Below are 72089 nucleotides of genomic sequence, written 5' to 3' on the forward strand. Positions count from 1 at the left end.
GCTTTAGTAATATCTACTTTAATACTTTCCCCTTCCCATTCTACAGATGAGGGACTTGAGCCCCAAATGAAAAAAAAGATGGCCACACTCTTAGCTCCTGGTAGATATGGACTTAAGACCTGGCCAGCTTTATAGTCCCATATTCAAATTTCTTTACCTCCATGTGGCCTCTGTCCCCAAGCTGTCCCTGAAGGCAGGAGAGCACTGCTAAAGGAGTCCATGGATGCCTGGCCTGCTTGGCAGAGGTTCAGCTGACAGGAAGTATTAAAGATAGTAGAAGCCAGAAGGGCAGGGACAGGGTTCAAGGCAAGGGTAATAGAGCAAAGTGCCTGGTCTTTGATCCAATGAGTCATCCATTTCAGAGACAGGTGGTACAAAATTCTTCATTGTTTCTTAAGAAAACAATAGGTCTGGAAGTCATACAAGATGGTGCAGAGTATGATGCTTCTTCACTGAGAACCCACAGTAGTCCTGGCACTGTACAGGGAGCATTCTCTGTGTCATCTCATTTAATCCCAGAACAATGCTAAGATGCAAATTTTATTAATCTCCTTTCACAGATGAGTAAACTAAGGCTCAGAGTGGTCACACAGCCAAAAATATCATAGATCCATAGAGTTTGTTTGACTCTAAGGTTAAAGGCTTTCCACTAAGTCACAAAGCCTCTCTAAAATGAGCCTGGGAGCTCTCATCTCAGAATCTTGAACTTTTTCAGTGGACTTGTCCTTTCAAAGGGAATTTTAAAATTGTTGTGAATTTTAAAATTTTTAAAATTGTTATAGTATCCATTTTTGCTAGACTCACTCCCAGTAAGACCAGTGGGAAACCTCAATGGGAGGGAGAGCATGGCTCTTTCTCCAAACTCATTTAAGACATCCTGGGGCAACATGTATGTCCCTAGGCCATTCAGGAGACCATGTGGAGGAGAAGATGAAAAAATTATTCTCTTCCCCTTCACTAGGTGAGTCATCCAAAAGAGGAAGCCTGGTAGAGTGGCCAAGAACAGGAACTCTGACATCACACTGCCTGAGATCAATACGTGCTCTCATTTATTGGCTGTGGAGTTTTGGACAAGACGCTTAGCCTTTCTATGCCTTATTTTACCTCATCTGTGAGGTGGGATAGTAATATCATCTGCCTCATACGATTGTTGAGAGAACTAAACTAGTTAATATATATAAAGGACATAGAGGATTACTTGGCACACTAGCATATGTGAGTGTTAGCCGTTAATGTGCTTTAGAGAGCCATTTCCTCTTTCTTGGGTAGGCCTGAATAAGAACCCGAATCCTAGAACCAGCTACCATTTTTGTTGAGCGCCTAATCGCTACTAGGTGTACCGTATACATACTCTTTCTAAACCTTACAGAAACTTTGTTAAACATGATTATCTTCATTTTACAAAGGAGGAAACTTAGGCTCCAGAAGGTCAAGCGAACTGCACCAGGTCACAAAACCAGAAGTGGCCAAAGTGATGTCTGAATCTATGTCAGCCATGCTACAAGATCTCTCCTCTGGCTCGGCTGCTTCCCTGACACTGGGTTGATGGTTTCAAGCAAAAGCCATCTTTAAATATAATGTCTTCTATTACTTTTCATTTTACTCTTTAGTGGCAGTGGGGGAGGGGTGGAATTGGTAGTGAAAAGTAAACAGTGTGACTATGATAAAATGTTGCCTAACAAGCCCCTTGGAAAACAAAATTAAGGAAGAAAAACATTGTCATTTACCAGAGCTGCTGAGGCCAGAGTGACCATGCTGGGCTGCATACCCACTTCTGGTAAGTTTATCCATGACTGACCTAACCTCAGCCCACGTCTACGGTAACTAAGTGGACTGAGGTTCATGATCAAGTAAATACATTTTCATGAATTCAGGACCCACCCTCTCAGAAAAAGAGGCTCAAAATGATCTTTATCCAAACCTCTTTGTTCTACAATGTTCTGGTATGAAGAACTGGTGGTGATGACCATTTATAAGAGCTTACGAAGTGCCAGACATTGTGCTAAGTGCTTTCAATATATCATCTCATTTAATCCTCACAACTGTCTTTTATAGCCCACATTTTATAGTTGAGGAAGTTAGATTGCGAAAAGCAGAGTCTGTAGTTCAAGGTCACATAGTAAGACATAGAGCCAGGATTCAAATTCCTGTTTGACTCCTATCCTAAATGCCTAACAATAGGTCACATGCCTCTGTACAATTTTCGAAGGGTCTGAGCGCTACAGAGGCTAGAGGTGAGAGGTGTCTCTCACTTAAGTCAAAAGGGACAAGCCAGACTCTAGTTTTTCCAAAAGAAGATAGAGCTGTCCATCCGTTATCTCCAGATGCCACTCAAATGCTACCCCGAATTCTTGAACTCTGGTGCAGAGGACAGGTTCTACCTGAATTTCCCAAACTCTTTTGAGTGTGGAAGAATTAAGACTTCAATTACTGACAACTGTTACATTTGGACTGGAATGCTCTTAAATGATAAGCAGGCTTACCGAAATAACTCTCCTTTATCTTAATATATCCTGAGTAAAGTGTTAAGCATTCTAATTTGTTCTTTTGTTCTGACTTAGCTTAAAATATTGTGACCAGAATTAGAAACAAGAATGAATTAATATGTGAAAACACTTTTAACTCCCCAAACTCCAGAGTACTGTTAAAATAAGACAGTAAATTTATCCATCCCTATACCCATTCAACCATATGACAAACCTTTATGGAACATGTAGTATTTCCCCAGTACTGTGCCAGGAGGTGCTGGGAAGGAAAAAAGAAAAATAAGTGACACTCTCCTATCCTCAAGTTGTTTGCAAATTTGTATGTACTGGCTGTAGTTCAGATTCTGCCAAATCCAAGGAAAAGACTCTTTGACTGGGTTCAGATTGTAAGGTCAGGAGAGACTCGATGACATGATTCTATTATTTGTATAGCTTTCTGGGTATTAAAGACAAGTATAGTAATTAGCATAACTTTAGGATTCTTTTAAGGCAGGAACCATAAACAGATCAGTAGGTATGGTGAAGGGCTTGTCAGTTTAGCAGTTATCTTTATATACAGAGACAACTGGCTGGTCAGAAGGAAATACCAATTCTAGCTCCCACCCCAACCTCTCTGAGCATAGAGGAGAAGTTTTCAGAGTTCTGTTTGTTTTTATTTTCTTGTTTGTTTAATTATAGTTGACATAAAACATTATATGAGTTTCGGGTGTTTAACACAGTTGTTCAACATTTTTATACCTTTTGAAGTGATCACTACAATAAATCTAGTAACCATCTATCACCATACAAAGTTATTACGATACTATCGACTATATTCCCTACGCAGTACATTACATACCAATGACTTACGTATTTTAGGACTGGAAGTTTGTACCTCTTATTCCCCTTCATCTTCTTTGCCCATTCTCCTACTCCCTCCCCTCTGGCAACCATCGGTTTGTTCTCTATGAATCTGCTTCTGTTTTGTTTGTTCACTTTTGTTTTTTAGTTTTCACATGTAAGTGAAATCATACAGTATTTGTCCTTCTCTGTATGACTTATTTCCCTTAGCATAATACCCACTAGGACCATCTATATTGTTGCAAATGGCAAGATTTCAATCTTTTTATGGCTGAGTAATATTCCATTGTATATTATTTACCGCATCTTCTTTATCCATTCATCTATTAATAGACACCAAGATTGCTTCCATATCTTGGCTATTATGCAAAATGCTACATTGATCATAAGGATGCATATATTTTTTTGAATTCCTATTTCCATTTTCTTTGGATAGATGCCCAAAGTAGAATTGCTAGATCATATGTTGGTTCTATTTTTAGTTTTTTGAGGCATCTCCATACTGCACCACTTTGGAAAATAGTTGCAGTTCCAACGACAGTGCACAGTTTCCTTTTCTCCACATCCTCACCAACTTGTTACTTGATAACAGCCAATGTGAGAGGTATGAGGTGATATCTCACTGTGGTTTTGATTTGCGTTTTCCTGATGATTAATGATGCTGAGCATCTTTTCATGTGTCTGTTGGCCATCTGTATTTCTTCTTTAGAAAAATATCTATTCAGGTCCTCCGCCCATTTTCTAATTGGATTGTACTTTTTTTTAATGTTGAATTGTGTGAATCTTTATATACTTTTTGATATTAATGACTTTCTTACACTATATACAAAAATAAAGTCAAAATGGATTAAAGACTTCAGTTTAAGACTAGAAACCATAAAACACCTAGAAGAAAACAGGCAATAAGCTCTTTGATATCGGCCTGAGAAATATTTTTTTTGGATATGTTTCCCCAGGCAAGGACAATAAAGGCGAAAATAAACAAATGGGATTGCACCAAACTTAAAAGCTTTTGCACAGTGAAGGAAACCATCAACAAAACGAAAAGGTCGACCTACTGAATGGGAGAAGATACTCACAAATAACATATCTCTGCTTTGTTTTATTCTCTGCCCAGCTGACTGACCCATGCAGGGAGAATGAAGCCTGCCATTTTGCATGGTTTTGCCTTTCCTGCTGTTTATTTTGTTAAGACTCTTAAACCTGTCAGCGAAGCAGTTTTGAGCCCAGTTTGCATGGTAATAATCTCCCTTTCTAAGAGATAAGCAGTCTGAGTAAGTTTGGAAGACAAACTAATACACGAAAGTTGCTGAGTACACATGATTATTTGAAGATGCCTCACAGCACAGACTTTATTAACTTCAGAAAAAAAGAAAAAAGGAAAGAATTCTGTCTTGGAGGTTTCAGGAACTCACTTAGAAATTACTAGAAACTCTTTGGTGAAAAATGCCAATGCATGTGCTTGAGCCAAACATAACTTTTTGCAGCAGAGAGGCAGATAGAAAAAAGTGAGCAGGGAGGACCTGTTGGAGACTTCCACAGGAAATGGAGTTCACTAAATGTCAAGTTCTAAGAGGTAAACTAAACTTCTACCATTAGGAGAGGGAAGCATGCATTTTACTACCAGAAAATGGAACAAAACACTCAGATGAGAAATGTTACTTTTTTATTTTCTAAAATCAAATGAACTCCTTTTCTCCAAGGGCATTTATTCTTGGCCATTAGAAAGGAATCTCTTACCAAAGATAACACATGATCCCTTTGCCAGGGATCTTGTCTACTTTCCACAGCCTGTTCAGTAGCTTCTCCACTCTTCTTCTGTGCTGATAGAACACTAATTTTATTCAAGTGTGAGACAGCAGTATACACGGGAAGGTGGACCCTTCCCCAAGCCCAGGCAAATGATACATGATTAGTCTATTTCAGCAAACCTACCCTTCTGTCCCATCTATATTATGATATGGGCCGGTGATGTTGGATTCCACAATCTTTGAGGGAACAGTCTCCACCAATTGAAACTAAAGGCATGGACATGTTCAATTGAAACAAAAGGCATGCCTTTGAACATGTCCATGTAAAACACGATGCTTGGATCTTGCTATCTTGCTCTCATGACGGGATCCCCTGACGTGACTGTGTTGTTGAGGTCACCTACCCGGAAATCTCTCAACATGTGTGATAACATTTGGGTACTACCACTCACTAGCTGAATTTATCCTACATTATACAGTCCCTGAAGTCCAGAACGTTGGGGAGAACCCTCTAGTCTTCCATCCATGCTGGTCACCACTGATATTGTCTGCACCTCCATGGTCCCCTGTACCAGGATAGGTTCACTTTTTAGCACCAAATGTAAACAACAAGATGGGGAGTGTGGGGGAACACTGCTGAAGATTGCTTCCCCAAAGCCTAATGTTCAATGTCCCTGGGGTACCACACAGTCACAGCCCTGTCACTGTTCGGGGCTGCCTCTAGAAGCTATAGGAACTCCCGAGTAGCAATAATGCTGCAATGACCTCGTTTCCAATAGTCTTAAGGTTTTTAGGAATAGGCAGCACTGACTCGCAACTAGATTCTGTTCCGAATTCATTCACTCAGAGATGAGAAAGTAGACAGGACAGGTTTTACAATGACATCTGGAAATTTGAAGTAATGTTTTGATTGAATGACTACCTGCAAGACTCAGTTCACTCTGTACAGTTCCTGTACCAACCTACCTTGTTCAGAATCTGCCCCACCACAAATTTGTTATACTGATGCATTTTCAGTGTTCCCTCATCCTAGCATAAGACATCTTCCCCCAAGGAGTCTTCCAGTGACCAAAGACTTTTTAAAATTTGAATCGACATGCATATTTACCTTAAAAAACTAGCCAGAAACTAAACTGAAGGGAGGTCAAAAGACTTGGAAAGATGGATCACAGGGTGAAGATTCATTTTTTCAATACAGCTTTGTTGTCCATGTCCTAATGTTAGGTAGCTAGTCAGACATGAGGAACAAGGGACAAAAGAATGGAGGTCCAGCCCAGAGACTGCCCAAAGAACACCCCATTGGTAGTAGAATTCTGGGTAAGCACATGCACACTACGCAGAGGGTTATAGAGCAGCCAAGTGTCAATCAGAATGACCTCACATGCCAATCACCTAGGAATGCCTTTGTAACCACCCATCATGGCCCCAATATAATATAGACCTCCCACCTCTGGGGGATTACAGCCTTCTCTTTCCCTGCTGTAACCTGCTCGCCATGGGGTGCATATCCTCTTTTTCACATGGTTAGCCAGTTTAAGTGTGATCATTTTCTACCTCAAACTGTGCCTTCAATAAATCTTTTTCTAAATCTCACTGACCTGTAATTCTTTGCTGTGTCAGTGGGGAAGAACTGAGGAAAAATGCTAACTGCACTTCTGCATGGTTAACCCTCCCATGATCCTAGGGCAACAATGGAGTTCAAATTGCCCCCCAAATGGTAACACCAACAAGGGCATTTCTAGTTCTTCAATGTGGTGTTTTTAGAAGCAGTCTTGTCACATACAAAGAGCATAACATTAACCTGAAGAGTTTTTTTCCTGGTGTATTTTTTGTTTTGTCTTGTTTGATTTTTAGTTCATTTCTAGAGCCCAATTTCTTGCAATTCTAATTTCTCAGGCCTGGGGTAGGGCCAGGAAACTTCCTTTGTGCTAAGTTGAAGAGATCCTGACATGGGGAGTTCATGGGGTCCGCTCCAAGATGAACTGCCCTGGAGTTGGACCCAGGCGTTTCATCTCATCAGAAGTAGCCTTCACTTTCTTATTATAAGTAGCCTTAAAAAAAAAAAAAATAAAAGACTAAAAATAGCCCAGTTAGGATTTTTGCCAAAGCATTCAGCGAAAATGTCTGAATTTACAGTTTGTTGATTTCAGAATCTAAAAACGTTAGAGGAAGGTTCTAAAAGGAACCCAATGTTACTTTTGAGAGGAGATGTTCTTTAGCTACTGCACATTGTGTAGGAACTAAACGGGGCTTGTGTTCTCCAGAATACACTTTTTGGCAGCTTCATTTACTCTGTCTTATGTTTCACTGCTTCTCCCAGCACCCAGGGAGTGATCTGGGAGAGGACCTTTTTGCAAATGGATATGTTGCCTTATCTAGTCCTTAGAAGTTCCTCTTTCCAGTGAAAACCACTCTGAAGATGGTTGCAGACCAGGATCTGGATTAGAGGCCCCAGCTGGGCAAGTACCTCTAAGTAAACAAAAGGGGTCACACGATTTATTGGGTGATGAGTGTTTTCTGGAAGGCATGTGGTGCAAGGTTACTGTCCAGTCAGAGGGAGAGAAGAGGATAAAAAAAAACTACTGGAAAACTCCTACTTGCTTTTGTTTTTAAGAGAAACTCCCCTCTTGTGTATATACTCCCCAGGAGGCTCTTTCTGAACCAGCTTCCAAGCAAAGGCGGAGAGATGCTTTCGTTTACTGTGACCGAGCTGAGCAGGACGAGGGCTCTGGGAACACGCTGTTCAGCTGGTCATGGAGGAGAGTAGGCAACCCTCTCCTGGATGAGGCTTCTTTCCAAAGGTTTCCTGAGTCTGCTCAGATATTCTTGTTTAACAGGTCTCCTTGATCAGGTTCATTTTTCAAATGGGGATCTCAAAAACATTTGCTTGCTGCTTGAGGGCAAATCCAGACAGAAGAACCCACTTGCTCCAGGCTTTTTTTTTTTTTTTTTTTTTGGAGGGTAGGGTGGGAGGTCCAAGTTTGCAAGTTCAACAAAAGAGAAGGAGGCTATGGGCTACTCAGGCCCTGCTCCAGGGTTGAAGCTGATTGGGCTGTTTACAACTGTTACTGAGCTGCTTTATTCCTTGCTGGTTTTCTAGGGTTCCAAATGCTGAATATTCATTCTCAGGGGTCAATCACACTTGGTTGCAGCATAGTGCTCAGGTATTTTCTACTATGGACTGAAATCTCTCTATCACTTCTACAAATCAAGGAGAAAAACACCAACAGCTTAATCTAAAAATGGGCAAAAGATATGAACGTACAGTTCAGAGAAAAAGAAATGTAAATGGCTCTGAAACACATGAAACTATGCTTAACTTCTGTTAAGCCAATTTAAAATTATTTCAGAAGAAAAAGACATGATTTTTAAAAGATGGATGCTTTCACTTATAATAAGTTAAAAGCGAAAACTATAAGAACTGGAAGAAAGTATAAAGAGGGTTTCTGGCTTTAGGTGCTATGCAGTTTCTTGAACTTGTGTTCATTATACAATGTGTTTAATTTATGAAGATTTATTAACCTGTATACTAATGATAAATGCACTTTTATCAATATATTTTAATTAAAAATTTAAAAAATTATAGTAGGATTTAATTTTTTTACCTAATAGAATAGCAAAGGTAAAATGTATGATAATATACTGTGTTGACAAGAAGTGAGAAACAGACATTCTCATATATTGTCAACAGGAATATAAAATGGAACAGTTTCTATGGAGGTCAAATAGATAGCATCTATCAAATATACAAATGTACATACCCTTTGACACTTCTACAATTTATCCTACTCACACCTGCACATAATGACATAAATGCAACGTCATCCACTGCAGTAGTGTTTATAATAGTGAAAGATTAGAAACAACCTAGATTTTAATTTTAGGAAAAAGATTAAATAAGTCATTGTACCCCTATACAATGGGATATTACCAGACTATAAAAGAAGGATTAGAAATTCTCGATGTACCACAATAGAATCATCTCTAAAATACATTGTTGCAAAGAAAGAAAAGCAAGATGTAAAAAAGTATGTACAGTATTCTGTCATTTGAATAAGTAAGGGATAATTACATACATCCTTGCTAACATATAAAAAACTATCTCTGCAAGAAGATACAAGGACATGGTAACACAGCTTCCAGGTGGGAGAACTGGGCAGTTGGGGTACAGAATATAGAGGGAGACTTTAGCTATATTCTTTTTGTACTTTTTGAGTTTTTAATTCTATGAAGGTATAATCTAGAAATAAATAAACAAAATGACATTTAAATTTTAAGCCTGGATTTTCTGCTACATATAATATATTTACTTTTAAATTATTACTTAGAGTTCACGTTTATACCTTCTCTCTCTAATACCCTGTAAGCTATCTCATCAAATCAATAATGTCTCCTTGGGATCAGAGAAAATTCTACTACATTAGTTCTACACATCAATTATTATAAGACACAACCTGACTTCAGAAATTCAAATGGGAAAACTGCATGTCATCTAGAATGGAGAAAATCAGTTAATCTTTGCTGACTACTCACTTATGCCCAGACCATGAACTGCCATCAGATGGAAATCCCTGGCATTCTTTTCACATTAAGAAAGTATCACCATTTTCAAAAACATCAGGAAATACCATATATGGCTTGTGAGTTCTCAGGAAAGGAGGTACACCTACAGAAATGCTAAACAAACAAGGGAGGGTGAGAGAGGGGGCTACCAGAAAGATAGATGCAGAGGGGACCCCACGTGTCCCAGTTTGGCTAACGGCCAGCTGTAAGAGAGCCACTTCCAAAAATAGTACTGAAGGAACCATTTTAGGGCCATGAGGGTTTTGAGGAATTCTTTTTCTCTCAGTTTAGACTTAACCCTGCAGAGGCATTTAAAAAAACGACACCCACCAACCCAACTCCACCCTTGGCTGTACCTTTTCTTCTAATTGGTGGCTGATGGAGGCTCATGCCTGGAACTTTGTTCATGTTGAAACAGGGATTTCTTCTCCTGCTGCTTTTTAAAAAAGTAATGGTTGCAGAATAGGATACCTAGAAGCCGCTCCTGTCCAGTATACAGAATAGAGCGTACAGCATCTTCCAGGAGAGGAAAAGGGAATCTTACCTGGGAGAAATTCAAACCTCTGGTGTTTGGGGTCACTACTGGTGCTGGCTGCACTACAGGTCAGCTGAAGTGCCTCCTCCACCGGCTGGCCTCCTGGCACTTAGGCTCAGCCATGAGGCAGGATCTCCACAGACTCTGTCCTACCCTAAACATCGTTCTTATGAATAAGACGTGCCCTTGCCTTACGAAGTAAATACACGGCACTGCTGAAACATAGAGCCTTGTTTTTGCTGGATTCTTCTGTACTGCGAAAAATTTTGATCTAAAATGGAAATAGAGGATGTGAAATGGAGAATCTCAGACACACGCTCTCAGAACAGAACTTAAAACTGAGACTGGTTTCCTATAAATGCCTGATTTATGGAAGACGGAGACGTCCCTCCTGACTAATGAACATCCACCAAAATCTCTCCCCAACTGCAAGCCAATGAACTTACTGTGGGACTCTGGCTGGCCTTCCCCTCTTTGCGCTCCTTGCCCATAAATACAGCCTGCCCCTAAATCCTTAGTGGATTTGCCTGTTGCTTGCTCATTATGCATTTCTTAAATTGCAGTTCTGCTGTTCCCGAATAAACTCAATTTCTGGCACGGTCATGTACTGCAAAACGACATTTCAGTCAGTGAGGGACCACATATGCAATGGTGGTCTCGTAGGATTATAATGGGGCTGAAAAATTCCTATCATTTAGTGACATGAGAGCTGTCAGTCATGACGTCGTAAGGCAATGCATTACTCACATGTATGTGGTGATGCTGATGTAAAAAAACCTACTTCTCTGCCAGTCGTTTAAAGTATAGCACATACAATTATGTACAGTATATAATTTTTTACAATAAATGACTGTTATATTGTTTACATATATACTATACTTTTTATCATTATTTTAGAATGAATGCTTTCTACTTATATTAGAAAATTATTGTAAAACAGTATGCTGTGTTATGGCGGCCGCAGCCTCATACATCTTGTGTTTACCATGCCTCTTGATTGTATTCTTTTCTCTTGCACTTAACTTACTCCCTTGTTGTATTGTACAATAGGCTATATCATATGTCCTAGTGTATAGTAGGCTATACCATCTAGGTTCGTGTAAGTGTACTCTGAGATGTTTGCACAGCAACGAAATTGCCTAATGGCACATTTCGCAGAATATATTCCAATTGTTAAGCAGCAAATGACTGTTATTTGAGCTTGCCTCAGTTTATCTCTCTATTTAGGTTGACAGTACCATCTCTCTTTTGTTTCAGGGACAACAAATCAACAGTTTTGGATTTGAATTTTGTTTCTTTCTTATTAGGGGCTGGTCATTGGGGAAATGTCCTTTAATAGAGGACAATAAAATATTTCTATATTGTTTAATCACTAGAAGAAACCTCAAACATGTTTCCTGTCTATGTCTTAACCCTCAGAAAGATCAGCTCTATCTGAACTTTAAAGACCTCCAAGGATGCAGTTTCTAAAATTTCATAAATTCCTCTGTAAGTTTCTTCAAGTAAATAATTATTTATCCTTATGTTAATCATGGACTAGAACTTTCTGGATTGTGAAGATGGAGAGTCATTGAACAATATTTTCCTAGAACTACCTCAATTCTAGAGCTGGCTAAGAGACTACCAGTCATCTTAATCCGTACCATTCATTTAATGGGCAAGCAAAGTGAGGTCAGAACAGAAGACCAGAGCAGACCCAAGTCCAGACGTGGGCTTTCTGGTTTCCACTCAGTCCAGCACACTCTTATAACTGTACTAGAGTGTTTCTTACCCATCAAAAGTTGTTAAATCTCCCCGCCACTTCTCAAGGCTAGAAATCTTTATCCCTAAACCAGTGGTCCCCAAACCTTTTGGCACCAGAGACCGGTGCTCCTATGAGAATCTAATGTCTGATGATCTCAGGTGAGCTGAAGCAGTGATGCTAGCTCTGGGGAGCGGCTGCAAATACAGATGAAGCTTTGTTTGCTTGCCCGCTGCTCACCTCCTGTTATGTGGCTTGGTTCCTGACAGGCCACGGACCGGTACCAGTTCACGGGCCGGGGGTTGGGAACCCCTACCCTAAACTACCCCTGCCTTTTTTCTTCCTCAGTATCACTTACGGTACCACATAGCTATGCTACTAGCTTTTGGTCTGCTATGACTACCATATTATTTTCTGCTATTCCCACTTGCTTCCTGAATAGGCTTTTATTTCCTTATTTGGGGAACTCTGTTTATTCTCCCCTCCATTGTACTATCTCCTGTATCTCATTAATAAGCTTTATCCTGTTTTTGACAGACCGTTCTCTGTTTTGACAAGGTAAAATCGATCAGTGAATTAAACACAGGTAAAACATCTCAATACAAATTCACTGAAAGAAAGATTTGAATATTCTCCGTTTCCTTTCAGATAATAACTTGGAAGAAAATTTTAATAGCCAGATGAATTCTAAATGGAGTGCTCTGTTTAAACTTTGTGTTCCATAAATAGAAACAAAGTGCAGACATCCTGCCTCTTGACTTGATTTCTTTTGTCATTTGAAGCTTTCAGAATAGGTATTATTCATTTTCTTGATTTCTCTCTTCTTTTGCAATGAGCCCACATCATGGATTTGATAACTTAACTCCAAAGCAAGACACTGCATTTGACCAAATGGACATTCCCTATGAACCAGTGTAAAAGGTTAGATCATTCAAGAATCCAAAATTGCATTTTTAAGTTTGTCTCACAGACTCATAGACTTTCAGAAGTAGATAGATTTTAGATGTTATTTAGACTTAGGGTTGATAACCTGGAATCTGTAGAAACCTCCAGTGTCCAAGGATGAACTCAGGGTTTGTTTCAGTCAGGATGGGATAAATTATTCTGTGGTAGCAACAAACTGCAAAACTCTCAAAAGTTGAAAGCAACAAAGCCTTATTTCTCCCTCATGCCACAGGATAATCTAAGGTTGGCTGGGGACTTTACTCCTGCACTATTGTTGTCCTCATTCCTGGGCCTGATGGAGAAGCTACCATCAGGAACTCTGCTGGCCTCAGTACAGAAGGGAAAGAAAGCACTGCCTTTAATTCTTTAACCCAGAATTGTCACCCAGAACTTCTGCTCACATTCCATTGGCAGATGCCCGAGTACAACCAAGTGAAGAAGCGTAATACTCCTGTGAGGAGGAAAACTACACTGGAGAACTGTTTACTGCAGGATCCATGAACTCTTGAAAGTTTGCAAAATTATATGTGAAAAAGCACAGGTGCTTGTTTCTGGAGAGTAGTACTGTAGCTTTCAGCCTATTCTGAAAAGGATCTTTGACCACCAGCCCTCACACCCCACCACTGCCACCAAAGTTCAGAACCAATGATTCTAGTCCAAACTCTTTGTTTTACAGATGGAAGAACTTGAAAGCCAGATATTTAAACAACTTGCCAAAAACCAAAACAACTTCCTCAAACTTGCCAAAACAACAGTTAATTGGGAGCAGAATCAACCTCTTAGACTGCATCGGGGAGAGGCCACACTTCCAGGCACAGCAAAAGGCTCCGGCCTCTGCTTAACCAGCTCTCAGCATCCAAATTTAATTTAGAGAGGAAGAAAGAGGTCATGGGAAGGGGCTTTGTTTCCTGTAGGTTTCAAATCCCAACTGGAGGCTGGAAACTGGTAAAGGATCCTCCTTGGAAACTTTTGAAAAATAACTCATTTGAAAATAATTCAATGCCAAGAAAAACGTGACCCCTTGTCCTTCTCCCCCACTGTTCTCTTTCCCTTGAGTCCTCTTTCCTCTTGTCAGGTAACCGGGGCATCTATCGTATCCTTCTAGCTTCCTCATGTCTCAGCTGAGCTTCCTGTTGGGGCCCAACAAAAGGCATTATCCTGGAAGAACTGGTTTTTCCATCTCTTTTCATAACTCCATTTCCTTTTCGGAAGACCATGTGTTTTCCTTAATTCATATCAACTGCCCACCCTGCCACCTCCCTTTACTATAGCCCACGCTCATCTCAAGCTGGAATATCGCTTAGCTTCTCAACCAGCATGGTTATATTTTATTTCAGCCATTAAAAGCAAATAAAAGTTTAGGAATCTCCTCCTTGTATCCTTCAGGCATAAGGACCAAGACTAGGATATGTGAGAAAACTTGTCAATTTATCTACATTCTCAATTCTCTTTACTTTTTCTCTTTACTCAGCTCACTATATTTGCATTTTTCCCATTTCCTATTCCTCTTACTGTTGTGTCAGGCTATGATGGGAGACCAGGAAAACCAGGCATTGTGTGAAATTTAGAAATTACTGAATATCAGGATAGAAGGAAAATAAGAAATGAGAATGAGAGTTATGTGAGAGTTAATTGCAAGAGGCCTAGAATCCAGGGACACCTGCCACCAGGTATTGTGAAGCTTGAAAAATGAGAGGGCTCTCAATAAGAAAAATATTTTAATTTGCGATTATATAGTTAGGTGTCAAAGTAAGTTATAACTTAGATGTGAATCCAACTCTAAGTGAATATTCATTTAGAATTCCCCATGCTCACCCCCACATCTATCCCCTACAGGAGGACAATTATAAGGGAGGGGTTTTTAGAGTGGAAACAGATAGCCATATCAGCCAATTTAAATAGAAATATCTTACATCTGCAAATTTTGCAAAGACACACAAACACGTCAGTGCATTACTAGGGCCCCTCCCAAGGCCTTGGAAGGGGCTCCAGCCACTGAGGGGCCACAAAGCATAAGTTTTATTACCTCTGAGGATCAGGCTGCATTAGAGATTAATGTAGGCAAAATATCTGAAAGGCGAGTCAAGTCAAGGAACCAGCAAGCAGTATCCACAGTTCAAAGCAAGGACTAAAACGTATAAACTCTAAGAAAGTCCTCATTAGTTTTTTTCTACTTCCTCTTCCTCAAAAAGAAGTTTACTGCTTATGTTGTCATGCCCTGGACTTCGACGAATTTGTGTATCGATGAGAGGTAACCGAATTGAAAGGAATCTTCCCCAAAGAATTGACTTTACATATTACCAGTACTGACAGGGGGACAGATTTTGGAGGCTGTGACAGAGAGTCTTTTCCAGAGTCCCCCAGGTCGCACTGTGCTGCACTGGAGGTAGGAAGAGGAGGGTGAATGAGATTCTCAGAGCCTTGGACAGCCATCAGGTGAATTAAAAGCATGCAGACCTTTCTTGGGAGCAGAAGGAAAAAAGAAGGGCAAATTCCCTTATTTGGCTAAAGAATTCAATTCCTGTTGGATAAGGACTGGCCTGGAAAACATCTTACTGATGCTTCCTCCCCACCACATATTCTAATTTGTTCTACTCTGAATCATTGCATGGATCTTCCCATTTGTAAGATTAGACAAAGGGATACCCTCTTCCTTCCACATAGGAATTGTTGAGAGTGGGAAGAATCCTGAAGGTATTGTTTAGTGAAAATGGTATAAAGAAGGAAATAAATTAGCTTCTCAAAGCCAACAGTAGAAGATATGAGAATAGTATGTTTGGGTTAGATATCCATTAGAACCTGTGATTCCTTTTAATTCATGAATTTTTTTCTAAAGCTGATATCAGATTTTGATTGTTATTTAAAATAAATAACAATCCTTTGACACTTGCTCTTTAGAACTGTTTATTAACACTCTTCCTGAGTAAAATGGACGTGTGTTCTTATTAGAACACAACAGGGTGCTTGCTCCCACATACATGCACCCAAGCCTTTTCTTATGCCCTACCTCTACAGCCTGGCCCAATACATATGGAGAATATATAAGCAGTGATACACCTGTGATCTGACTCTCAAAGTCATGGTCGCTCCACCAGTAAGCAACTTCCACACTTCGTAAGCTTTACTATGTAATTCTTCATAGCAACAAGACATCAACTACATTTGGAATTCCCCTGTAAGAATTTCATTAACTTACTTAAAAACAGTAGCCTTTTCCTAGACAATGGAAAGAAATTTTTTCCTCCAGTCTAAATATAGATACAAATGAGACCTGTAACTAGGGACTGATAACAATACTGTAGTCGATTCTTTTAAAGACACTATCAGCAGAGAGAACCCCTGGGAGTGTCCAGTGGGGGTAGGAGTGAGGTGGAGGGAGAGTGTCAGAGAATCAAGGAAATAGCCAGGTCCCAAAGCCAGAAGCCTTACTTGACGTTAATACTGTCTGGAGACGATGGTTGACTTCTAATTAAAGTCTGTTTTTATTTTGGAAGAAAATCACTCTTTGGTAATTTTCCTTTGTAATAATCTTTTTGTAAAGTAGTTAACGCAAACAATCCGTCTGAATCATCCTAAAATTTGAGGTATTTGGTGGCTTTTGAGAACACACAGGTGGAGAGTGTATTCAATCAAAAGAAATAGAAGATCTAAATCCTGGACTTAAGGTCACTCAGGACTTGACCAGTGGGTAAGGGAGGGTGTCTCCTTTCCTTTTCATGATACTGACTTGTCCCATTTGTTAGCTTGAGCCAGCCTTATGTGTATGGCCAAGTCTTATTAATCACAAAGACTGCAAGATGAGCGGCCTTTCTAGCATCCTGGGACTGGGAACAAAATCATGGAAAAGGGAATAAAAATATTTCCTCTATTAAGAACAGAGTCTAGGACTATGAACCAGACCCGTTTCCCACCATGCGTCTTGGATGATTCTGAGTAAATTGGCTGGTGGTTTCTGCTGTCCAATATGGTGTGACCAAGACCTGAGACAACCAGATGATAATTTGTGGTTGTGACTCAGAGGTTATCAGGGACTGGTTGACCCTACAGAGTAGAGGCCCACACAGGGCCCTTGGGCAAGTATCAAGGAATGGGAGTTTAGATATAAATTCTGCTACTCACTAGCGGTGACACCTGAGCCAACCACTGCATTGTTCTAGACTTTAGTTTCCTCACTTTCAGACTAGTACTGATGGACTAGATGATTTTGGAAAGACCTTTCCAGCTCTAAAGATTTGACTCTAATCAGAGAGCTCCACGAATGGAAGGACATTTAATGTTAGAGGTGTTTGTTTGGACTATAAAACCACTAGGCTAAGAAGTTGTAAATAAGAATTAAATAGTAGAGTAATAATTGGGAGCTACTGCTATTGTGATTACAGACACCCTAAATCCTTTCTGAATCCCCAATAAGTGTAAATACATAATAAGGATGATTATTATCAATAGAGTTCCAATAAGTATTAGGGACATTAAATTGAATGGATGGACCAGGCCACCTCTGAGGCTTTTTTTTTTTTTAAATTAAGTTTATCAGGGTAACATTGGTTAATACAATTATATAATGTTCAGGTGTACATTATTATTTGACATCTGTATATTCTATTGTGTGTTTACCATCCAAAGTCCAGTTTCCTTCAGCTACCATATATTTGATCCCCTTTAATCACTTCACCTTCCCCCTAAATCCTATATTTTACCCCCTTAACCCCATCTACCTCTCCCTTTCTCCCCATTCCCACTAGTAACCACTAGTCTATAGTCCTCTGGTAAGCACTAGCCTATAGTCCATGTCCATGAGTCTCTGTTTGTTTGTCCTGCTCATTTGTTGCTTTTAGGTTTATATCCCACATATAAGTGATATCATGTGATTTTCAACTTTTTCTGTTTGGCTTATTTCGCTTAGTATGATTATCTTGAGGTCCATCCATGTTGTTGCAAATGGCAGTATTTCATCTCTTTGTATGGCTGAGTAATATTCCATTGTATATATGTACCACAGCCTCTTTAGCCAATCATCTATTATAGGACATTTCGGTTGTTTCCATGTCCTGGCCACTGTGAATAATGCTGCTATGAACACTGGTGTGTAAATATCTTTTTGGATATGGGTTTTCAAGTCTTTGGGGTAAATACCCAGGAGTGGGATTGCTGGATCATATCGTAGATCAATTCTTAGTTTTTTGAGGAACCTCCATTCTGTTTTCCATAGCGGCTGTACCAATTTGCAGTCCCACCAGCAGTGTATGAAGGTTCCTTTTTCTCCACATCCTCTCCAGAATTTGTTATTACTTGTCCTGTTGATTATATAGCCATTCTAACAGGTGTGAGATGGTATCTCATTGTGGTTTTGATTTGCATTTCTCTAATAGCTAGTGATGTTGAGCATCTTTTCACTTATTTGTTGGCCATTTGTATGTTCTGAGGCTCTTTTTAAGCAAAAATCTCTCATGGTTCCTGGATACTCTTTAAGAAACTTTAAACAAGGTAAGGTCTAAAGTCTTTAGGAAAGAGATACTTGTCTTTACTTCTGTTTCTTTTTCTCCCATTTAAAAAAATTAGATTGTCTTGGGGATTTGTATTCTCTTGGGGATCAGAGTCCTATTAGATCAGGGCCCTACCCTTATGACTTCATTTAACCTAATCACATCTTTAAAGGCCCTATCTCCAAATACAGCCACATTGGAGGTTACGGCTTTAACATATGAATTGTGGGGGTGGGGGTGGGGGACATAAGACATCCTCACTTCCAGTCTAAGGTTCCCTCTGTAAGAATATGCTTTATGCCAACAGCAAGGTCAGTGCAGGAGTGCGTATATAGAGAAGGAAATTAATTTCATTATTAAATTGTAAAAAATAGAGCATCGATGTTTTTGGAAAGACTTCAAATAATTATGACAATCTTTGGTATTCAGAAGCATTTAATAAAACGGTAATCAATGAAAAGATAAAATGTCCTCCCTTACTCCGATTTTAAGCCTGTTTCAAGGATGCCTTGAGAGCCCACCTTTTGACAGCTCACGGGATTAACAGACTTCAATATTTAGCTGTTGAACTTTAGCCTGGAAGAGAAGAGACTGATAAAGGATAATGCCTGTATCATTAGATATTTGAAAGACTATTAATGAGAAAGCAGTATTGGATCACAAATTACAAATATCTAGTATATGTGACATCATTTCTCCTTCTTCTATCCTTTACAGACATTATTTATCAAGACACTCACAAAACAAAGCCTTAGAATACACTCAGTACAGTGCTCCAAACAGCACTATTTTCTGGGAAAAAAAATGATATATAAGATGAAAGAATAAAATTAACATTGTCAATAGCTAACATTCATTTAATGCCTAACAAGTACCAGACATTGCTCTAAATTCCTTTATAAACCTGTTTTGTTTTGTTTTGTTTCTTCTCATAACCACCCTATAAGGCAGGCATTAATAGAATTTACATTTTCCAGATGAGGACACTGAGGCACAGGTACTCAGTGAAGATGGGAAGGAACTTGGATTTAAACCCAAGGCCATTTGGATCCAGAGCCATGATTATCATTACTCTGCTATACTGTTCACCCTCCTTGGGTTGGATTTATTGCACATCAATTCCAGAGGCAGAACTAGAGCCAATGGCGGGGGTTAGGGAAGTGTTTCAGAATCAGATTGGGTTAGTATAAAAAAAATAACTTTAAAAAACAATTAATTTTTTCTAATAATGGCATAATGGCCACTTCCAGTATTGAGCACCTTATCGCTGGAGACATCCAAGCAGAGTTGTAGAACTGCCTGTTAGAGTTGTTATACAATGGATTTCTGAATTGGATAAAAGAAGAGGTGGGATGGATTATATCATCTCAACTTCCCATCTGGCTCTAAAATGCAAAGATTCCTTCACTTAAGCAGTTCCAGCAAAATGAGAGGGAACTGACAGCGACATTCTTCTGGAACCTTTCATTCTTGCCATCTCCCTTAACCTCTAGCATTGTCAAAAAGAAAGAATATCCAAGATTTGAATAAATTATAATGCATTTTAAAAATAGACACTCAATAGATGGCGTATAAAACCCATACAGATCTAAAATATAAACAATAGTCTTGAAAAGACTGAATTCTATAAACCCACTGTTCTTTGTTGTCTGAGTGGGCTTATTCCACTGCTTATCATCACTTTCTGGGAAAGGGAACAAAGTTATAGTAACAGTAAAAGATAGGTAAGCTTGTTAGTTGTTTATGAAATTGACAATGTCTTCAAACATTAACTCTCTCTTTATCTCTCCCGAAGAATGGTATGCTTTGCAAAGCAAGCGTCCTTTTCTGGAATGTGACCTTAGCTGTTCCTAGCAGCAGCAGAGAAAAATGCCAACCCTCTGAGGTTACCATTTACTGATGGGGAAGAGATCTAATGACGGGTGCCGTATCATTGGAGAAGAAAATTCACATATGTCAAATACTAAGGAATCTTCTAATACTTCACATGTCATTCCTTCCAAAATTTTTATCTGAAAGACTCTTCTATGTTTCTCAGGGTCCATGGCATTACACTCTAAGCCAAGTGTGAATGGCCTATGTCATTTTTGCACAGCTCCTGAGACCTCCTATTTTAAGATAAAGCCTGACCCTTTCATTAGCCTCGCTTCATTTCAGACTACAGATTTACTTTCTGAAACTTAGAGAAAACTCACAGAGAAATCTCTTCTTAGTGACTAACCAGTGTACTTCAGAGGACTAGCCACTAGAATCAGCTTTAGTCCAAACTTCACTACTGAAACAAAATGTATGACCTAAGGAAAATCACTTACGACCTCAACCTCTCTGTCTCTTAGTTTTTGATCTATAAATTAAGTGCAGTTCCAGTCAAAATCTCAGCAAATTATTTTGTGAATATCGACAAACTCATTCAAGAATTTATATGAAGAAGCAAAAGGCCAACACAATACTGAAAAAGAACAAACGTGGAATATTGGCACTACTTCCTTCGAGACTTACTATAAAGCTATAGTAATCAAGACAGCATGGTACTGGCAAGAGACTAGACAAATAGATCAATGGAGAGAATAGAGAGCCCAGAAATGGACCCACATAAATATAGTCAGGTGATCACTGACAAAGGAAAAAAGGCAACACAATGGAGCAAAGACTGTCTCTTCGACAAATGGTGCTGAAACAATGAAACATCCACAAGCAAAAAAAAAAAAGGAAAAGAAAGAAATCAGTCTAGACACAGACCTGATGCCCTTCACAAAAAGTAACTCAAGATGGATCACAGACCTAAATGTCAAGCACAAAACTATAAAAATCCTAGACATTAACATGGGAGAAACCTAGGTGACCTTGAGTAAGGTGATGTCTTTGTAGATATAGTACCAAAGTTCTCACCCATGAAAGAAATAATTGACAAGCTAGACTCCATTAAAGTTAAAAATGTCTGTCCTGCAAAAGACAATGTTAAGAGGATGAGAAGCAAGCTGGGAGAAAATATTTGCAAAACACACTTCTGATATAAGACTTTTATTCAAAATATACAAAGAACTCTTAAAACTCAATAAAAAGAAAACAAACAATCTGATTAAAAAATGGGCCAGATACTTTTGACAGACAGCTCACCAAAGAAGATATATAGATGGCAAATAAGCATATGAAAAGATGTTCCACATCATGTGCCATTGAAGAAATGCACATTAAAATAAAACAATGAGATACCACTACAAACCTATTAGAATGGCCAAATTCCAGAACCCTTACACTCCAAATGCTGATAAAAATGTGAAACAATAGGGATTCTTATTCATTGCTGGTGGAAATACAAAAAATGGTACAGCCACTTTGGAAGACATTTTGGCAGTTTCTAGCAAAACTAAACCTACTCTTACCATACAATTCAGCCATCGGGCTCCTTAGAAGTTAAAAACTTATGTTCACACAAAGATGTTTATAGCATGATTCATAATTGCAAAACATGAAAGCAACCAAAACACCCTTTCATAGATGAATAAATAAACAAACTGTGGTATATCCAGGCAATGGATTATTATTCAACACTAAAAAGAAATAAGGTATCAGACCACGAAAAGACATGGAGGAAACTTAAATGCATATTACTAAGTTGAAGAAATCCATCTGAAAAAGCCGTATGCCATGTGATTCCAACTATATGACATTCTGGAAAAGGCAAAACTTTGAAGATAGTTTAAAGATCAGTGGTTTCCAAGGGTTGTGGGTGGGAGGAGAGATAAATAGACAGAGCACAGAGGATTTTTAGCACAGTGAAAATACTCTGTATGATACTATAGTGGTAGATACATGTCATTATACATTTACCCTAACCCATAGAATATGCAACACCAAGAGTGAACTGTAATATAAACTATGAACCCTGGGTGATTATGGAGGCTCATCAAATGTACCACTATGGAAGGAGGGTATTAATAATGGAGGAAGCTATTATAGGTGTAGGGACAGTGGGTATATGGAACACCTCTGTGCCTTCTGCTCAATTTTGCTATGAACATAAAACTGTCCTAGAAAAATGAAGTCTTTAAAAAATGTATAATAAAGCTCAGAGCCTTGCCAAACTTCTTCCTTTATTAAAGCCATTAGGTAACCACTGTTCAACCCTGAGACAGTCACTGTGTTAGGGTGTCAATTTTATGGTCATAAAGTACTTGGGAACAGTTACATAAAAGCTAAAGAGGGACTCAGCATGAGACCAGCATGAGGCCAGATGCAGCCACAACAAGCAGCAATTATCAGGTCTTACGGTTTTATTAATTCAGCTTAAATGTTCTTCATTTAGATTTACTGAAAGTTCATTCAAATAAGCAACTTGGTTGATAATGGAAACTAGGATAATTCCCCTGGGTGGGGGCTCTTTACCACCAACATTTTTAGGTGGGTGAAATTTATATCCAATAAGTTTGAGAAGTGCTACTTATGGAATGCTCCCTCTTAGAAATTCATCCTGCTAGGATAATAAAGAATGTTTTGAATTTCAAATGATCTTCTAGTTTCCAAACACGTATGACTATAGATCCCTGATTCCCCGTTAATATTCTCTATATGTAGGTTTGACACATAATAATTTGGGAATATTGTGCTAAAGGCACTCTGCAATAACTGATACACATACTCCAAACTTTCTAGTTTTGCATACATACCCGCAAACCTGAAGACTAATTCCAAACTCCTTAGCCTGGCTTTTTGAGGTCTTCCACAATATTTCCCCAACCTAGTTTTCCATTCTCATTTCTCATTACTCTTCTACGTGAATTTCCTGCTCTAACAAAGGTCTCCTATTCTTTGTTTCCTAAATAGTCTGTGTTCATTTTTGCCTCCCTATTTGTGTCCATATTCTTTAAGAAGGTCTTGAATTTCATTAGGACTGGAGGAAATGTCGGAAGTTCTTAATTAGTCATTTTACAAATATTTATTGGGTGTTTGCTTTCACACTGTATCTCTCAGGATGCTTTGTTGCAAGCAACAGAAATAGGTTCCAGCTAATTTAAGAAGAGGAATTCATTGAAAGGACATTGGGTAACTCAAAGAATTTCTAGGGTGTCCAGAGAATAAAGCTTGAAGACTGTGCAGCCAGGAACACGACCATAAATCCCACTGCAGAAATCATCCTGAGAAAATAGCACAGCTGCCACCCTGTGCCTGCACATTACAGCTTGCTCTGCCAGCCTGACAGCGCTTGTCCTTGGGTGCTAATGTTAGAACCACTGACCCTGCTGCCCTGTAAAGTTGAGTAGCTGCCCCTGTGTGCAACGCTCAGCACTAGAGTGGGTTCTGCATGTTCCCTTCTTCGTGCCACTAGTAGATTTGAGGACCACCTGATGGGTAGAACCTTGATCACTCAACTGTATCTTAACAGCAAGGGAGACCAGGAAATCCAGTCTGGAAATTTCAGCTTCAGTAGGAGGACTGGGCTCTGCTTCATAGATAGGGGATTCCCCAAAGATAGAAAGGAACTTCAGATAATGAGTAGTCGAAAAGATGACAATTGTCTGTTACAGTTATGTGATGAATTATTGAGAAACGAGAAAAAGAAAGATTCTTTTCCATACTTCTAAAACAGTTTACCTAAGTAGACAAAACAAACAGATGAGAGGATTAGAAAATAAGATAATTTATAATAACATAATAAATTGCTTAATTTAAAAATATAAAAATGATGTTGAGCATAACCAATAGAGTTGGTGTATTTACACTTTATACTTTACGATTTATACTTTACAGCTCCAAACTATCACTTTCCCAACAGATTTTTCTTTCAGAGTAAAATTTATGTAAATAAGCTCTGTTTCACCTGGAATATTTTCACACATACTCCCAGCTTCATATTCCAAGCTTATTTGCACAAAGACAAGCTCCTTAGTCACCTAACAAGATGCATAGTGCCCAGGACTGAGCCAACTGTAAATACATGTATTTTGTTAAACAGAATACCAGCTCTCTTTCCCTCCCCTGGGCAGATAGGTAGGCCTTAGAGCTGAAGAATCAGAAAACAATGGCATGAACTTGGGAATTGATATAAGTTCTATATTTAAATAGGGCTGTTGTGACTTGGAGTCAACTAGGTAGAGAACATGTGAACTCCAACAGCACTCTTCTGCATCGTGTGTTTACTCCCTTCCCTGAGGAAGGGCAGTGCTAGCTAAACGGGGGAAAAACCCTGTGCAGAGCGGAGAGTGGAGTGCTTTTCCTATACAGTGTCAAGCTTATTGCTGCACAGAGCATTTGGAGCTCTGCTTCTGCAGTCAGCCAATGGCCACTCACGGCTAACAATGGAAACCATGTGGGTAGAGCTGGAAAAAAATGGGTCACTTGGCTGCTTATATCCAAGGTCAGCAGCCAGGGCCTCCACCCATAGCAGCCACCCAGCCTCAGGCCTTTCTGCAATTCTACCTTTCTTTTTGATGCCACGCAGCTCTCTGCTTCACACTTTTCATCTTTCTAGGAGTCAATTTGGCTTCCAGAAAGAAAGTGGAGGTGAAAATAAAAATAGAGAGAAGGAATTAGGTGAAAGCTTCACTCTTCCAAGAAGGAAGACTGAAGCAATATGATAGAAAACTAACTCAGTAGCTTTCTCTAGTTACTAGCTAGGTAATCTTGGCAAGCTGTTCTTCCTCCGTATCATTATTAGTAAAATGGGATTATGAGAGACAAGTAGTGTGAAATAACAACAGCTATAAGGGATAAATAGCTAGCCCTCCACCAGCAACTAGGTTAGTTCAGAAACTATTTACGTTCTTTAGTTCTAAGTGACACTTAGGAGCGATGGCAGCTCAAGCTGATGGTGATGGATAGTCGTTGGCCTTCTGCTCTGTGTCTAGGCTTTGTTTGAAACCATGAAGGTCCTTAGGGAAAAAAACTCTTCTGTATTCAGACTGGTGAGTGCAGCCAGAGCTTGGGCAGCAAGAGGAGCTCTCATGCAGCCTGGGTATCTACCCTACTGCTCAGATTTGCTTCTTTCTATCACACACACACACACACACACACACACACACACACACACACACACACACACACACACACACCGACCTAAGAAGTACATAAAATGTGATAATTAAGTAATGTGCCAAGAATATAGACTCTGGACCTAGATTCTCAGGTTTGTAAATTCTAATTCTGCAATTCACTTGTCTGCGACCTTAGACACATTGCTTAATCTTTTAGTGCCTCTGTTTCTACATCTAAAAAATAGGATAACAATAGTACCTACTATATAGGGCTGTTGTGAAGATTAAATAAACTAATACACATAAAGCACTTATAGGACCCCACTCACAGTGTTACTCACAACATTAATACTATTATTACTATTACTATTATTTCCATGCACATAAATGAATACAGTTGTATTCAAAGGATCAGTAAAAAAAGAAAAAGTTACTGTGCACATGTGTGCTGGATGCTAAAGAAATATAGTTTTCTCGAGTCCTTACCTGAACCTCGAACTCAATATTATTCCTCTGACTGATGGTCAGAAAAGATAAGTAACACGTCCAAGAGAGCAAGAAGCCGGGAGTTGGGTTTCAAACCCAGGTCCTTCTGGCCCCAGAATCCCCACAATGCCATGCTCATCCTGCCCAGGGAAGCTGCAGCTATTACTCAAAATGTTCAAAATTCCTCTTCAGGAATTTTCTCCTTCAGAGCTCGATGACCTTGTTTAGAATTACCTTAGCATTGCAAAAAGTCAAGATTCTTTTGAAAATAGATTATCAGAAATTTTCAAAAGTCATTTATTGTCAAGGTGAATAACCCAACTGGATTTTATGCTAAAAAAAACAGGTGTGATTAATGTCCTCAGCTGGCTGGTAAACTGGCTCTGAGACAATGTCCCCCCAAAAGTTCTAAATTTCACAAAAAAAAAGTTTCAAAAACTTCAGGATCATAGGAAAACTGCATTTCCCGACTCTCATTTGGTTACTTGGGTTCTGACAAGCTTTTTAACGATTTTTAATGGTTTGACTGTAACTTCTTATATGTGAAAGAATATAGAGTAAGACTATCATAGCATAATTATGAGGAAGCTTTGGGGTCTATCTTTCCACAGTGGTGTCCTCTTCTGTGGTCCCTGGAACATTTTTTTGTTTCTGGCTCTTCAAAGCCACAGTCATTGTGGAGGTGAGCATGACAGGGTCTGAAGAAGTACAACATTGAGCTTGGTACTTTCTCAAATGTCATTTGAACTAGGTATTATTATTATTTTTTTTTTACTGCTCATAATAGCCTGTTTCACAGGGAAGAAAATGAGGCCCAGAGTGGGTCCATAACCTACTACAGGTCACACAGCTAGTTTGACAGAGCAGAGGCAAGGATGTCTCATGCCCTCTGATTCCCCTTCACCCCTGTTTGTGGCCAGTGCAGTGTTCCAACCAGCTCAGCACTAAGCACCTCCATTCTGGTCCTTTAAAGCAGCCTAGATTCAGAGGCAGAGCAGTGTAGGCAGGGGTATAATTAAGTAATTATTGAAACTGCTCAGGGCAGGGCCAGGCCCTCTGGCCCACTTGTTCTTGGCTCTAGCAACATGTTAAGATACCAGGAGATCATCCCCTTTCTGGAAGTGGTTTACTCAGAGGCCTGTACTCCAATGAGATGGATCCCTTCGCCACTTCCTCCAGCCTCTAGGGCTTCTGCTTCAGAGACTCTGTCCCCACATGCCACTCCTTCAGAGGTAGCAGCCTTGGAGAAGCTGCTCATTGTGTTCATGCCCTTGATATGGTAAGACATGTTAAAGTCCAGCCAAATTGGCAGGTTAAACAGGGAACAGTTCTTTTCTCAGGTTCTACTTTATCTTATATCTTATCTACCCCAGATGAACTAATCTACAGAGAAACAGGGAAAGAAGAGTGCTGGGGAGGAAGATGGAGAAAAATGGTAGCCGAGTTTGTACTTTCATTGAAAAAAGTCAAGATTGCTCCAAGGGAAAAATACTTGTGGACAAGAGCACATGTTAAAAAATTGAGGTGATCCAAATGCATTATCTATTATATTTGTTTTCTGTTCACATAACTTCCAGATTCTTGACTTGTTCCATGATGCTGGTTCTTCTCACATTATATCTCTTATAATTCAGCTGTTAAAAGAAGGGCTTTAAAGTCCTGCTAATATGAGACTCTAGGAAAATCCAAGGTAGGGAGGAAAATTCAGCTCCTCAACCACACTGGTGAACTTGGATCTCTAAGAAAACATGGTTTTAAAATTAAGAACATGTCTATGGCCATGCCACTCTGAACAAGTCCTATCCCATCTGATTTTGGAAGCTAAGCAGGGTCGGGCCTGGTTAGTACTTGGATGGGAGACCACCTAGGAAGACCAGGTGCTGTTAGGCATAAAATACATACATACATACATACATACATACATACATACATACATACATACATAAGGGATTGTAAACTGACAAGGTCTTTGCAATCTGTGAGGTTAACCAAGGGTTACCCTGTCTGAAAAAAGAAATAAATAAAATAAATAAAATAAAACTAAGAACAAGTCACAGATTATCAAGGTTAGGTTTCACTCTTTGCCTCCCAAATCTTGATCCCTAGTTTATTAGAGCTAATTTTACACGATCCCCTTTCCATGTGATCTGGGGCTTGGTGTGGGTTTCTCTTGGAGGAACAGTCAGGAGATGGGTCACAGGGAAGGAGAAGGAAACTCATCTCATGAAGCTACCAGAAAGTTCACGCTGGTAACAGCACGTATGATACAAACTTGCTCCTACATGCAGAATAATCACCTGTATGAGAAATTCTTATAAAGATGATGACATATAGAGTTTGGCATCTCAGCAGTTTTACTTTTGATTTTGGAAAACTGCCCAAAGTAACCAAGTCATCCATAATCTGGTTTGCTTGTCATTTTAATTATTTTGAGGGTGGGGATACCCTTTTCCTCTTAACTGGGCAGTCCCAGAAGCCTACCTCCTGATCTAAAATCAGCAAAATGGAAGATCTCAGAATCTGTGACTAAACAACAACAGCACAAACTTCGTTATGCAGTGACCTTATTTTTACTCCAAATCTCAGCTCGATATGCAGTGACCTTATTTTTACTCCAAATCTCTTAAAATAAAGCCTGAAACAGAAATTCAATAGGTCCTTAATTACAGTTGCCCCAGAGGTAACAGCGAACATTGCTCATCACAGGGTTCCAGGTAAAGCTGAATTCTCACTCCATTCAGCCACTCAGCCTCTGGGTGGTTGGAGGCTGGCCTGCATCTTGGGCCTCTCTCATCTCCACTCAGGCTCTGCGAGTGGGCTGAGGGCAGAGGAAAACATGCCTGGAGTTCTAGAACAGCAGCCCCAGTAGGGGAATAGGCCACTTTGTGTTTCTGGAGCATCCTGGCAGGAGATGAGAGTGAGGCAGGGAAGCCCAGGGAGCCAGGATAGGGGTACTGGGAAGACAGGAGGACTGACAGGAGATACTGTGAGGACAACCAAATGTTTCCTCTGCTCCTGAGGAGAAAACGCAGAAGAGGAAGCAATAGTTATTGCTCCTTGAGGGCAGACAGATGTTGCACATCTGGGTTTGGGGAATGACATTGCCGCTGAGAAGAGAAGACCAGTCCAGAAACAGAGTTTGATCTATGGCTCCAAATATCATGATGCTAAATATAGACCCTGTAGTGAAAGACTGCAGATCATGTCACCCCTCTTGTTGATGCCAAGAGAGGATTTTAAATGTTCAATGAAACAAACGAACAAAAATTCCTAAAATTACCAAGCATTCTTAGCATCAAAAGTTTGAGAAATATAACTTTAGATTTTTCCTTATCAGCCAGCAGATATTAGAGAAACCACTTACTCAGCTTAAGGACACCTTGTGTGTGTGCGAAGGGACTTGAACCCAAGAACAATTGCCTTGTTCATAACACACACTCACCTCATTGGGTGAAATGACTATGTGGGAATGAGGATTCAGACAGAGCTGGCTCCCCAGGTGGTTGGTATGGGATTGATTTCAGCACTATGTACTTCCGTTATAAAAATCAAGATACGTTATTAATATTTTGGCCATTCCATGTATAAGTAGTGGTCATAGTCACATATTTGGAAGTCAATGCTTACATATAGGAAAAATTTTTCTACAGAAACAAAAAAACTAATCAGTGAGTCCCGCTGAACTACAGTTATGTGTTTAAGGGAAATTAAATTATATTTACTCATTTCTGCTTTTGGGAAACTATAGTGCATACCCTGATGGTATAACAATCTTTTGATGTGTCAACTTGACTAGCCTATCATCCCCAGTTATTCAATCAAACACTAATATCTGTGTCACTGTGGAGGTATTCTGTAGATGTGATTAGAGTGTAGAATCAATTAACTGTAAGTAAGGGAGATAATTCTAGGTAATCTGGGTCGTCCTGATCCAATAGGTCGAAAGGCTTCAAGAGGAGAACTGAGAGGCTTCTTTGAAGAAGAAGCGAAGCCTGTGAGCAGCAGCCTCAGCCTGGGCCTTGGAGTTCCAGAATGTCCTTTCTAACGACCTTCTCTTTGGATTTCGAACTTGCCTACCCAGTCCCCATAAGCATATAAGCGAATTCCTCGCAATAAATCTTTTAATCTATATCGCTTAGTCATTCTGCCCCTCTAGCTGAACTCTGACTGATACAGTTACGCAGACTGGATCCCCTTTAAGACTTGGCTTCAGCTACTGGGAGTGCTGCTGGCAGAAGCCCTCAGCTATCAGCCATCCTCAGGGATTGCTTAGCTGAAAAGAGTCTCCTTGCCCTCGGTCAGACTCCTTTCCCAGGGAATCTTACACCCAGTGATAGATTGCTGTGAGGATATAAAGATCTAGCCCCCTTGTTCTAACTCTGGATAACTCTGAGGGCCTATCCCAACTTCAGAGGTCCCCATGAGCTTGGCTGAGGCCTTCATTGCACCAGTAACATGGCCCAATTTCTTCTTCCACCCCAGCCTCCTTCCTCTTCTCCTTACACAGACATTTATTCTAAGAGCAATACCTAATAAACCTCCTGTGTATAAATCCTTGTCTTCTTCCCACGGAACCCCGCCTGCGCGGGGACCTTCTTCATTGAGTTCCCCTCTATTTCCTGTATCTTTGACCATCCCTTCTCATTCATCTCTTTCCCCTCAGCACGAATAAATATTCTAAGCTCTCACATGTATAAAAGAAACACAACAACAACAAAAAATAACAACTGTTCCTAAAGTCTGTTTCATCTCCAACTTAGGCCTGTTTTTTTCCCCCACATCCAAACGTCTTGAAGAACAAAGTGGACGCTGTCTCCACTTTGCCTTCTATATACAACTCTGTGTGCCTTCGGCCATCATGCCTCCTCTGAAATTGGTTTCACTAAGGTCACCAGTGACCTATTTATTAAAACCCTGTGGGCACTCCTCAGCTTCCCCATACTCGATGTGGCAGTTGGCCGTGCGACCTTCCCCATCCTTTTTGAAACTAATGCCTGGCTCCAAGAGCCTTCTTGGATTTCCCTGGGCCTCTCTGGCTACTCCTTTTCAGTCTTCTTTGTGGACTCCTGTTGTCACCTTCTGAAGTCTCTTCTCAGTCTACACTCTCTCCTTGGGCTATTTGACCATATCCATAGTTCTAATTATCACCTATGTGCTAACGACTCCCGAATCTATATTTTCAAACTCCACCTATATCTTAGGCTCTAAACTCCATATTTCCAACTATTGAACATTTTCCCCTGAATATACTGCCTTATCTGACATGGAACTCCCTCCCACACGTGTTCCTCCTTTCTGAGTTAATAGCACAATACCATTCTTCCTACCGACAGAGCCTGCGATGAGCCTTTACTCCTCTTCCACAGAGCCAACTGCTCATCAAGGCTTGTGCTTTCTTCTTTTTAAATAGTGGCTTCTCAGAAGTAGCCTTATTTCTTCCATCTTATCATTTTAATTCAAATCTTCACTACTTACACATTTTATAGAGAGACGAACATTCCATCCTTGGAAGCTGAATGAGCTGGGGCTCCATACTTTAAATGGCTCTGCTCTGTCCTTTTTCTGGTCACACCCTGAACCACATGTCAAAGAGTCTTTAGGGTCAAAGAGACATTGCCACCATAGGCTCACATACCCTAATTCTAGGCCATGTTTCTGCACCCAGGACTGCAGAGTCCCTGTTCAAATGGCCCAAGCCTGCCTACGAAGGACTCTCCACCCTTCCAAGAATATACTGCATCACTGGAGTATACATCTGTAGGCTTGAAGGTAGCCAAGAGGTGACTATATACAGTAGGCAAGGGGCGTGGATGGAGGTTGGACATAGGGACTGGCTTGTCTACATACACATGTGTGCAAAACTCCTTGTGGTTCTTGGTAGAGCTGGGGTGTCAAACTAAAGGAGAATAGAGGGGAGCTAAGCACCTGAGGCTTCTAATTGTACTCTTTCCCTCAGCCCCACAAAAGTTAGGAGGATAGTACTGGTTATGAAGCATCTTTTACATGCCAAGTATGAAGCTAAATGATGGGAATCTAAGATGAGCTAGATATAATCACTGCCCTCGAGAAGCACAGAAACAAGTAAGAAGGGGAACATTATAAAACAGATGAAGGCCATTTTAATAAAGGCATGTTTAAAGAGTTGGATGAGGAGGGAGAGTCAAGTCCTGCCGGGTAATATGGGAAGACTTCCCATAGGAGATCATATTTGAAATGAAGTTTGATGCTTGAGAATATGTTTGTCATGCTTGAGGAAGCCACTGTAAGCAAAGAAAACAGCAAGTAATCAAGGAATCACGGATACTGAGTGAGCTGGAAGCATGGGGGGAGGTGGCTAGAAAAATAGTAAAGACGGTCATGAAAGGTCTTATAGAATTTCCCAAGGAGCTTCTGCTTTACTCAGAAGACAATGGGAAATAAAAGAATTGAAGGCAGGAGACCAATATGGTCTCACTCACATATTTGAAAGATTTCTTCTCTAGACTAGCCTCCTAAGGGGTCTCCTGTTCTCCCCCATTGCCACTCCTCCTTGAGAATCCAGGTACCACCCAGCTGCCAAAATGATCTTTCTAAAATTCAGATTGGATTCTGTCACTCTTCTGCTTCTTCTCATTGCGTACAGGTTAAAATCCAAACTTTTCAGCACAGTTTCCAAGGCTATTATGTCTTGCTCCTGCCTGTCTTCCCAATCTAATCGCACATCACTCTCCCATATGCTTCTTCTATCACAGACATACTCAATGACTGGCCCCATTCAGAAGGTAGCAGGTTCTCTGATTACTCTGTACCTATGCCCATCCCCAACTTGTCAGCCTGAACAATTGCTTATCATTCAAGCAGCATGGTATAACGAAAAGAGCGCAGACTCTACATCAAGATCAATCAGGTTATACTCCTGGATCTGCCACTTCCTGGCTCTGTGATAATGGGTAGGTCACTTAAACTCTCTGAACCTTCACTGCTTCACCTCCTTTAAGGATATAATACCCGCTTTCTGAGGCTATTGTGAATATTACATGCAGTAACACAGATGAGTTCCTGGCATGAACACAGGAGGCTCCTCTTGGGGTAAGCCCTCTGGACCACACATCCTGAGCTATAGCTTTTCCCCATAGCTAATCGCTTGCTCATTTTGTATACCTGGAGTGTGCCTTGGTTCTTTGCTCTGACCCCAGCTTGGTTCCTATCAATATTCTTCATTCCAAGGTAGATCCTGCTCCCCCAAACTCCAGCCATTGGCTAATGTCCTGTTTCAAACCCAGGAGATTCCTTGAAATCACGGTGCTGGCATGTGCCCACTGACTAGCCAGATCCTGCCACTGTCCTTCTCTACCATCACACCAGCCCCTGCTCGGAGGCTGATGCCAACACCAATGTAAGGGAGCCTATTGCATCCTTTGGATATAATTTTGGTCTGGTTGCTATTTACCTAAGAAGTCGTCTTATCTCTTAATTCCAAATTCCGCCTATTTATACCTTATTTTCATCTTCCCACCAAACAGCAAATGAGTATAAACTCCATGGTTTATGACTTATAACCATGGTAAAATTTATCACCCCAAATCATTATGTTTTCGAGACTGAAAGGGCACAGTAGGAGTTAACTGGATCTGTGGTCACCAATATTTAACCCAAGTAACACTGGTCATTTCTTTTGGAGATGCAACAGTGAAACCAAGAAAGAAATGTCCTTATTCATCCCTTTGCTTCCTTCATGGGCTATGGCTATGCTGCATTCAGCTGTAGAGATTTCTATCTTAATTTTAGTTTGTTCTAGTCAGTTTGATCTATGCTTATGGTCCACCTAGTGAAGCATCTAATCACTAAAAGAGAGAAAGAACAGTTTTCTGCTGCCTGGAATGCCCAAGGCCAGGAGCGGCTCCTAGCTGCTCTACTAGGAAGTTCTGCTGTGACATGGTACCAATGCGAGATGTGGGTGAGAGGTGAGACAGCTGCATTTTGTGGGACTTGTCATTCTTATTTGATAACTGTTTTGGTTTTAGAAACTCTTGGCATTTAGAAACTCTTGGGGCATATAATACCCCACCCACTCTGTCTTGGTAACCACAGTTTGCCCTCCCTGCAAGAGGTCATGCCAACTCTGAGATGAGGCAAGGCCAAGCCCAGCAACTCTGGCTGACTGCTGCTCTGGTGCTTAAGGGCTTTCTCTTGCATCTGGTCAGATCCACAGCTTCCTGTGGCCCTCAGAATCAAGCACTGAAGGAGGGGGCGGATTTCAGCTGTCAGAATGCTGACTCTCCAGAGACTAACAATTGGGATAAAAACTTCCTTCTGCTTTTAACATCTAATCGAATGCTGAAACGATCCTTCATCACTGTGCTTTGCTGTGAGAGTCTGAGGGTGTGCACTAGAGAGTGTGAACAAATTTCTCCTGGCATTCAATAATGCTTCGCCATTTAAAGGAAATTCCCTTCAGCCCTTTTATTTCACCACCATGTATGGCCTTGAGCCAGCCCACCACATGAATCTCCCATGAGTAGGGTGAAAGAGAAAGAAGGAACCAGGCCCACTTTGCCCTATAAGCATGACAAAGATCAGAGAGGAGGGGACAAAAGTGCTCTGAGGAGCTTCCATACACCCATTAATGTGTCTCCCTGTATTTTTCCTCTACTTCAAGATTGAGAATTATCCATATCTAAAAAAAAAAAAAAAAAAAAGTAATCACTAAGCAACTGCTGTGTGTCAGCAGTTTCTAACACACATAGCCACCCTATGAGCAGGCACTATTACCCTGAATTTACAGATGTGGACACAAAGAACCAGAGACAAGGAAGTGGTGAGTGATAGGACTCAGAGCTAGGTCTCAGCTTTGAAACCCATTCCTTGTACTCTATACAATGTTCCTCCCAATTTTATGCCATAGACCTCTGGCACAACAGAGAGATACAGTCCCTCTCTTATAATGACAGTCATTCCAGGCAGAATAGGCAAGGACAAAATCTCTACCTCTTCTCTTAAAAACAAAAAAACAAAAAACAAAAAACACACGTGTTTGTCCTGGAATAAGTGACAGGGGAGAAAGTAGAAGTGTTCGAATGGAATTATAGAGATATAATAGACTGAGTAAAAGACAACCAAAATCTTTGGATCTTTATTATTTTATTTAGATTATTATTTAATTTGCCAGGCCTCCAAAACGTGCTTAGAGTTAATCTCAAAAACCTTGCATTCAGGAAGGTGGACTCATGATGAAGTTAATAGAATGAAAAATTCTAATTCACCATTAAAAATTCACCATTTGCTTCAAAGGCATATTTTAGGCTAATTTGGTGTATAGATGTTCGAAACTACAGAATTCATAAAATAAGGCATTAAGTCCTGAATCTGTGACTTTTCTGATAGAACGCATCTGCCTTAGATGATTATACCCACAGTAAATTGTGATATCACAACCCTCTCTTCCCCTCATAGTCAGCTGTGTAAATGGAATAGGTGAAATGATAGAAAGCAGTTAAGAACCGCTATAGTCAGAGACACTTCCAAGTTTGATGAAAGACAGGGAAAGGGGAAGAGAAAGGAGAGGCTCACCTTGGAATGGAGATTTCAAGGTCAAGGGAGGACTGTGTATGCCCTCTCTGGGCCAGGCCAGGTCAGTTCTTGCCAAATGTTTTCAACCCAGTGAATCGAGAACTGGCTTTTTCCGTTCCAGACTGTGGGAATGTGCCTCTGATTTTATAACTGAAATCAGTAGAACAATGGGATTTGCTTTTTGAAAATTTGCTTTTTAGACATCAGTGCTGCAGAACACCTTTTTCTACTGGCTTACCAGTGGAGCTCCTAAAATTGTTTTTTTAAAACACTTGGGTTCTTAGTAAATAACACACTCAACCTCTCTTCCCATAACTGGTATCAAGGTCGGCACCCTGCACATTTGGAGTTCAAAGCCCTGCCTGAAGTCTGTTATTCTGATTTATCCATAGATAAGGGCCACATTGAGAGAAAGGTAGAAGCAAGCAAACATTGACCATGTCAGTCAAGTTTACCTTTGGGTGCTTGAATCAGAGTAGAGAGGATAGTGCCTAAAAGCTTGAGCTATGGAGAGAGTCCGATCTGGATTCAAATCCCAAATCAACCACAAAAGCAAGTTACTTAAACTTTCTAAACTTCAGTTTCCTCATCTGTAAGACAGGGATGTCAACTGTACTAAGATTCGATTCGTTGTGGGAATTAAATGAAAAAGTGCATGGAAAGTACCTGGCACAGGGAAAGTAATAAAACCATATTGTCTACATTCAGAACAATGCTAAACAGAGGACTCTTGTGTCCACTGTGTGAGGGTGACTCCACAGGGCTCTGATTGACTTTGTTGCTTGCCTCTTTCCTCACCTTCTTACAGAAGAGCAGTGCTCATGACTGGCATTTCTTAAATAAAGCTGACACAGGAGAGCTTCTAGACATAACTGACCAGGAAGCTACAGTGATCCCTGTGCCTTCAAATCTCAAGTTTGAGGACGGTCTGGAGGTGTACTCTGACTTTGTCTAGCCAAGCAAGCTGACCAAGATAATGGCTCCAGCTACTAATTGTCACCTCTTCAGAACATGTGGTATTTTTCTAAGTAATTGGCCAATTAAATTTCAAACCTAGAATTCTTTTTCTTAAAACATAGTTTTTTATTACTGCTTCAAAAATATCTAAGATCTGTAAATACAATTATTTATAGCCTTGTAAAAATGTGTGCTGGATGAATAGAAACGGCTGCTGGTTTCATTGGTTTTACTCTCTCACTGTGGTACCTTGTGATTTAGAGCTGTTACTTTCTTTCTGTTGTTAGCAACTAGGCATCATCCAACCAATTATTAGAATGGAACCTCTTTGGTTCAACGCGCGCGCACGCACACGCGCACACACACACACACACACACACACACACAGAGTTCTACATACAAATATAATCTAAATGTCTCCTTGGTGTGTAAACATGTAGAGCTGTCACAGTTGGGGTATTTGTTTCAATGCTTAAGTTATAGTTATGTGATCTTAGGCAGAAAATATAGCTTTTCTAGATCTCAAGTTTCTGAAATATAAATAAGTAGACAAACTTAGGCTCACAGATGTGTTTTATTTGGCCAACATTGTTTTATAAATATGAATGATTTTGCTAAGCATCCACTTTCCAGTTCCCACAGTCTTAACCACTCCTAATATTGTCCAGCTGACTGCCTTCTCACATTTGCTTCACTTGCTGGGCTCCTGAAAGTATGTGGATTGCAGACCCCTGACGATCCAGAGGGCTTCCTCCAGCCATGAGACTGCTATGTTGATTCTATCCACTTGCCGAATTGTTTAATCTCTTTGTTGAGAGAGTAAATAAAATTGTCACTCTTTTACAGTTAGGCTTCTGAATTTATCAGGAACAATTGAAGCATGGCTCAGACAAAAATAAGAATCATTACTTTTTGATAGGAAATTGAAGTTAAACTTCTTTGCAAATCTTTTTTTAATATCCTTGTTTTGAATATCCTTAGATTCTTATCTGCAAGGTACCCTGCATTTCAGCTAGGCAACAACTTCCTCTCCTCGTAAAGATTTTTTGTATCTGAGACTCTCTCAAAAGTTTCTGTTTGTCTTTCTTCATCTTTGTCTCTCTCGTTAAGAATATTGGGCAAATATTACTGACAATTTAAGCCCTGAATGTGACAGATAGAGATTTAAATTGTGTGATTAAACACCATGATCCCATGAAGGAATAAACTGAGCTTTCAGCTCCTTTGGGCTTGGAGCCAACAGAAACTGAGCCAGACCTTCCTCTTGAATGAAGGCTCGAGGGCCCAAGCTAGAACGGAGAAAGGTCTGCAAAAGATTCTTTCTGGACATAGGTCTTCGCTTGTAGAATTTTTCTCAGAGAATGCAACAGCCCTCCTGCCAAACCAAGTTTAGGCTCTCCCATCCAAAAACCATCAATTTTATTGACCCAACTAAATTTTATCCCTCAGAGCACACTGTCCCATTTTGATCTCAGAAACAATACTTTTGAGGCAATGATTTCAATTTTGAGTTTACTGCTGAACTACTATAAATTGGAGACAATTACCTCAACTTTCTTTGCCTTAATCTCATTCATTCCTAATAGCAGAGCCACCACTTCCCAAACTGACAATGGCCTGGCACAGTGCACAGAATCACTCAGGGAGCTTAATGAAATGCTGATTTCCATTCAGCATTTCTGAATCTCTGGATGGGGCCTGAGATTCTGCACTCTGACTGCTCCCAGTTGATGTCCAGACTCCTGGTCCATGACCACCATTGAAGTAGCAAGGACCTAGAGAACTTTGTTTGTTTCAATGAGATATTTATTTGCTTCTCAGTGCCTAATTTTATGCTAGGCCCTGGAAATACAAAGGTGCACAGGACACAACCACTTTCATCAAGGATTTCCTTAAAATCATCTGGGAAGCTTCTAAAAACCAAAAGCCCTGGCCTGGGATCCACATTTTTTAAGTTCTTCAAGAGATTCTAAATTAAAGCTAGGATGAAAAACCATTGCTCTAGAATTCAAACTTAAGTATGCATTCAAACCATCTGGGAATCGTGTTAAAATGCCAGTTTTGCTGCAGCAGGTCTGGGGTGAGGCCTGAGACTCTGCATTTCTAGAAAGCTCCTTGGTAATGCAGATGCTGTTGGTCCTTGAACACACATTGAGCAGCAAGTTTCTTCATCATTGATTCTTCACTTTGGCTAATCATTAGAGTTACCTATGGAGATTGTACAAATTTCCTAGGGCTATGCGACAAATTACCATAAACTTTCTGGCTTAAAACAACACAAATTTATTGTCTTTACAGTTCTAAGGTCAGAAGCCAAAAGTCAATTTCACTGGGTCAAAAACGAAATTGTCTGCAGGGCAATTTCCTCCTGAAGGGTCTAGGGGAAATTTCATTTCCTTGCCTTTTCCAGTTTCTAGAGGCCGCCTATGTTCTTCGGTGTGGGTCCCTTTGTCCATTTTCAAAGTGTATCACTCCGATCTTTGTTTTCATTGTCCCCTGGCCTATTCTCTGCCTCTGACCCTTTCTCCTATAAGGAATTTTGTGATTACATCAGATAATCCAGGATAATCTCCTCATCTCAAAATCTTTAGTTCAATCATATCTGCAGAGTCCTTTTTGCGATATAAAATAAAATTCACAGTCTACGGCCATGCCACTCGGAACGTGCCTGATCTTGTCTGGTCTCGGAAGCTAAGCAGGGTCAGGCCTGGTTAGTACTTGGATGGGAGACCACCTAGGAATACCAGGTGCCGTAGGAGTTTAAAAATAAATAAATAAATAAAATCACATTCACGGGTTCCAGGGATTAGTATGTGGACATCTTTGGGGGTTGGGGACCATTATTCAGCCTACTAAAGAGATTTAAAAAAAGATTCTGAAGCCTGAGTTCCATAGTAAAGGTTCTGGTGTGTTTGGTTTATGGTCAAGGCCAGGAAACACAGGCATTATTCAAAGCACTGGGGTTGATAGAGACGGATGGGAGGCTTGAGAAACGCTGCTCCAGGTCGACCGAGGCTGATTGATGCTGGGTCTCCCACCTCCCTTTCTATTGATTTCTTCCTGGATTTCTACTCAAAGACTCTGGAACATAAACCTGGGCCTTGAAGGAGAGGCAAGGAAAACAAATTTTGGTCATTCCTCCTCCTCAAAAGGCCTTTGCAACTAGAGACCTGGTTTCTGCCCTTTGTCCCGGTAAGTTCAAAGACCCAGAGCAGAAAGCATAGGGTTGACTCAGCACTTCTCCCTGAGCAGGCCTTAGATATTGGTGAGTTTCTTTTTCATTTGGCATTTTATAGTATCCCCAGCCACTTCTCAATCCTTATAATTATAACAGATCTCACTCGCCTCCTTCAGCTAGGGTTTAAAAGCTAAGAGCTCTCTTGTAGCAGCCAACTCTTAAAATTTCGTGGCCTTTTACAAACTATTGGTTGACAGAGGTATTATGAAACACTGCCTAGCATAATTAAAATTACACTGCAATTGTCAATACCCATGAGTCAAGCACAGTGTGTGAAGTGACAGTCTGTTCCCTAGCTGGCTAACCAGACCTGGGGCTTTCCTAACCCATCTCTGAAACCTGAGGGCCTTGCCATCGGCTACGATTTGCAAAGGGCAGCCATTCAACTCCAAAGTGGACCAGCCCTGCTAGTGACCTCTGCTCTTGTCTTCATATCTGATAGGAATGCTGGCTTTCTACGGCATCCTCCTGGGGGAATTCAGGAATGGCTTTGAACTGGAGCCAGGTGTTCCATTTTTTCCTTTATGCCTTCAGCAACAGTGGTACAAATAAGCCTTAGTTTGTGACTCTCAGCATGACTGCCTGAGTGTCTGAGATGAGTAGTTTTGGCTAGCATCCTTGAAAATATTCTCCTCTGGTCCCTCGAAGATCACCAATCCCATCCTGTAGCTGAATCCCATGGTCTTCTCTCAGTCCTCACTCTCTTTAAGCTCTGTGTTCAGTTTCATTGACCTTTGCTCTTACAATGAAGTTCAAATTTCATTCTCAGGGCCTACATCATCTGGCCCCTTTTGGTTTTATCTCAAGTATCTTTCTTCTTCACTCTCTAGGCTCCAGTCAGTCACTCTAGCCATCTGCCAGTACTTCCACCCTACCAAGCTCTTTCCTGTCTCAGGATCTATTCCACATTCTTTCCTCTGCCAGGAAGCTCACCCCACTTCTCTTACACACAGCAATGTTCTTTTTACCTGCTTTCATTTCAGCTGAAATGGTAGCTGCTGAAAGAGGTCTTCCCTAACCACCCCTCTAAATGAACATGTCACCCACTCTTAATATCCTCTATCACAGCATCCACCTTGTTTCTTTGATTGCTTTTATTATTTGTAATTATTGATTAGTTTCTTTGTTTAATTGCTTCATCTTCTTTTCTAATGGATGAGACCTCCATGAGGGTCTGGATCATATCTGCCTTATTCATCAATCTACCTCCAACGACAGGAGCTGAATATAGAGACTCATTGACTAGTCCACCCTACATCACTTCTCCTCCCTGGTTCTGAGGTGTTTTGTTCTTTGGTTCTTCCCCTGAACCTATGTCCCTTCATCTGTCTCCTCCACCATTTCTTAAAATGTATTCTTGGCCTCATCTCTTCTCAAGAACTTAGTTCATGAACAACCTCCCGTTCAGCTCTGAGAACTATACCTCCATCCCACTGCTTCTTAGCTCCCGATGCCTTCGTTTCATTGTACAGAACATTTCCATCAGGATGGTAGCTTTTCTCATAAACCAGCCTTTTCTCCTTTTCTTCTTTCATTCATCTCTTTGGTCATTTAAGCCTGGAATCTCAGCATTGTTTTTGACTCTGACTCTCTCTCTCATAATTCAATGAGCTAAGGAGCTGCACAATAGCTACCCATTTGTCTCTACCACTGCTCTTGTTCAGACCCATATCACTTCTTCCTTGGACTGCAGAAATTACCACTTAACTGATTCCCAGCATCTGCTATCTCCACCATTATTTATCTTTCTGTCACTAGACTAATCAACATTAACTCAGCTTCATCATATCACACCAAGGCTCAAATACCTTCAATAGCTCCCTAGTGACTACATAGTAAAGTCCAGATTCAGGCCCCAGGTTACCTTTCTTGTTGGCTCTCTATTACTGCTCTATCTTTCGTTTTCATGTTTTAATCAGATAGCATAGTTTCCTATTCCTTGTTCCCTCTCTGAGATTTCCACTTCTGATTCTTCGCTTCTGCCATTTTCTTCATCCAAAATGCCCTCCTCCATCTACATCTAACAAACTATTGCAAGAGCCACTTCTGAGGCTACTTTGTCATTAATTTTTTTCCTGATTCTGTTCAGCAAGAATAACTGCTTTCTCATCTTGATTGGCATGCATATGTTTTATGTCACTTTTCTTTTAATTTTAATTATTTGTATACCTGTGTCTATTTTAGACTATATTTATGTTCTACAAGGATTTAAAAAAAAAAAAAAAGCAGAACTATGTCTTAACCATCATTAAGTGTGTGCACACACATACACAGAGCCATGTTAAAAGTCTATATTCTCTATAGAGCTTGGATCTCTGATCCTAAACTAACTTAAACAGCCCACATGATCATACTCCCAGCCATGATTTTACTACATCCTCCTGGGCTGAATTCATGGGAAGAAATCTGTCTGAAAAACACCAGGCTGTTTGTCCAAGAGGCTGGATGCAGAGCTTGAGTGAGCATTGGTATCCATCAATACTGACCCAGTAAGGTGGAACAGGCAGATGTTTCTGCAGCATGATGCGGAGTGGTTGCCAGAAGAAGCTGGAGACTTTGACCAGCAAGAAATTTTTCTCTTACCCCTGTGGCACATTTTACCATTCATTTTAGGAAACCTAATCAGGGAACATATCAAATAACTATCATAGTCTCCAGTGGTTAGCACTTATCTGACACATAGTAGACACTCAATATTTCCTTAAAGAAAAAATGAATGAATAAACTTCTGTATTTCCCTTCCACCTGGGGAAGCTTATATATTTTAATACTAGAGAAAGTTATCTTCTTTCCCACAAGTGACATCTCACATGATACCTCCAACCATTACTGCCCACCCAGAAGCTTTGTCCAGGGACCTGGCATCAAATGTCTCCCACTCCACAGAACAAGTCCACCTTGATCTAAAGTTCTGCATAAGGATATGGGAAAAGAAAAGGATTTAAAATCAAAGAGGCCCAGTGTTGCATCCCAGCTTTGTGACGTCAGATCTATGTTATCTAATGCAGCAGCTACCAGCCTCATGTGTCTATTTAAGTCTAAATTAATTAAAAATTAGATAAAAATAAAAATTAGTTCCTCTGTAGCATTAGCCATATTTTGGTGCTCAATAGCCACATAAGGGTAGTGGTTTCCATAATGGACAGCACAGAAATAGGATGTTCACAATGTAGCTGAAAATTCTGTTAGACAGCACTACCATAGACAAGTCATTTGACCTCTTTGGAGCTTTAATTTGCTCATTTGAGAACAGCGAGTCAGTTGGACTAAAGGGTACCTAAGGTTCTTTCCTCCTTTGAAAATTTCGAAAGGTTAGAATCTAGGCTCTGCAATATGACTGGTTTACTAGTGATTACAATAGAAAATGGCCTGAGCATAAGGACAAAAGAAGGTTTACCACTCCACAAACTCAGGGCAAGACTTGGGGAAAGAGAAATTGGCTTTGGCACAGTTCCTTGCAGGTTCTGGTTGCACTAAAGCCGTATCTGCACCCTCACCTCTATAGCTATATCTCCCTCCCAAACCCTTCCCCAGCTTCAAAAACCGTATTCTGCTTTTGGGGGACAGTTAACTAATCTGATCAACCAGATACCACTGACTGTTAGCATTGATGCCTGAAGGGCACAAAGTCAGGTCTCAGCATGCCGCAGGGCAAGAGCACAAGGCAGGGTTTAGCAGAGCTTGGAGCTAGTCCTTGACCTGTCACTGCCTGGCTATGTAACCTGGGGCAAGTCACCTAATGGGGCACAATTTACTCATGTGTAACATTATGTAAGTCTATGGACTCCATGGACATCCCCAACTCCGATTCTAGATTGTAGCATTAAGTGTTCCAAACCAACAACAGGCCTGTGGGGAAATTGCTTTTGAAGGTAGAAGGAATAGTTTGCACTGGCCTTTGGAGGGATTAGCTAGATTGTCGCTGATGAGATGGGCAGGGTCTTGTGGAAGAGGGGCACTCCCCTTCCTGAAGGCTCGGTCCAGGTAGAACAAAACAATCTGCTCTTGTTTCTGACCGAGCTTCCTCCTGGTGATGAGTCAAGCAGCAGTAAAGGTGTGTCAGGTGTCTGCCTGCTATGTCTGGTTAATGGAATTCCTTATATGGCACTTGTTTTTCTGACAGGTGATAGGTTCCTGGACAGGAAGCTTATTTTAAGTCAGTTCTTCAGATGACATTCAGAGAATGTTTGTTTTGTTTTGTTCCACAAAATATTGTCTCAAGGGTAACAGCTTTTTCACTGGGAAGTTTCTTTCTGGACATGTCCAGCTGCCACAGCTCCTAGTCCCACAGAAACTACTCAGATTCAGGGACCAAAGACAGGGTAGTAAGTCCCCTTCTCCTTCTACAAATTGTCTCATGTTCTCTAAGAGGGCTTCATAAGGGCAGGAGTACAGACAGCTAAAGCCAGTGGCTTCGCATTGCACCCACACTAGGGCTGTGTGAATACAGTGCCTCACACATGGGCTTCCAACCATCTCCCTCTTCTCATGGCACATGAACTGCTGCATGTCCATCTAGCTGAGCAAGGACACTAATAGGATAGTTGTATCCTGGTAGAAAGGTTGGGGTGAGCACAGCCCTGTATAGCGTGGGCAGTTCACTCTGCTCACAGACCATACACGTGGCCTTCTGCCTGTGCACCCCCCACCAGAGAATATCAGCCTGTCTCAACTGAAGTTGATACTCCAACCCCTGGCAATAAAGACTGTTAACCCTGCCTGCCTAATCCTGGAGTTTCCCAAAACTACGTGTGAGGGCCAGGTGTGTGTTAGAGCCATGTTATGTCCCTTACCACATTGTCTCTTAGCCTTACAACTGCCCTGCAAGGTAGGTATTATTATCTTCTCTACTTTACAAATGAAGAGAATAAGGGTCAATGACTGACCCAAGGCTACCCAAGCAGACAAGTGGCTGAGTTGGGACTAGAACCAGTTCTGGGAGGCTTCAATACACATGCTCTGGCTCCTAAAAGACTGGAGCCCTCCTAAGGATGAACAAGTTTAAGGCCCAGCTGTTGAGAAGTTTGAGGAAAAGTCCATGAAAAAGAATGAATGTATTAGTTTCCTACGGCTGCTGTAACAATTACACAAACTTAATGGCTTAAAACAACATAAATTTATTCCCTTAGAGTTTTGGAAGCCAGAAATCTGAAATCAGTTTCACTAGGTTAAAGTCAACACATCAACAGAGCTGGTTTATTCTGGAAGTTCCAGGGGAAAATCCATTTCCTTGCTTTTTCCAGAATCTAAAGGATACTTGCAGTCCCTCATATCATGCCAACCTCTAGCTTCAATCCTCAACATCTCCTACTTCCTCCTTTGACTTTCTTGTCTCCCTCTTATAAGGACACTTTTGCTTACATCTAGGGGTCATTCAGATGATCTAGAATAATCTCCCCACTGCAAGGTCTTTAATTATATCCCCAAAGTCTTTTTCCAGATGAGAGAACCCCGCAGGTTCCAGGGATCAGGGAAGGTAGGTCTTTATGGGGCAAGGGGCATTTATTCAGCCTACAGCTGAGGATTTTTCATTTACTTTGAGAACTAGAAATACTTGTTGGAGGTACTTTTGGGTTTCCTCCTTTGCCTCTACTCAGCTCTTTTCTTTTCCCCTTGGATGGGAAGCAGGTCTGCAGAGATCCCAGGGGTCAGGAGGGGTAAGAGGAGAAGACTCTAGCATAGAGGCTCTGGACACATGCACCCACTTCTCTCCTTGTCCCTGTATGCCACATGTCCCCTGTGGAGGTGGTGGCAGGAGAGGGAGAGGTCAGTGTCACCAAGCAGCTGGTGGCCTGAGAGTCGATACATTAACTTTGCCAATCAAATAAGGCTTCTCATATGGAGGAGGCCCCATTCCCTTCACACTGTCCCTCACCCTCACAATCTTGCCAGGAAAAAGAACACCTATTTGCTTTAACTACTCAGTGTCCCAATGCACTTGAACAATATCCAATTTCTTTCCATGATCTACATAAAGCCCTGAAAGATGAAACTCCTGCCCATATTTCCCACCTCAATTCATGCCACACTCCTCCTCATCTACTGTGTCCCAGTCACATCAGCTTGCTTGGCAAAGGGGGGTATTTGTGTTTTCAGCAGAACCAGCCATGTTTTTCTCTGGTACTGCTTGATGGAAAGACATGTCTTCAGTGGGTCAGTTAGTCAACTTATGTTAGAGTTGTGGTTTCTATAATACATAGGTTTTCTTTGAAAACAGAAAGCTTATCTTGGCAATCAACTCCCTAACTGAATGAATATGACTATACAACACACACACACACACACACACACACACACACACACACACACACACACACTCTTTAATACCTTTAGGTCATTCAAGTTGCAGCTGGAGATTATTAGAATTGTTTCTTCCTTCGGAGACTATACGTATTTTGCAAAATTGTTTTTGTACCATTATCCAAAAAACTGTGTGGTCAGAAGGTGGTAAATATCATCTTTACTTCATGGATGGTAAAACAAAGTCAAAGGAATTTTAAATGACAGCCCAAAGATAGAACCCAGTATTTCTGACTAAGAGTACACTACTTCCCCCCCACCACTCCACAAATTGATAAGGTACCTTGTAAAAGCAAGAAAGCTTGTAGAATGATAAGCAGCACAAATTGGCTGCTGCTAATTGTATGCTAATTGAACACAATTCAAAAAATACATCACTGTGAGGTTCAGCTTGGCTGAGGGAGATAAAAATCAGAGAGTAAGAACTTGCAGAGGCACCCTAGCCCACTTGACCTACTACCTTCTTCCCATATGTCCTCTACACCCCTCATGCCTTTCCTGGCAAATTACCTGCTTCTCCCTCTGACTCCACACTCTGACCCAAAGATCAGGAGACAGCAGCTGGGACAATGGGACAATGGGAAGGGCAGAAGGATACCAGAAACCATCTCCTCTCTGTGTCACTCATACTTCTCACAGACCTTCCGCAGGTAATTAACATTGCCCAGCTAGTTCTTGGAATGCCAGAAGCTGGAGGCCAAGAATAGAGGCTCTTCTTTCAGAGTTTTCAATGGAGTGGGTCTTCCTGAAGCATTTGCAGAACTGCCAGAATGTAAACTATTAAACTCTAGCCAGAAACCAAATGTTCTGTTTGTGCGTTTACTTGTTTCCAAAATCCAGACGGTAGTGGGGAGCATGGGCTCTGTTCCCTGACTGATCGGCTCTAACACCTACACCATTTTGGGCAAGTCAGAAACTTCCTGAGCCTTACTTAGTTTTCTCATAATCATAAAGAGGATTAGTTAAGAAATTAGATAAGATAATTAATTGAGTAGTTTCTCAATAAAATAAAGTTTAGTTAATTGAGAAACTACTCCTGGCATTCTCCTTTCCCTTCACAGGGATAACTTTAGTCCTCAGGACCTGTGTATAATGCTCCTTGCAAGTGTAATGTGGATTAGCAGTAATGATCACTAAGTCTTCAGGAGTCCTATTCCTGATCAGGTTATAACCATTAATAGGTCTCAAATGGTATTTTTAAAAATATTTTGAATAGAAAATACCAGTATAAGGATATCACTTCATTAAACTTTTGCTTCTTTACCATTTATTCATAGTTATTTATTTATGAGTGTTTATGCATATACATGAGTATAGCATACTGAATTTAATGCCATATAATTCCTACTGTGGGTTGTAATCCAAAAACTTTGAGAGACACTCTTTTTGGTGTGGGCATAGCCTTTCCTTGATATTCATAGAGCAGTAGTTACTGTTTGTCCTCTTTCATGGCTTTTTCGGGTTGTGTGTTTTGATAGAAGGAAACAGCAACACTGAGTATGAATATGAGAACCCAAGTTTAAAGGAGACTCATGTTCTCAAGCTCCCTGCCTAGGACACCTCATTTCTTCTTCAGGGAGCAGAGTTAATTGTGCATTTTAACCAGTGGAAACATAAAGTCATTGATAGTTGGGGAGTTAAGATCAGTAGGGATATGTCAATATCCCCGTGTTGCTTGCTGGAATTGCTACTGCCCATGGGTATGGCACAGGTTAGACTTCAAAGAAAGATCAAAGAACACAATGTTCTCTTACATTTCTTGTCCTACAAACCATATCTTTAACTCGGCATCTGGAATTTCCTGAGCTGTGTGGGTGCAGTCACTGTGCTCAAGGAAAGACTCAGAGCATTCTGTGAATTACCCATCCCCTTGCAAGAAATTAATTACCTCTCCTCATAATGCCAATAATTATTGTGTGCAGTACTCTAACTCAGAGATAAGTACTCGTGCTGGTTTGCATTAAACAGAGCCTAAGGGAATAATACTAATATCCACTTTTCAGGGGTCAAAAAGGGGATGGATTAATAAGTTAATATGAAATTCAGAGTATTTTGAAGATGAAAACGGATGAAAGCAGCCTTCTCAGGGTAAAGTAGTATGGTGTTGTGGAAAGAGCAATTGTCCAGGAGTCAGAAGGCCTGACGTACAGTCCCAGCTCCACTACTAACCAGCTGGGTCTCCTTGAAATGTAATAACCTCTCTGGGCTTCAGCTTCCTCATCTGTTAAATGAAGGAATCTGTATTGGTCATCAGGAGGAAAGGGGAGAAAGTGTTGCAAATCATTATTTAAATCAAATAACTGTTCATTGAAAAATTTACAAGAAGTCACAAAATAGAAAACCATTGAAATGAGGTAACTCTGACTGAAGAAAACTGGGGGAGTCCAGTGCCACATATATTCCTCTATGGTATGCAGAATTCTAAGACAGCCCCCAAGATTCTCAGCCCCAGTGTACACATACTTTCTTCTAGTGATTCAATCAAACATTAATCTGAGTACGCCTGTGAAGGAATTTGGAGATGTATTTAAGATTTCAAATCCATTGAACCTAAGATAGGGAAATTGTCTTGGTTGGCCTGACCTGACCTAATCACATGAGCACTTTAAGAGCAAGTTTGTTCTGGTTGATGGCCAAAGAGGAAGATGGAGATTTGAAGCACAGGAAGGGTTTAATACATTATCGATGGCTTGAAGATGGAGTTGACCACATGGCAAAGAATGTGAGTGGTCCCTAGGATCTGAGAGCAGGCCCTCTGACAGCCAGCAAGGAAACAGAGACCTCAGTCCTATGACTGCGACAGGAATGAGCTTGGAAGTAGAATTTTCCCCAGAGCCTCCAGACAAGAACTCAGCCCAGCCAAGACCCTGATTTCAGCCTTGTGATATTCCGAGGAGAAAACTCAGCTGTGCCATGCCAGACTTCTGACCTACAGAACTGTGAGCTATTAAATGGATATTGTTTTATGCTGCTGAGTCTATAGTTATTTGTTATACAGCATCAGAATACTAATATACTCTTCTCATCCTATGGTGGCTGGCAAGGACCTTCATAGAATGCCATCCTCTGAGGAGCTCTTTGGAGATCTTTAAACTGAATTGTGCCTACCATCTCTTCTGATTACCCCATTCTACTTTATTCTGAGAAAGCTTTATGGAAATCATATTTGAAGGTGTAAGTTACAGGAAGTCTTCATATTTTTTGGTCTAGTGACCCTGGCAACCATTAGAATAAAGTGGGAATTGCTAAGCAATAATTGTGTAAACAAGGAGTGGGAAAATAAACATTTTGAAAGGTTTGGGTAGTCTGATGATATTGAATACTTATTGATACAAGAAAGAATTTACATATCACACCTTGGCAGGCAGCTGACCAAATGAAGTAGTTCACCTTCTATCTAAAGCTCCACTCTGAGAATGAGTTTTCTGGTCACCCCATGATGAAATTACAGTGAGAGTATTACATTCAGAGAGAGTAGTCAGCTCACCTAGGCCATTCACAATAAGTAAAGAATTAAAAGAATGTGGCCTAGGAAGCTAGTAGAGTCCATCTGTATCCGTTGGGTTTTTCCCTTTGAATGTTTCATGATGGAAAGGAGGAAATACATGAGTGACTGTAAATCTCACCAGTGTCCCAATGAAAACGGAATACTGCCTGTGGAAACACTTCCTGACTCAGAAGAACAGTTATGACCTCTAAGACCCTAGTTATCCCCATCATGTCCCAATACTTCCTTGGTAGAATTCCTATTCCAATATGGAGATGCAGAAAAAATATTTAAAGTCAAAACTTGGGTTTCAATGTGAGCTCTGCACTTACTAGCTTTATGTCTTAAATAAGTTACACAACTTCTTTGAGCCTCAGTTTCCTCATCCACAGAGATGAATAAGAGTGCCTCACTGTCGTGCTTACTTAGAGTTCTGTTGAAAATTTCACAAGATAACATACATAAAAGATCTCATACACTATTCAATAAATATCAATATAGTAGTAGTAGTTATATTGTTATTATCATTTGTTCTTTAGCAGTTTCCATATCATATGTAAGCTCTATTAGAATCACTTTTTCTCTTCTGTGGAAAATTTGTTATCTCGCTCCTGGCCTGGTACGCACTTATTCCTGCAGAATTTATGGAGTGCTTACTATGTGGCCAGGGCTCTCCTAGAAACCAGTGTCAATGACCTACAAGAAATAATGCTTATTCTCTAGGAACTATATTTTTATATTAAAAAGATATGTAGATTAGTTAAAGTCCTTAATAAACCATAAATTGCTATAGTAATCTTCAGTATCATGATAATAATTATCATTATTGTTATCATTGTTAATACTCTGAGCAACCACAGAGTAACCACAGGATTTGTTTAATAAGTATTCTTAGAGCTAAGAAAAGGTAAAGTTCTATGTGAACCTGTGGGTTGGAAAAGGTCCTGTGTAGGTTGCTCAGGCAGGAATGGTGCCTTAATCACTCCTTGGAAGGATGGGCAGAATAAGATAGACAGAGGGAAGAGCAGCTCATAAGATACTTAAAGTTGAGTTTGACCCTAGTGTGATTGGGGAAAGTGAGAGGTTTGGCATGTCAGAAACTGAAAGTTTTTGTTAGAGCGTTGCAGTTAAGAAGTTTCATAGGTAAAGGAGAAGCTATTTTAGAAAGCTTTGAGTATCACTCTTGAGTGACAGGGACTTAGTACTCAAACAATTAATGGGAATCCATTCACATTGTATAAGAAATAGAGCATGGCAGGCGGGATTGGCTCTTGATGATTAATCTCAGGACTAATCAGCAGTGTGTGCGCTAGGTGCTCTGGCAGGGAGAATAGAGGCAAGTGGGTAGCAGGAGGCTGCTCTCAAATGCCTTCTGACAGAGGTGAAGAGCTTCTCTAGAGCAGGACTTCTCAAACTGTAACATGCTCTCAAACCCTCTGGGGAATCTTGTTAAAATGCAGATTCTGACTAAGTGTCTATATGAGAATCTCCAAGATGGCACTGATACAACTGGTCAGGGACTACACTTTGAATTAACAAGCATCTAGATTAAAACAGTCACAGTAGAAATGGAGAGAAAGAAGTACTCGTATCAAAGGAAGATTCAATGGAAGTTAGTGTTTGATGAAGTATGATACATGCCACAACACAGATAAACCTCCAAAAGGTACTCAGTGAAAGAATTCAGACACAAAAGAACACATACTATATGATTCCATGTATACGAATTATCCACGTATATGTGAAAGCAAATGTATAAAGACAAAGAGGAGAGTAGAGGTTGCCTGGGATAGAGAGTAGAACAGAAGAGACTGTACATGGACATAAGGTCTTCTATGGGGAGATAAAAATGTTCTAAACTTAGGCTGTGGTGATGGCTGTACAACTTTGTAAACAGAGTAAAAATAATCAAATTGTGAATTAAAATAAGTAAATTTTATGGTAGGTAAATAAACTTGTTAATTAAAAAAAAGATTTATAAGAAGTTTATGTTTGAAACATAGGAGATAACAGGAAATACAAGAAAAAACTAATAAGCCTGAGCCATAGATAACCTGGCCCTTGCTTTCTCTTGCTTCTTCATCCTGAAAGTAGTGAGCCTGGAGGGGTTTGGAACTCAGCTTAGAGCTAACTTCAGTATTTTAGACATGTACATAGCTAGAGAAAGCCCATTTAGTGACCCCCAAATTACTCCTTCTTATAACTACTTTCACTACAGAGTCAGTCAGGTTAGTAATCTGGAATGCATCAAGGGAAGAGATAGAAATAATTTATATATATATGACATATATACAATATAGATATAAAATAGATGACTCATAAATATATAAAATGAGTGACTCATATATAAAATAGATGACTCATCCATTAATTTTTAATATTTACTCTTCATTCAGACTTCTATAATAGCTCTCAGATTGTAAAATTTTACATTTTCAAATTTCCTAGCACAAAAGTGTACACAGAATTTCATTGTTTTTACTACAATCTGTATACAGCACCAGTACCTGAAGACTCAGATGAGTGTGGTTCTAGGACCAGCAGCATCAGTATCACCTGAGAACTTATTAGAAACACAAATTCTTAGGCTGCACCCTAGACTTACAGAATCAGAAAACAAGGGTGGGTCCTAGCAATCTGTTTTAACAAGCCGTCCAGGTTAATTACTTTCATGCTAATGTTTGAGAACCACTATTCAGGTCCTGTTCTGTATATGTTTACCAGCCTTGCTTAGAAAATAATGCCAATGCAAAGACAAGAGCTACTTTTTTGTAAAGGCAGAAGTTATGATGGCAAATATAGAGTATGAGGGCAACCACTTTTATCTTCCCCATCTGTGCCAGTTACCACTAATCAATCATCTCACTCTTCCATAATGAGCCAGGGTAGCAGGGGCCTTGGGTCAGTCTTCCTATTTAGAAGTCTAGGAGGAGATAGCCTCACCAAGTACCCTGCTCTAAAGTGAGGTTGGGTGAGGGAGGCTGAAGTAGACAAGAAACTTTAACATGGAAGAATTTGGCAGAGAGTGAGAATCCAATATAATGTCACTGATTACCCAAAGTCTTGGGCGGCATGTAGAGGATTCAGAACTCCCTATTGCCCAAGCGTGAGAACATATACTGAAATATTAGTATACCAAATAAGGCCTGGAGTTCAAATAAATAAATTCATAAAGTGCCAGGACCTCAAATCCAGAATTAATGGCAAAGTGCCAGGTATTAATATGAGGTCCCAAAAGTTGAGGTAGAATCAACCACATCTGGTGGAAACCCAGACAGGTAGGTTATCCAACGACCAAGTAGGACAAAGCACATCTTAGCAGAGGTCAGAAAAGATCTAGAGAAAAGCTCAGAGCAAGGACCCCTCCTCCAACTCCCATGTTCTAGGAGAGAAAGCTTCCCCTTACCAGAAGCCATTTGGGGGAAGGGAAGGTAGGAGGAGGTTTCCCTAAGAGAGATATGGTATTGATAGGGAGTTTGAACTTTAATATAGCCCAGTGTTTACCCAAGGAGACAGTTATAAACTGGAAGAGACTGATTATCTGTGAGATGTGAGCTAGACAGCAATTTTAGATCAGTTACAGGAAACAAAATAAAAATTTTTGGGTGAGTATCTGGTTTATAACTGTTCATAAAGCTACCTATTGAAACATATTGATTCAGGTTTTCTTATCCTTAGGTGGGTCCCTCCTTATGCAGCTAAAGCAAGTGGGGATAGGAGGCAGAAGCAAATTTGGCCCAGGCCTTGGAGAGTTGACTGGCTCCAGGTTTCAACACGAGGTGCCCTTGGTCCCATTTCAGAATGCTTCCCCTTCAGCCTAAAACATTTCGACAGTTAGTGCCATTTGGTCCAGTCACATACTCACAGCTGGTAACTAAAGAAGGTGAACATGTGCTTCCAACATTCAGTTTTCATAGAATCATTAGGTCAAAGATCAACTGGCCAAACCCTCTCAATTTACAGATGAGGAAACCAAGGTCAAAGAAGCTAAACTAAGCTACTCGTGAGCTGTGGACAAGGCCGGCCTAGAATCCAAATTGCTCCAACTCCAAATCCACTGCTCTTTCTACCACACGGAGCTGTTCATAAACCAGAAATGATTATTAATTCCATATACTATAGCTATATATCAAAACCCAAAGATTCAAAAATAATATCTTTTCTTAAAGTATCTATTTATGTTTGCTCCCCTCCTTTCTGAATTTTTTTGAGAGATGTTAAGAGTCTCCTGATGAAAAGCTATTCTGAGAGAAGCTGAGACAAAGCGTCCATGATCTATGGCTGCCAAAGTTAGCTCCTTCACAGCTGTACCAGCACATCGAAGGCTGTGAGGCAGCCAAGCTGTCTTTGGTACTGTATTAAGAGGGGTGAGTGCCTGGAATTCTGCAATCTGAAAAGGTCTTCTGGGTGGCAGCTGCCTTCTCAGTGTTTTTGAAGGACCATCCTGGTTTGAATGAAGGAGGAAAGTCATGTCATGGGGCATGACTTTCAAAGAGGGCCAGAATCCAAAGCCTTGGCTGGATTGATCCATGAAAATGTGGACAAAACTTAGGATTTGGTGACAATGTGATATACATCTTATTTCTTCCATCACCTAAAAAGTTTATCTTTAATTCATGTGAGGAAGAAAAATAGAAATCACAGCAATAACCTGGGTAATTTAATCCAAAAGCACATATTTGCTTTAGTCTCCTGGAATGACTAATCATGAATCAATTCAGATGCAAGTGTTATCTATTACTGTGAAATTAATCTCATGGATGCTCTGCCTGGCTCAGGGTACCAGTTTAGAAGGCTATCTACAACTCTCATCCAGAACCTTCCCAGGTGCCCAAGAGTGAAGGATCCCTCCAACACTTTCTCTGACAGAGACAGAGAGTAAGAGAACCAGAGAGAACCATCTCTTTAAATTGCATGTTCAATGTTGATTTTATTGTGGGATGGTACTGTTTATATGTTTGTTTGTTTGTTTTTTAATTTTCTCTCCATGCACAAGTTCTCCTCATCCACAATAACTGGCAAAATGAACAGACATGGATAATTTTCTCTTTTAATTCTTGAGATATGTGCCTGACTCCCATTGGCTCCAGCATGAGGGATGCAAATAAATTCAATAAAGTTTACCCCAAGTCTTGCTTGTTATCCACTATTAACTGTTTAATATTATGATTACTTTTATTTAGCATAGAGGCAATATATTAGCTCAAGGATAAATGATGATTTTGAGAACATCTTTGCTATCAATTAACATGTTTCAGCTTCTCCAGAACTTAAGAAGTTTGGACAATATTATATTTGTCTAATAACAAAGTTTGTAGATATTTTAACATCAAAAGTTCCTCGGCAAATGTTAATATTGCCTTGCTGTTGCCTAGCATGTCAATTTAAAATTCTCATATTGGTCTGAATCAAATAGTTAAAACTTTCTCACCTCCTACATAAATATTTCTCCTTATTTTCCAGAAATGAGAAAAAAATACAACGCACATCCACATATCGCACCCCTCTTCCCTTTGTCTCCTCTACCACCTATGCCTTTACCCTACTCATTAATGCTGGGTGGGCAAGTTGTCTTTATTCTCATTTTATTCCAAGTTCATGGAAGGGTCGCAGGGAGGCAAGGAGTGTGAATTTGCTCTGGAGGGCAGGTTTCCTAGACACAAGCTACTTCTGCTCACTTGGGTTGTCCTTCCTCACGCAGTGGGTATGGTTCTGGTGGGTATTGTGGAGCAGCTGTCAGCTCATAGCCATGAGCAGATGGACTTCCTGGCATATTCGTGCCTAGTGAGCTCAGTAATTGGAAGAGATAGTACCATGATAGAGAGAAGAGAGGCAAAAAATCCTCTCTAAGATATCAAGGCCAAACTACCAACGGTGAAGGTTTACACACCACCACCTGCACTGGTGGCAAATAAACAGGTGCATTTTATAGAAAGAGTAACAATTTGCTTCTAAAAATTCTACCCGATTTTTCATGGATGATATTATTTGTATGACTGAAGTTTTTTGGTTTTTTTTTTACTCTGAATGATTTTTCACATGAGAACATAGACTTAAGGAATTTAGAACTAGAAAGGATCCTGGCTCTCAACTAGCTGAACCCTCACCTTTTGACAATAAGAAAAACTAAGTCCAAAAATGTTAAGTGGTTGTCCCAAGTTCCCAGACTAGAAGAAACATGGTTAGAACTAACTAGACCCTGCAAGCATAAGTCTTTAAACAAAACAAAACAATTCTTTAATCATTAGTAAAGTAATGCATGTTGAGAGAAAGAGGCAGTATATGATAGCATACAATAGAGGCAATCTACACAGGCCCAAAATGGAGTCACTTATGCTAAGTTGCTTATGCTCATGCTAAGTCACCAAACTGAGACTTATCTTACAGAAATGGAATCTTAAACCCAATCAATCAGGAATTACCTCATCAGCACCAGTTAGATAATCTGCCTAATAGACCCCTGCCATTTCCTGAAGGAAAGTAATCTTATAATAACCAATCTGCTTTTTTGCCTTTTTCCTTACTCCTGCTCCCTTCTACCGATAAAAATCTTTTATTTTCTATAGTTCCTTTCTACCTGCGAGACTGGATGCTGCCCAATTCACGAATCATTGAATAAAGCCAATAAGATCTTTAAAATTTATTGCTCAGTTGATTTTTTTTTTTTTTACCAGTGGTTAAAAGCATAAATAGGCTTTGGGGGAAGTAGATCTAATTTCGAGGCTCAGCTCCACTCTGTACTAAGCATGTGTCCTTGGGGAATTTATTAGACCTATCTTACCCTCACTTTGCTCCTCTGTAACCATTTGGACAATAATAATATAGCAGACAGTAATGTAACCTATCTCTTCCTTATTTGTAATGGAACTCTGATCCTGGTGACAAGGGTGAGGAGACAAATGCCTACCCGTGGTTCTTAAGAGGGCCTGGAGCAATTTCGATGCATATCAATGCAAATTTCTTATAAATATTTTTAGTTGATAGCCCTGTCTCAGAATAAGCTTGAAAATGACATATCTAAGGGAAGATGGCAGACTAGGTAAAAGCAGGGTTCGCCTCCTCACAGGTCCACGTTGAAATTACAACCAAATTATAAAATAATCGACATGGAGAATCACCTGAAGTCCAGCTGGTCATAACATGTATGTCTGATAATATAAAAAAGAAGCTTGAAAATGTTTTTCCTCTAGCTCTAACATGCTCTCACTGCCCTAACTGCTTTTTTTTCAGTTCTCTATCTTCTTTCTCCATATGCTTCAGAGACACAATGAAGCTTTATTGGCCTGGAAGCCATCCATGGTAGTCCCTTTCTCCTTGCAAAAGATGGCTGGTTTAGGCATAAGCATGTGAAACAATTTTGTGTACTATCTTGGAGAGTGGGGGGTTTCTGGGAAAGGTTTCTAACAAGAGGCATTTTGGGGAAGAGACTGGGGAAACCATGTGTGAATGTAATGCAGCAGCAATCTCGGGTCCATGGGGGAAGCTTCCTTAAGGATACCTGCCATGTTGACGATGGCAGAGCAAAAAAGACAGATAGCAGATCCTTATGTCTCTGAATATACCACTCCTGGGTCCACTCTACTATGGAATCTCTTATAATGTAAGGTGATAAACTTCTTTGCTGTTCGAGCCAGTTTTACGTTACCTATAGCTAAATGCATCCAACTAAAATTGTACTACTCATCATATAAGGTTATTGTGCATAGTAAATGATAAGTTTAGTATACAATCAAACACAACAAAAGTAATAAATATTAGCTGTCCATATTATTGCAATTATTATTATAGGGGAACATAAAGTGAAAATAAATATCTCCCACACTCCTTCATCCTATTCTCTAGTGATAAAATCTTAATCATTTCTTATGTATCCTTATTTCAATTTTTAAAAAACAAAAATAAAATGCCGTACATATTTTTTTCAGTTCCAAGAGATTTCCCAATAGATACGTTGATGCCCCTAGAAACTTGCCAACAAAGTTGGAAATTACCTCTAATTGCCAAGAGAGTGTTTCCCTTAATAATCTTTCAAATATTTGGAAATACTGCTTTCTAGTTAAATACATTTGGTTTTTCAAAATGCTCCATTTAAATGTAGAAAAAAATTCTTAGAAATGTCAAAGGACATAAATAACCAGCATAGACAGCATAACGTGCACATTAAGGGCCAGTAGTTAAGAGAGCCAGGACCTGACCATCCTGGCAGGGGATTTTTGCTGGAACTAAGTTTTACAGTATCTGTGGAAGCAGAGCGCCAGTTACTATATGGGACTGTGGCAATGACTAGATCTGTTTTCAATGACATGCCACCCTAAGGGTTTCGTGAATGACCATCGGGACACAGGCTGCAGCTCTTGCCGTCTAAGGACCATGCTCTGTTCCTTGTGATAACCAAGTGGGTCATAGAAATTCAACCAAATTTCAGGTGACACAAGGGAAATCACCAAACGGAGGAAAGAAGAGGAGAGGAAGCCGATCGAGCATCAGCCAAAATTTCCTCTGGAAACGATGGGCAGTCAGGGAGCATTTGTGACTGACGTATGAGATTTTAAAAAGTGACCATCCAGGAAAATCTTCATAGATCTCTTTCTTCCCTTGGAATTTGTAATAACAATCATGCTTCTAAGCTCAATGGGCCACGGGAGCCTAGAAATGCTTGACAGGAGTAAAGAAGTGACTAAAAATTTCCCCAAAGTTCAAACCTGTCCAGAATTTCCTGTTTCCAAAATGTGATTTGGAAAATGCTTTCTCATATTTTAATGGGGGAAAATCTGTTATCTGGGTAGAAATGTGGTGTAGTGACATTGGAATTAAGCCAGAGCTTCTCATCCCAGCAGTACTTCAGAATCATAAGAGAATTTTGTTTAAAATGTTGTCACTAGGACCCTACCCCAGGCTACCAATTAAATCAGAATCTCTGGGACTGCAGTCTAGGCCTATATAAGTAGGTAGATATTTTACTTATATATGAGTTTTCTAAGCTTCTCTAAGAGTGCAAGGGTAAGAACTTACTGAGTTCAGCCCAGAGTTAAATCCTGGCTGCCCAGCTTTTAAACTGTGTGACCATGGACAATTATTTTCTCAGTTTCCTCGTCTGTAAAGTGAGAATTACAATAGTATAATAGATTAAATGATACATGTAAAGGACTTAGCACAAAACTCAATAGGTCATGTCAGGTCTATACTGCATTCCCCTGCAGAGTGAGGTTTGCACTGGTGAAAAGAACCAGCAGAGTTCTGGGAAAATTCACTGGCCACTTTCTCTTATCTTACCCATCAATTGAGCTTGTGAATTCCTGGAAGAAAGCAAGTGTCCTGAAATAGCCACCTAAAATGAGTCCATTAGAAAGGATTCCACACTGAGGCAAAAAAAATCCTTCTCCATTTCTTCTCCCTACTTCTAGACATAAAGGAAGATAATGAAAGAGATCTATGCCCTGCTATGGACATTAGCCAACCTGTCACAAATATCCACAGGCAGTAAAGAAACATGATGTTGACCCCTGACATGAAAGATACAGAAAATCAAGGAGAACAATGTTTGTATATCTGGCACTAGGCATGGCCAGTGAGGTGCCAACACCAACAGGCCAGTATTTTCATGAGATTCTAACTTTGTATGTCAGTCTCTACCTCTACGCTTAGTATCCCTGGGAGTTGGGGATTTTATCTTTTTAACAATAGCTACCACTTATAGAATGTTTTCCAAGTCCTAAGCGTATTTATAATTTATCTCATGTAATAGTCACAACATTTGAGGGAGACACTGCTATCCCTCACTGTGAAGAGGAGAAACCCAAGGCTTGGGAAGATAAATAATGTGCCCAGATTTACATAAATCATGAGAATGGCTAGATTTGAACCCAGGTCTATATCTGGCTCTAAAGATCTTATGTCTAAGGACTAAAAAGTCCCTGGCATATAGTATGCCACAATGTTTCATGAATGAAGGAAGTTAGTTTTTCCAGAAGAAAAGCAAATGAACTGAAAGTCACATCTATATCATCCTTATAATCTCTACCAGCCCTTACTGGTTTTTTCTGAACTACGGTCAGGTATAAATTCACCTAAGGAACAGCCAGGGCTCTCCCCAAAATTGCTATGGATTTTTTTAACCAACTAGAAAAAATAAACTTAGTGATTCATAATTTTACATAAAACATAAAGGTAAAATTAATACATGTATATCAGTCTTATCTCCCCAACTTGATTGTAAGCCCCTGAAAATAGAATTATGCATAATACATTTTATATTATCCCACAAGCCTAAGCAAAAATATGTGTCATCTGTGAAAAGTTCAAGAGTTGGCTAAATTCCTGTTATAAACTTGGCCTTCTTTTAACATTTTTATGCATGTGGAGTCAAATTAGAATGAGCATTCAGGGCAGACAGGAAGGGAAGAAGTCGCAAATGGCAGCATGAGGCATGAATGTAAAAAGGCAGAGCATCCCTCCCTGCCTCTGAGTTGTAGTGGTGGTGGAAATTTTAATATAACGTGTCTAAATGTCCAGTTACCTCGCAGCCCACCCCCACCTTCTCTTTTGCTGCCTCTGAAATCCCATATTTAAGGTAAAGACAAGTCTATAATAGAGAGAGGAGCGGGAAGAGGAAGCAGACTACAGTTCATGAACATAAACTTGGAAGCTTTGGTTCAAAGAAAATTTACACTTGAAGCTCCTTCGATAGTACATAAGTCAAGCCTCTCAGTTTCACAGACAAGAGAAGACTCCGAGGCAAGAATCAAGTCACACAATCAACTAGTGCTGAGGCTAGAAATTGAGCCCTGGCTTCTGGCTCGCAATCTTCTGCTCTTTTAGCTTTCCTGGGCTGCCTATTTACAGTGAGTAAGGGAACAGCCTACAGACTGGCTAGGAAAAGTCAAGAGGCTGCCTACAAGTGGGATGGTGACAGCAGTGTGGACGAGGAAACCAAGTGCAGGATTGCCTAAGATGCTCCACAAGTTAGTTCAGTCTGTCCTCCCCCAACCCACCTCCAGGGCCATGATTTCCCCTGCATACACAAAGTTAGGTCAAGGGCCATTCAACTGGTCACTGAGATTTTAAGAAGAGGTGGTTTCGACCATGTGATCTTGACCAACCATGGTCGAGAAAACTTAAGAATCTAAGTGTTCAGAAATTGAAGCCCTCCTATTTCCATATAATCAAATCTAGAGAGAAAATAATGGTTTTCAAATTCTGACCTTTTCAATTTGTTAGAAAAAGACATTTTTGATGCTAACACACACATATAATTAGTCTTCTTTATAGTCTGATAGCAAGCAAAGAAAAAAAGAGGACCAAATTACTCATGTATATATGTGAAATCCATAGCTTCATAAACTTGAAAAAGTAATAGCAGCATAGGTTATCCAGAAGAAAAAAAAAATCAAAAAACAGATTTCTTTCCTTAGGCTTCAAATACTTAAATCTTTTCGATATGAAATTCTGTCCATTTGAAATCTTTCTCAGGTTGTCCCAGAATAGCCTTTCTTTGTAACCCATGCCAATCTTGGATGAGTCTTACTTTAACAGATTTTTTACTAGCTAACATTTTTCATGCTAGTTCATTGCCGACACTCCCCTCTCAAGAGGAGTGGACAGAGAGTAGGTCCTCACCCCTCCACTGGCACCTGTTTATTATGGACGTGTTGCCTTGCTGATGAGCCATCAGCCTTCAGATGAGCTAGACCTAAAGGCACCTGAAAACCAAGCCTTTGGCCTGACCCGGCTGGCCTGATCTGCTGCTGTTTTGGAGGGACATGAACATCCAAGATGAAGACATTGTCAGTACCTGCCTGATCTTGAATGATCTTGGCCAGCCACATTTTCCCCTGTTTTTCCAGCAAGACCAGGTTTCATAAATGATCTTGTAATTTTGTTTATCTTCTGGCGCCACAGCTGTCAAACTTTGCAGCATGAATCCATTCATATTGTGAGATATATAACACACCCTGTAAAGTTGGCATTGACCCCTGAACCAATCCCTCACATGTGAACTTCATGCCTTGGCATCCAGGGAGAGCACACTCACTGAAATCAAATCCTTTTAGGGTCTTTTCAGAGACATCTAGTGAAAAGTCAACTTATGCAGTGGTGATGACAAAGACCTTAAGTGGGGCTACAAGCCCACTCAGACCATTTCTACTGAAGTGGAAAGGTGGAGATTTTCTCTCAAATCATGTTCACATCGGTGTTTTTTGATAGATAAGAAAGAGCCACCTCTGGAATGAGGAGAGCTGGTTCTTCATGCCAATGGGATTTTCATAACCTCAAGAGAAGGCATATTGTTTTAGATCTGAGACCAAACTCTTTAATAGCAGACTTTAAGTCCTTTTAGATGCTTCTACTTATGTTCATTTTTGATAGGCAGTTTTTTTGTGTTTTCAACTTAAGCCTTGATAAATGACCCTCCTTATGTTTTTCTTCCCTAGATCACATAAATATTAGGCACTTACTATGTGTGAGGACTTTTGCTTAGAGTTTTAAAAGCAAAAGTTTATCTTTCAGAATCAGACTCTTGGTCTCTGTAAGCAAGTGCTCTGTTTCTAATGGTACCACCAAAGGGAAAAAGAGCATGGATGGGGGAGGGCAGGGCTGAGGGATGGGAGGTGGTACGAGAATGACCTTAGAGATACCATTCCCAGAAAAAAAAAGCTGTAAAATCATAGTGTCTTCATTTCCCTTTAGAGTACCCTATGCTTTTATTGTTCTATTTTGAATCTAGTAATTTTGCTCTATAACACCTCAACAACAGTGGGGTTCACAGATAAAGCATCACTATCTTTAAATTGTCCAAAGTCTATTTTCTCTCAAGCTTCAAAAGAAGGCTTTGGTGAAGTTGTCTATGTAGACACTATTTGAATCCATTAGATGTTATAGACAGTCCATTCCCCAGATATCCCAGAGCATGCTCTTTTCCAACTAACATTTTCAGTATCAAAAGCTGATTTTTATTCAATAATCCTGGTGATACCAATGACACTTACCTGGCCCTTTACCGTGCATAGATATACAAGATTTGCAGTCTTATTCAAACTACTACTGACCATGTGATGCCTTGTACTGTCATTTATCTTTGGCATGGATGTCCTTCATACCTCTGACTAGATTAGGGAAATAAACCAATCTTCTCAGCTTCAGAGAAAATAGTTCAGTCTTTTCTTTTTCTTTTTTTTTCCTTTTTTTACCTCTTTGAATACTTGGTTCATATTTAGAGTCCAGATGCTATTGTTCTTGATAGTAAAGATGCTAGTAAAATCAAATATTTTCCAGATTGGGTTGCAGTGTCCTTTCTCAAATATCATATGTCCTTTCTCAAATCTACAACTTCCCAAAACATTCCCTTCTGAAAAATGATCAAAGACCTAGAACATTATTATAGTTGGGAGGAATCTAAATATTCATGTGGTTCATCAACCTCATCTTATAGGTGAGGACACTGAAATTTTCCTGAAAAGAACTTGAATAAAATCTCCAGTGAGAGTGCTTGGACATGGCTATTCATCTTTGAGAGACTTAACTACCTTGACAAAGATGTAGAGATGAATAAAATTCTAGGCTTCTTTCCATGCCCCAAGGGATAATTTCAAATCTTCATTGGATTATAACAAAAATAAATGAAAACCATTATTTGTATGGATGGATTGTTCTTCCAAGGACCTCACCGTAGAATATTATTAGGGGAGATTTTTTTTTTTAGCCTTTTAATTTCTGAGCTAACAGCATCTCTACAATGATTGGAGGAGAAGAAACAAATACACCTGCAATGTGCCTAGCACTGTACAGTAGACCAAACAGCTTCACCAAAAAAGTTCTTTTTCTTATGAACTTAAGTATTTGTCAAACATATCAACCAACACAGAAAATCTTCCCTTTTAAATTCAATACAATGGATGGAAAAAGTAGATTAATTAATTAACTAAATAGCTAACTAATAGTCTCCTAGACCAGACCCTTATTGGAAGGACTCAGAACAGAGTCCCTGCATATGAAATTGCACTCTACAATCCAAGACTAAGAGTCCATTTTTTTTTTTAACCTCTAAGTGTGATTGTTTTAAACTTGTAAGTATAATGGTAGAATACATTCTGGTTAGCAGTAGTATACATTGGTATAAATATTTTGGAAAGCAGTTTGAAAATGTGTATCAAGAGTCCTAAAAATATTCATGCAACCTAATTTAGCAATTCTACTTCTGAGAATCCATCATCAGGACATTAAGCAAAATATAAACAAATTTTTAAGCACAAAGTTTTTCATAACAGCATGATTTATAATAGTGAAAAATTAGAAACGATCTTAATGTCCACCAATAGGAGAGTACCAGTAAGTTATGGTATAAGCACTCAATGGTCATCAATAATGTGATATTTATAAGATTTTTAATGACACGTAAAAATGTTTATGATAAAACATTAACTAAAAAGAGCAGGGTGATATATATGTGTGTATATTTACATGTGTATATATACATTTACTCTAAACATTACATGTGCATATAAAGAGACTTGAATAAATAAACTGTAAATAATATTTGTATTTATTTTTGATGATTCCTTTAATCTTTATTTTTTATCCATTTCTATGGTTTCTAAATATTCTACTATTAGAGTATGATACTTTTATAAGCAAAAAATTTAATTTCAAAAGTCAAAAAAGGTAAACTCAAGTGAATAATAAGAGTATGCCACAGTGAGTCACAGCTATTGCTTCTTCTTGATTCCAAGCTTATTTTATTGAATTGATTAATAAATATGAGTGAAGAAATATCTGTGCTTTATTTTCAGAATCCACTTGAAGCTATCCCCAGGGAATTATAGAAGATGTCAATGAATGGGTGTCTCTCATTTACAATGATGACAATTACCAACATGCCTGGAATAGCAAATCTGATTGTCCAGCATTGGGAGCAGACTATGCTGTCCACCTGAACTAACAAGCCACAGAATTAACCAAGAAGTTATTGCTTCAGTGCAGTAAACTTTGACAGGCATCTACTATGTATAAATTACACTGGACTAGCTGCTACTGAGACTGCAGGAATAGACATAATTTCAGCCCTCAATATTATGTAGGTGAGACAAACCTACATAGACAAACCTACATAGTCTTTTTCTCACTGCTGTATGTCTATCTGGAGCGTGGAGACAGCAGCAGTCTCTGAGCCAGGATCAGGAGCCCAGGTTTGTTTAAACACTTTTTATTCAAGGAACTGTTCTGCTGAAGCAAGTAGGCTACAAAATCTATAAAGCAACTTTTGAGTCTTAATTTTAAAAAGAATAAAGCCAGGGTTGGGGTCAGTGAGAAGGAACCAAAAGGTTATTCTAATCAATCCCCTCTCTTGAAACTCTGACTCCCTCTGTCCCCAGACAGTCTCCAGTCTTGGAAAATGTGGAAGGAGAGGGATCTTGGGACAGCTGATCATTATCTGTCTGGGAAGCGAAAGAAGAGCAATAAAAGTGTCAAAAACCTGGAGCATCACACTGCAAAGCTTTTTTTCACTTTCTCCTCCTTTCTCATTAAGAAAACTTTTGGTGTAGATGCAACTCAGAGACACCAGTACCTTAAGAAGCTGACATTATAATAAGACAAATTTCAGTTCGTGTAATGAAGCTTGTAAACCTGTATTCACAAGCACAATAGGACACAGTGTTCTGAGCCGCTCAAGGATTCACTATTTATGGATAGGGCTAGGGAGAGTTAGTACATAAAAGATTTTGAAAAGGAGAGATCTGGGTTGCAGCAGAGGCAAAACATCAAGTTTATATTAAGTAGAAGTTAAAAAAATCTTATTCAATTTTGATTCAAAATCAAAGATTCTAAAGGTCTAGCCTTAGTTTCAAGTTAAGCCAAGTTCTGTCATTTTAATGATGCATTTTAGGAAATAGGAGGAAAATGGAGTTAAAAGGAGGTCTTTGGTCAGTATAAACACAAGTAAGATTGTGATGTTGAACATGGTTCACTATGTCAAAATCTGCCCTAAATATTTAAATTTTCTGTGCGCTTGAGTATCTGGGTGGTCTGAGCTCATAAAGTAGCCTCAGTATAGACACAGTCCTTCTACTTCTCAGGGCTCTGAGCAGTTGCTCACCAGCCATGTTGGATGAACGACATAATTGCCAGATAAACCTTAGTGATACTGCAGAGTAATTGCTTTAAAACAGTCCAATTAGCTTTAGTTTCATGTTTGGTTAAAATCATGCCCTTGTAAAGGTCATGTGAAAGACTCAGAAGAAATTAGTGGAATATTTGATGAAGCCACAATTCTCAGAAAGCTAAAGAGCTAAAAGAGCTAAAGGAGCCAAGGAGCCAAGGAGCTAAAATCAAGGAGCTAAAGGAGCTAAAACCCATTCCCTCCTCCCTTAAAACCATGGGTGGAGCTACATCCACCAAAGCTTTGCTACCTGATCAGCCCAGAAGCTAACACAGCATTGTGGAAGTAGGTTGAAAGAACAGAGAACCTAATGAGCAAGCATTAAGCCTGTACTGTACATACAAAAACAGACACCCCTGCCTTAAGCACCACTCCAGATTAGAGAAGGCCAAGGATTGTCCCATTCTCCCAAGGCACCTGCATCTGCATCAACCTCTGCAACTGTGTTATTTCTGAGTTTCATGTCCAGCCCAGGATCCCATTCAGTGCCTTCTTTGTTCACTTGCATCTCCACAGTCCTTCCTCATCACACCCTCCATCTGGGCAAGGAAAGCATGTCTATTTCTTCTCCAGGCCTGTTGATCTTTCCCTTCAGTTTCTCTCATTCTAGACCCAATAGATTTCTCTCTAACCTAGCAAACAAAACTTGGAGTAAGAAAATAAAAGATTATGAATTTATAAAAGAATAGTTGGGGCTCTCTTATTTAGCACAGTCAGGATCAGGTAATTTGTCGGTTAATTAAAACTCAGTGGGAACAGTACTGAGAACACCAAAGAGCAGCCTTCTAGCTGCTAGAAAGTGGCAGAGAGCATCTTGTACAGAGGGAGTGGTGAGTGTCAGTTAAGCTGGTGAGTTGGTTAAGTGGAGATGAATTGATAAAGCCTCTACTCTAATCTTCAATTTCTTCATAATACCCAGCAGGATTTACCTTCTAGTCTAATATAATACAATTTATGTTAAACAATCAATTTAATCTTATGACACTCTCTGGAGCCTCAGGTCCTGGGAAATGACTTCTTTAGAAGCTCTGTTCCACTCACTCGTGACCCAGAACACTTTCTGAAAATTATCAGTAAACTTGGCTGAGGCTTTTTGCCAAATGCAGAAGATGTTGAGTACAAACAATTCAAATTCAAACTTCAAAGTACATTGAACATGAAATCATACTCTACTAGTAACTCAATAATAGCATCCAATAATTGAACCAATTCACAGTGGTAATTGCAACTTAGTATGTTATTCGCTCATCTACTTGAAGTCTTGGAAGAGACCCTGCACAGCAGAGTCAGGAGGCTTTGAGAGTCTAAGCCCTTTCTGTTGTTTCAATGGTGCCAGCCACAGCATGTTTAAACACCGCTGTTGCCAATGAAGTTTCACTAGCAAGTGTGGGCAAGGATATTTTTTAAAAACTGAAAACGATTGCTGCCAAACCATGAAATCAACTGCTAAATCTATCAACTCTAAAAAAAATTACTTCATATTTAGTGAATCTGTGCAAAAATCCTTCTTTTCACAAACACACTTAACTCAAGGGCCTTAGTGAGAAACCCCTGGTGGGGAGCTTAGAACTATAATTAAAGTATTAACAGCTCTCTCTGCTCCTTTTCCTTCATTCTCCTTCAGCCTGGCAAGTCAACAAGATGGATTCTCAGAAGCACATCCAGATGAATCTGAGGCCTGGAGAGGAGAATTATGTAAAGGTAGACTAACTGGGAACTATCATGAACTGTTGGAAGGGCATTTATCATTGAAGAGTTTCACTTTGGGGGACTTGTTTCTTTCACAAAAAGAAAGAAAAGAAAAGGAGTGAGTTTAGAGATGCATAAAGCCAAATCCATAAGCATCCTTGTGATTATAAATACTAAGAAGTATACATAAATGATATGCCTAGTTAGGCTACTCTCTTCCTCTACTTTCAAGTCGTAACTGGATTATTGATTTCTTGAGAGCAAGGACATTGCCTTCTCATTCTTTGCCACCAAACTCAGCCTTCACCAAGATTTTACATAATACTCTATACCAGGAAGCTGCTCAGTATCCTATAGTGGGTAAGAGCAAGGGTCCTAGGCCAGATTGCCTGAGGTTCAAATACCAAGCCTATCACTTGCTATCTGTGACCTCGGGCACACCAAAATAAACTTTCTGTGTCTCACATTTCTCAACTGAATGTGAACACTTAGAAGAAGTGATTGGTATATGGTAAATGTTCAGTAAATACTGGCAATTATGACTGACTATAACTTTGTGTGTGAATGACCCCATGACTCACTGATTCCTAGGAGAAAAGACTCTAGAATAAAAGTAGTTCTCAATTAGTAAAATGGAAACATAGTCTTTTTTTTCTAAATCAGGGACATGGTATCAGAGTGTGGATAATCTGAAGCAATCAAAATTATGTCTCTAGAAATAATAGAGGGGAGGCCCTATGGATCTACAGGTGTCTTTGTGGCCAGATGGATAATACTTTGGCATAGAAATCAAGAAATCAAATTGTAATATAATTTGGTTCTTTTAACTAGCTGTGTGACTTTGGTAAAATCATGTTACTACTCTGGACTTCAGTGTTTTCATATATATAATCTGAAGACTGATCAAGTAGTGTTATCCAATAGAACACTCTGCTGCAATGGAAATGTTCTATATCTGCATTGTCAGATGTGATGGCCGCTAGCCACAGGTGGCTACTGAGTACTTACAGCGTACTGAGTGAAACTGGGGAGGAGCATTTACATTTTTTCTATTTATTTCTAATTAATTTAGATTTACTTTTACTTGGCCACATATGGCTAGTTACTACTATAATGGACAGCACAGGTAGAATACTTTCTAAGATCTTTCCTGGTTCTATCATTCTATGATTCATAGGGATTCTCTAGGCAAAAATGTAGAAAACAAGCATTATTATAGTAAATCTGAAAGCGTATTCAGTCTCTTGGGTCTGTATACTTTGGAAGATGACTCAAAGTAAATATATAAAAAGAGACTTTTAGAAGGACATAGATCTTGAGAAAGTAAGAGAAATTATGCTTGGAGGGAAAGGAATACTCTAATCCTCCCCCTATGATATTGTCCAAGTTATTTATTGCGTCAGGTTTGTAACATTGCACCTTCTGAAAAACGATAGCCAATAATAATTAACATTTGTTGAGTACTTACTATAGTTTAACTAATTTAATTCACTATGACCTCATGATATAGATATATTATTATTTTTGACTTACAAATGAAGGAAGTAATTTGTCCCAGGCTATCCAGCTAGAAAATGAATGGATAAGCCAGGACATGAACCTAGGCAATTAGCTCGAGTCTATCTTTATAAAAAGGAAAACAAAATTCTTAGTGAAGAATAACACACACACATACACACACACACACACACACACACACACACACACACAGAACAATGCTCAAATCACAAGTCTACACTAATGAACATTCACAAAGTGAACACACCCAGATCATTTCCAGAACATTACCAGCATCATCGCCGTATTCACCCTTCTCGTACTAAGAACACCCACTGTACTAATTTCTAATACCATAGATTATCAGGGCTTGTACTTTAACCATGGTGTTGTTTATCCCTGACGATAGTATTAGAAGATCACATCCTTGTAACCAAAGGAAAACAAAAATACACATACAGTGAGAGCAATAGCAATCTGGTGATTTCAAATTTATCAATGCTAAAATAGGCAATTGATTGATAGAAAAGCTACTCATTCACTAAATATGTATTTATTGAGCTATATGGTAAGCACTGTGATAAGCACTTGGTGTTCAACACTGATCGAAACAAAGTTCCTGCCTCATATAGCATGTAGTCCTTGGTCCAGCTCATCAACCAAAAGGCGGCTTAGAGTAGAGGAGGCTTACTGAGTGACTTTGGTGGTAGCCAATAGACTCAGTGGCAGTGCTGATGATAGTGCTAACATCCCAGAGAAGAGTCGTCCTGGCTTTAGTCCCTAGAATTTAGCAGAATTCCCTTCAAGCCTCCTGGAATTTTGGAAAGGTGACAATTGGAGCTCATTGCATGGCTTCTCACTAAAAATAACTTTATAAACAATTTCTAAATACTGTCTTTAAAAGCAATAACTTAAGAAAAGTCTGAAGGCTTAATGTAACAAGAGAGATTACAACATGAGATGGGAGATGTGGGAATATTGTGTAGACAGAAGAAAAAAAAAAAGGCCACCAGGGAACTTCACCCCAGCCGATGGGGAATGATTGCTCTCTACCAAAGGAGCAACTGAGCAACACTCACTAATAATTTCCAGAGCAAGAAAGAGGCTTATGCAAGACAGTGAAGAGTCCAGGGGTATTTCCAACAAACATATTCTGGGATACACACAAGCAAAGGGACAAATGACAGCAAATCAAAATAACAACAACAGCTTTCATGTGCTACTGAGAGTAGAGCTGTTTCTATCACTGTGACCAGGCATATCTAAGTGTACCTGGGGATACTTCAGCAACTGTTCTCCTCTGGCTCAGGGAGACTGTAGATGCAAGCCGAGTCTTAAAGTCACCCAAGTCTTGCTTTTTCCAAAGTTGGCTTGATCTCCCTCATGAAATGCATATGCTAATACCACTCTAGGGAATTGTGCAAACCTACCAACACACCACAAGGTCAGCTGTTTAGACATTGTTGGGTTTTCTTAATGCTGAGAAAATAGCATGAGAGCCCTGCAGGAACTGTGCCATAACTGTGTTTTTCTTATTCAAACTTGGTTCTCACACTAGCTGGAGCTCTTGCATCTACTGTACAATGAAAACATACTGTGGGAACAACTGAAATTGCATCTCAGGGGAGGAGAAGGGGTGCATTATCTCCTGTTACCCAACTGCATGCTATCCAACCAGTCTCACTCATCCTTGCGTCAAATCCTCATAGCTAATGGCGCATGACTGGCCCTGAGGGCCCCAGTCTATTTATTGTAAACAGTGAATGGGAATAAGCAGTAAACAGGACTTCCAAAAGCTGATTGGGGCTATTCAAAGGGCTTGCAAGGAAACCCAAGTCCAGAGAGGGCAGCTAGTGTGCAATGAACTGAAAGAGTGGCCTCAGGTTCTTTCCTGTAAATGAGCAAACAGGCAGACTCCCAGGAGTTTTGTGGTGCCAATAAGAAGCAGCCAGGCTTAACCAAGGAAATCTGCATGGCTCAGGAAGTTCTGACTCGATGAAAAGTCTGAGCAAAAGAAAAGCCACACTTCCAAGTGTTTGGACATCTAAATCCATTGTTCCCAATCTTTCCTTATATCGGCCTTGGCTTGAAAACAATGAGACTTGACAATCTTCCCACTCGTGTCTCGTGCCTTTAATAGACCATAGTACAAAACCTAATGCTTCATTTTTCGACTATGTGGACCACACTCAAGGCTACTTTGTAGAAAGCAAAGGTCTGTGAAATTACCTGCTCCCTGGAGCCCTTGTAATGCTGTTTGGGAAGTTCCCAGAGCCAGCAAATCATTATTTCTGCCTCTATAGCTAAGGAACGGTATGTAAAGGAGTGTCCTCTTGGTTTTCTCTTCCAAGATCTTACTGCCCTGCACCCTGATCTTTTCTTCAAGAGGTTAGAGGCTAGACTCTTCAATTCATTCATTCATCCACTCGGCAAATATTTATTGAGCACCTACTGTATGTTGGGCACTGTTCTAGTTCCTGAGGATACTGCAATGCATGAGACAGGCAAAGTCAATCCTTTCATGAAGCTTACATTCTAATGAAGGAGAAAGACTACAGACAAGGAAGTAAGTAAATATATCCTTTAATATCAGGTAGTGATAATTGGCATGCAGAAGAATAAAGCAAGCTAAAGGGATGGGTAGTTATTATAGATAGTGTGATCAGAGAAAATCCCTCTCAGAAGATGGCATCTGAGCCAACACTTACTAATACAAGCAAGCCATGTGGACACCTAGGAGAAAAACAGTCCAGGAATAGAATGGTAGTAGGACTAGAAAGTGCAAAAGCTGAAAAATGGGAACATGCTTGGCATGGAGGAGGAACAGCAAGGAGACTAGTGTAACTGGAATATAAGAAGCAAGGAAGAAAATAATAAAAGATGATATCAGAGAAGTAGGCAAGCACCTAATCATGTAAAACTCTGATAAGGAATTTGCATTTCATTCTAGGAGGATGGAAAGGCATTTGATCATGGCTGAGATATAACCTTTATTGCTAAACTTTGAGACTCTCAGCGGCCCCACTAAATCACAGAATAAGACTGAGAACTAAAGTACCAGCTGGAGAATAAACAGCCAGTGAGGAGTAAGAAACGACCTAATAACCATAGCAATTCCAATGGATCAAAGCTCAGATGTGACAACAAGACCAGCAGAATTCTTTGGTACAATTTCCCATCCTCTGCTCCCTCTATTTAGAAGGGCCCAGTGCTCTTGTTGGGCTATGGAGAGATTCTGGGGTTCATCATATCTGTACCCCAACTGGCTACAGGTTCCTCCATGACATGCACATCTGGCCCATGCCCACCTGCTGATTCCATTGCCTGCTATTCCCATATGCACTCAAGCCTCCTGTCACAGTGAATTACACAAACTCCTTAACTGTGTTATTACTCTATGCCTAGAATGTGCCCATTA

At 40.0% G+C, this 72089-nt stretch overlaps 2 pseudogenes; both read left to right on the plus strand.

Annotated features, from left to right (window-relative positions):
- The first annotated feature begins 27572 nt into the window (after nucleotides 1-27572).
- Nucleotides 27573-27690, plus strand: LOC120608346 (uncharacterized; annotated as a pseudogene).
- An 11257-nt stretch (nucleotides 27691-38947) lies between these two features.
- On the plus strand, nucleotides 38948-39066 carry LOC120608337 (uncharacterized; annotated as a pseudogene).
- The last annotated feature ends 33023 nt before the right edge of the window (nucleotides 39067-72089 follow it).

This window comes from Pteropus medius, unplaced genomic scaffold (genome assembly GCF_902729225.1).
Source record: "Pteropus medius unplaced genomic scaffold, Ma_sr-lr_union100, whole genome shotgun sequence".
NCBI classification, from domain to species: Eukaryota; Metazoa; Chordata; class Mammalia; order Chiroptera; family Pteropodidae; genus Pteropus; species Pteropus medius.